The sequence below is a fragment of the Xenopus tropicalis genome, chromosome 4 (assembly GCF_000004195.4).
Source record: "Xenopus tropicalis strain Nigerian chromosome 4, UCB_Xtro_10.0, whole genome shotgun sequence".
NCBI classification, from domain to species: domain Eukaryota; kingdom Metazoa; phylum Chordata; class Amphibia; order Anura; family Pipidae; genus Xenopus; species Xenopus tropicalis.
This window is the reverse complement of record NC_030680.2, coordinates 142,765,227-142,837,315: the sequence shown is the minus strand read 5'-3', so window position 1 is coordinate 142,837,315 and position 72,089 is coordinate 142,765,227. Positions and strand designations below refer to the sequence as shown.

Below are 72,089 nucleotides of genomic sequence, written 5' to 3'. Positions count from 1 at the left end.
TGCACTGGTACAGGATTCAGTTCAAGATTCTTGCACTCACCTACAAAGCACTGACTGGTGCTGCACCCACTCTATTTAACCACCCTAATCCCCAAGTACCCCCCCCCCCCTCCCGAGACGTAACCTTCGCTCTACGCATGACCTCCTTCTCTCCTCCTCACTCATCTCCTCCTCGGGACTTCTCACGCACTGCACCCATCCTCTGAAACGCCCTTCCCCATCCCATTAGGCACTGCCAGACTCTCCAGCCACCCTAATGGGAAAATTAAACCCATCATTGTTTTCTATTTCACACATTTTCAAGGGGAAGTTAATCCTATCTGAGCACCAGTGCTTCTAAAATGGCTGCTGGAGGAATTCCTGTTTGGGAAAAAAAGGGGATTCATGGAAACAAACGTCCGTTGAAACTCTAATTTTTCAAGTTTGAACAATACTTGTGTGATTTTCGTACGTTAATTTTTTGTACGACCGATAACAGCATTATCGTGATTTATAAATACAACAATGATCGAGTTTAATTTGAATTTACCCCATCCCAAGTTGATAATAAATCTGCCCCCGTATGAAAGCAACATTCTAACTGGTTGCTATGGGTTACAAATCATGCATTTTGTAGGGTTCCACTGGGTCTTATAACTTGTTTAACGCACCAACTGGTAAGGAATCGGCGTGTACAAACCGATTTGCTCATCTGTGTGCGGAACACAAAGGAGAAGCAGGTGGTTAATGAGCAATCTCTAGAATCAGGTACGTCCAAGCGCCAATTAAGCATCAGGTAGCGGGAGAGTTAATGGCGCTCATTCGCCGACGCGTACTCATCTGAGCACTTCATATGCTAATAGCTGTTGCAAGACAGATTTCAAGACAATTAGAGCACAGTCTGCCCTGGAAGAACGCTAACAAAAACAACTGTCATGTCTTTTGTGACTTCTCTCTGCTATCAAACGGAAGGATCTTTTTGATAAACGGTAATAAAATGAGACTGGAGCGTCTGTGCTGTGTGTCGGGCGCGCTCCTGACGCACGCGGGGCTTGCACTATTGTCAGGCTGACAGCTCCGGCCCCACTTCTATTCTTCTCCTAATTAAATCATTCCTGACAGGCCTTGGAGTGGCGTCGAAGGAATATGGTGATGGGAGGAAGGATTGCGTTTCATTTCAAATCCATTACGCGGGCTGGGAGTTAAGGGAAAGTGCAGCTTTTAGTATGTTATAGAATGGTGAATTTCTTGACCACGCCCATATTTTGTGCAACCACACCCCCTAAATGCCACTCCCATTTGACTAAATTTGGAAGTTTGAACACATTTCTGGGGGTTTTGGGGTCCTGTTTATTACAGTTTTGCTGAAAAAGGTGAAATTGCCCAATTAGTTACAATTGTATCTCAGTGCAGCTGTGGCTTGTTACCTTTCTGGGCTCTCTGCCAAATGCCCACTTGTTTAATTACATTTGAGAAACAATGTATCTAAGTGCAGGTGACGCTCGTTAAGATTTCTGGGCTCTCTGCCAAAAACTGTAATAACACATAAAACACATAAAACAGTTTTTGGCAGAGAGCCCAGAAATCTTAACGAGCGTCACCTGCACTTAGGCACATTGTTTCTCAAATGTAATTAAACAAGTGGGCATTTTGTGCAACCACACCCCCTAAATACTACTCCCATTTGATACAATTGTATCTCAGTGCAGCTGTGGCTTGTTATCTTTCCGAGCTCTCTGCCAAATGCCCACTTGTATAATTACATTTGAGAAACAATGTATCTAAGTGCAGGTGACGCTCGTTAAGATTTCTGGGCTCTCTGTCAAAAACTGTAATAACACATAAAACAGTTTTTGGCAGAGAGCCCAGAAATCTTAACGAGCGTCACCTGCACTTAGATACATTGTTTCTCAAATGTAATTAAACAAGTGGGCATTTTGTGCAACCACACCCCCTAAATACTACTCCCATTCGACTAAATTTGGCAGGTTATTTAAAGTTTGAACACATTTCTGGGGGTTTTGGGGTCCTGTTTTATGTGTTATTACAGTTTTGCTGAAAAAGGTAAAATTGCCCTTATTAGTTACAATTGTATCTCAGTGCAGCTGTGGCTTGTTACCTTTCTGGGCTCTCTGCCAAATGCCCACTTGTTTAATTACATTTGAGAAACAATGTAGCCAAGTGCAGGTGACGCTCGTTAAGATTTCTGGGCTCACTGCCAAAAGCTACTTTTTAATTAAATTTGTATCTTTTTTTAGCTTCCGTGCAGGAGATCAAAGGGAAATGAGGGACTTTTCAATTTTCAAAAGAGGGACTGTGCCGCCAAAATCGGGACAGTTGGGAGGTATGGGCTTATTCTAAGCAACTTTTTAATTGGTCTTCATTACTAGTGATGAGCGAAACAGCGACAAATTTACGAAACATTACTTTTTATGATGCACACTACTTTTTTGATGCAACCGCAATTTTTTTTTTTGACACGCCTGCGTCTTTTTTTTTACGCCACCGTGAATTTTCTGCTGCAAAATTTTGTGGCCGTTTTGTGAAAAAATTCACCAATGGCAAAATGTGGAACGTTGCTGTGAATCCATAGCGAAACACGGTGCAACTTTTTTCATGTGACCGCAAGCTTTTTTTTTCACGCCACCAGTACTTTTTACACGCGACCGTGAATTTTCTGCGGCAAAATTTTGCAAAATGTGGAATTTCACAGTGAACCCATGCCGAAGCACGGCACAACTTTTTTTATCATGACTGCGACTTTTTTTGATGCGATCGTTACTTTTTTCACGCAACCGTGAACTTTCTGCGGCAAAATTTTGTGAGCGTTTCGCAAAAAAAATTCACCAATGGTGAAAAGCAGAATTTCTCTGTGAATCCATGCCTTGCGAACAAATTCATTCATCACTATTCATTATTTATTTTTAATAGGTTTTGAACTATTTGCCTTGTTCTTCTAACTCTTTGCAGCTTTCAAATGGGGGTCACTGACCCCGGCAGCCAAAAAAACTATTGCTTGGGGAAGAACAGTTTTATTGTTATTGTTACATTTTATAACTTATTTTTCAATGCAGCTTCTCTTCTATTCATTTACCAGTTCCTCATTCAAACTACTGCCTGGTTGCTAAGGTAATTTCAGCCCTAGCAACCAGATAGCTGCTGTCACACTTTACTGCTGTGCTGCAAGTTGGAGTGATATCCCCCCCCCCCCCCCCACCCCCAGCAGCCCATCAGCAGAACAATGGGAAGGGAGCAAGATAGCAGCTCCCAGTAGGTATCAGAATAGCGCTCAATAGTAAGAAATCCAAGTCCGGCTTGGGACTCCTCCAGTTACATGGGAGTAGGAGAAACAATAGGTTAGCTGAAAGCAGTTCTAATGTGTAGCGCTGGCTCCTTCTGAAAGCTCAGACTCAGGCACACTTTACTGCTGCGCTGCAAGTTGGAGTGATATCCCCCCCCTCACCCTCAGCAGCCGATCAGCAGAACAATGGGAAGGGAGCAAGATAGCAACTCCCAGTAGGTATCAGAATAGCACTCAATAGTAAGAAATCCAAGTCCGGCTTGGGACTCCTCCAGTTACATGGGAGTAGGAGAAACAATAGGTTAGCTGAAAGCAGTTCTAATGTGTAGCGCTGGCTCCTTCTGAAAGCTCAGACTCAGGCACACTTTACTGCTGCGCTGCAAGTTGGAGTGATATCCCCCCCCTCACCCCCAGCAGCCGATCAGCAGAACAATGGGAAGGGAGCAAGATAGCAACTCCCAGTAGGTATCAGAATAGCACTCAATAGTAAGAAATCCAAGTCCGGTTTAGGACTCTGGCATATTTAATCCCGCCTTTGGCCATTGTAGTTATTTTGTATAAAGAATGATATAGCGGCACACTCGCATCCATGCACCATCTTTCGACCTGTTCTGGCTTCTCGTTTTATTTCCTAACTTTTCACTCTGTGGACTGACCTCTTTTCCCTTTGTCTGGCTATCTGCAAGAGCAGCATGATAAATGGAAGGGAGACAAAATGGGGACATGGATTGGGCAGGGTGTCCCAGGCTGCAGAAAGAATGGATCTGTCCCTGGGTAAGTGGGGCAGGTGGACCAGCATCAAGTTGCCTGACAGCTCATGTCATTTTTAAATTATTTGCAATAATAATTTTCATTTTATGTTGATTTTTCAATTTCCCTTTGTATTTTTTTTATATATATATTCCCTCCTTTTTGGGATGGGGTTATTGCAAAGATACAAGTCTTTTATTGTGTCTTATCACCAGCACTAGGCCTCATTCTAATATTTAGAAATGAATATCCTGCAAATTATATTCTTATAAATGGCTCTTGGTGATGCCATCAGTTATAATCGGAGCTTAGTGATGTCATTTCTGTCACATGACTCACTGAAACTTGTATATTGTAATACATAATATACCCCCTGTTGTAAAATATGAGGATATTAGAAGTTACTTTGGAGTTACACGGCCTGTATAAAAGCACTGAACCTTCAGCCTTGTGCCTTTATATGGTAATGTAACTCCTCTGTGACTTATAATATCCTTATATTTTACAATAGGGGATATATTATTCACTATATAAATCCTTTCCAATAGACACGTGGAAGTCTAATGGTCCAAGAAATAAAATAAAAAGAGTAAAAGTACAATATTTAAGCATAGGGATTCCCCTGTACTAAGCACAATTCAGCAGGAACAGCCCCCTAAGTTTGCTCATAGCCTGTACAGAGAGATACCATAAAACTATGGCAGCATAGGGATTCCCCTGTACTAAGCACAATTCAGCAGGAACAGCCCCCTAAGTTTGCTCATAGCCTGTACAGAGAGATACCATAAAACTATGGCACATAGGGATTCCCCTGTACTAAGCACAATTCAGCAGGAACAGCCCCCTAAGTTTGCTCATAGCCTGTACAGAGAGATACCATAAAACTATGGCACATAGGGATTCCCCTGTACTAAGCACAATTCAGCAGGAACAGCCCCCTAAGTTTGCTCATAGCCTGTACAGAGAGATACCATAAAACTATGGCACATAGGGATTCCCCTGTACTAAGCACAATTCAGCAGGAACAGCCCCCTAAGTTTGCTCATAGCCTGTACAGAGAGATACCATAAAACTATGGCACATAGGGATTCCCCTGTACTAAGCACAATTCAGCAGGAACAGCCCCCTAAGTTTGCTCATAGCCTGTACAGAGAGATACCATAAAACTATGGCACATAGGGATTCCCCTGTACTAAGCACAATTCAGCAGGAACAGCCCCCTAAGTTTGCCCATAGCCTGTACAGAGAGATACCATAAAACTATGGCACATAGGGATTCCCCTGTACTAAGCACAATTCAGCAGGAACAGCCCCCTAAGTTTGCCCATAGCCTGTACAGAGAGATACCATAAAACTATGGCAGCATAGGGATTCCCCTGTACTAAGCACAATTCAGCAGGAACAGCCCCCTAAGTTTGCCCATAGCCTGTACAGAGAGATACCATAAAACTATGGCAGCATAGGGATTCCCCTGTACTAAGCACAATTCAGCAGGAACAGCCCCCTAAGTTTGCTCATAGCCTGTACAGAGAGATACCATAAAACTATGGCACATAGGGATTCCCCTGTACTAAGCACAATTCAGCAGGAACAGCCCCCTAAGTTTGCTCATAGCCTGTACAGAGAGATAACATAAAACTATAGCAGCATAGGGATTCCCCTGTACTAAGCACAATTCAGCAGGAACAGCCCCCTAAGTTTGCTCATAGCCTGTACAGAGAGATACCATAAAACTATGGCAGCATAGGGATTTCCAAAATGCCTTTTCTTCAGAAGAGAAACCAGATCATTTGAAGAGCAAAGAAGAATAAGTTGACCCTGTAGCGGGGTATTAGAGGGCCAAGCCCATTGCAGCATTGGACACAGTATCAGGTTTTATCAGGCTTTAAATCCAGACTAAAGGTCATGTGATTTATTTGTGTTGCTTGAATGCAGAGATCAAGTTCGTTTGTGAAAACAAGAGTATATGCATTATCTCAGGCCTCGGGATATGAATAAAAGGGCCGTGTAAGACAAGAAAGATGCTTAGAGAAAACATTTATTGCTACAGATTAGTGATGAGCGAATCCGTCGCATTTCACCATAAAAAACGCACCTTTTTTTTGCCATGACCGCCCCCATTTTTGATGCACCCATGCCATGTTCGTGCCCATTTTTGACAGACCGGTGCCCATAAACATATTCAACCATGGCGAAGCTCTATACACGCTAATCGTGACAATTTGGTCAAATGTTTTAATAACTATAGGGGTAATTTGCAAACTCATAAGTACAGGTGCTGTAAAATGGACATAACGGAGAGCATATATTGGTGCAATTCATTAAGTTGCAAACATGCTCCTGCTCTTCAACATGGCTGCCATTGTGTCCATCCTGCATCTTCTGATGAATGGTGTGCAACTGCACCTACTGACGCTTGGGCAACTCTGGGTCTGCCATCAACGTTGACCCGGAAATGTCCCCACAGCAAGTCGAGACAATAGGCAAACCCACTGAATTGGATGCAAAAAGACGCGTTGAAAGCGATGCAACCCCCACTCTGGAAATGGAAGATGTAACTTGCAAAATGCATCTGTTTTGGTGCATCATAAACAATTGCAGCAAATGCAACACTGGACATGCCCAAGACAGAGCTAGAGTTATTGGGGGGAAAATGTTGAAATTGTGTCTAATATTGTGCACGGCACATGTTGGCCTGAGCTCTGTTAATAGGGATGTAGCGAACCTAAAAAAAAAAGTTCGCGAACATGTTCGCGAACTTACGCCAAAACCTGCGAATATTCGCGAACCCCATAGACTTCAATGGGAAGGCGAACATTAAAACCTAGAAAAGCCATTTCTGGCCAGAAAACTGATTTTAAAGTTGTTTAAAGGGTGCCACGACCTGGACAGTGACATGCAGGAGGGGGATCAAGGGCAAAAACTTCTCTGAAAAATACTTTGTTGGCACAGTGTTGCGCAAAAAACGCAAGCTGTTCTGTAGCGAAAATACGCTGCTTTTTTGCTATGTTGCGCTAAACACCATGAAAACGGGATTTGCAGAAAAACGCCATGTGTGACTTGTGGGGCGTATTGTACAATACTTTTGCGACGATAAAAAACGCGGCGGAAAACGCGGCGCGAACCCAAACTGCAAACATACGCTGAAAGTTCGCGAACATATGCGTTCGCGAACACCCGATGTTCGCGCGAATTTGTTCGCCGGTGAACAGTTCGCTACATCTCTATCTGTTAAACGTATCTTGTAAAGTTTTCAATAAACAACATAAAAGCTTTATGTCCCAATAAACACCGACTGAGAGTATCATGCAGAAATGTACTTGGGTACATGGCCTAATGGCGTACACAGCAAATCCACAATCCTTTTTTCAAAATACAATATTGCCCCCCCCCCCAAACAAAATCAGAAGAGACAGCTTCAGTGTAAATAATTGATTTGAGATAAGGAATCCTCTGAAGTTACATGGAGATATCAAACCATCGGTGTCAGAAGAGGAGGCACTGGAGATCGCGTACCTAGGCCGTTGCCCACAAATCCTATGGGATCCCTGTGGCTGACTGTAAATGCGTTACAGTAATGGAAAAGCTGGCACTGCTCGAATCCAAAGTCAATCCATCAAGGTAAAAACAGCCTTGGCTACACTGAATCCCGTCCAAGCGCCCAGGACTACACGACCTAACGAAAGTTCTCCTTTAATCGCTGCGACACACAATATATATATATATAGTTATTGCCAATACCCTTCCTCCAGTTTGACTTCATTGTATCTCAAATGAAAAGAATCTGGAATCACCCAACCGTTGCACAGCACGCTATGCAGAATATAAATATCATCCACTTATACATTATTAATAAAGTCTTTCCTTTTTTCATTTTTTCCAGCTGACAGGCGCAGAATGGAATTGATAGCATTGTAACCGGTTTGATATAATATGTTCTCCAGCTATCACCGCCTGGGAAAGCGGTGCCGGGCTTTGTTACGGTGCCTCCTCACTTGTATAGATTACAGAATAAAATATTTGGGGGGATTAAATGCGAACCCTGCCCGTTGGCGATACAAATTTGCTGGATGGTACCATGACGTTATGTTGGTCCATTGCACCAGTAATGGGTCCTGTCTCCTGTCCAAAAAGAAGAAGCTTTAAAATGCAGAAGCCGATGGGAAGCGCATTAGGAAAGCATTACAACCATATGAGCCGGCTCATAGATCACTTGTAAACCAATTATTCCAGCCTGGAATCAATTCAGTGGCTCCAACAATTCACCTTCAGAAGTGTTCAACACTGAAAACCAAGACATCCCCTAACCCGCAGCAACATCCTTCAATGATTAAAAGCTCTTTATCGCCCTTGTTCTATAAAAGCCTGTTTTCCAAGAGGAAGGAGTTCTAACACTTTGATACACAGAATCCTATAGGACTTTTTTTTTTTTAAATCTCTTATTCCATCTCCGGCGGGGGATTGAAAAAAAAAAAAAAATTCCTGGACGCTCAGTAGACCATTAGTCAAAAAACCCATCCCAATTTCTCCGTCCATTTAACACATCAATACGATTAAGTGTAAAGCGGGTGGCTGCACCAATGTTATTTCTCTGCATAGATGAAATAAATGAGAGCGGAGCTTTCAGGGTTATTTGTCTAGAGAATATGCTTTGAATTGCACCTGCTTTAATATAATAATGTCTCGCTGCTTTGAAACTGCCGTCGAGTGTCTCTGCTTCTGCTCATAAAACAACTTGAATGAGCCACTCTCAGTGTCAATATCGAGTCATGAAACATGTTTGAAATGGATGTTAGGATAGACTTGTATTCATGTAAATAGCTCCATAGGGGGCAGTGAGCGCTACTCCTTGCAACTTGCAGCGGCAATGAGGTCTTTTTAATAAAGGTGCACCCTATGGGAAAAAAATAGTGGCGAAGGGGAAATAGCAAAATCTGTTTTGTTGCTGTTTTTGTTTGTGCGCGTTGTTGGAGCTAATTATACCGTTTGTAATACATCTAGAGTTGTGAAGGTGTTGTAGCCTTAGGCGCCATTATATGTACGTAGACCCCTCATGGATGCAATTGGAAAGGAAACTCCTACCAAGCTACCACCGAAGACAGATGGTGTCCATAACTGTGATAGAGTAGGGGATCATTTACAAAGACCCCAAGCAGAAGGCCAAGAGCAATAGGGATGTAGCGAACCTCCGCCGAAAATTGCGAATATTCGCGAACTTTGCGAACCCCATAGACTTCAATGGGAAGGCAAACTTTAAAACCTAGAAAAGCCATTTCTGGCCAGAAAACTGATTTTAAAGTTGTTTAAAGGGTGCCACGACCTGGGCAGTGACATGCAGGAGGGGGATCAAGGGCAAAAATTTCTCTGAAAAATTGACCCACGCTGTTTTTCGAAATGATCGGTAATTTTGCGACTTTTTCGTAATTTCCGGCGCTTTCGTAAAGTTATCGTAAGTTTTGCGACTTTTTCGGAGCATTCATAACGTTATCGTAAGTTTTGCGACTTTTTCGGAGCATTCGTAACGTTATCGTAAGTTTTGCGACTTTTTCGGAGCAGTCGTACCGTTATTGTAAGTTTTGCGACTTTTTCGGAGCATTCGTAACGTTATCGTAAGTTTTGCGACTTTTTCGGAGCATTCGTAACGTTATCGTAAGTTTTGCGACTTTTTCGGAGCATTCGTAACGTTATCGTAAGTTTTGCGACTTTTTCGGAGCAGTCGTACCGTTATTGTAAGTTTTGCGACTTTTTCGGAGCATTCGTAACGTTATCGTAAGTTTTGCGACTTTTTCGGAGCATTCGTAACGTTATCGTAAGTTTTGCGACTTTTTCGGAGCATTCGTAACGTTATCGTAAGTTTTGCGACTTTTTCGGAGCATTCGTAACGTTATCGTAAGTTTTGCGACTTTTTCGGAGCATTCGTAACGTTATCGTAAGTTTTGCGACTTTTTCGGAGCATTCGTAACGTTATCGTAAGTTTTGCGATTTTTTCGGTGCCGGCGAACCCAAATTGCGAACACCCGATGTTCGCGCGAATTAGTTCGCCGGCGAACAGTTCGCTACATCTCTAAAGAGCAATAATGGACTCAAGAGTGGACCCCTTATTGCTTATGCAGAGAGCAGGGTCTGGCCAAGCTCTCTAGCTCGTGTCAAATAAAAAGAAATCCTGTGCGATATGTGATTGTTCCTTGGTGGGTGCCATAGGACCTGCATCAGCCACTGCACTCTTACTTACAGGTCTAAATGATTCACAAGTAACAGGACAAGGAGTGGGGATGCCCAGGTGTCTCTCTTTGCTTCCCCCTCGTGAATACAGCACTGCCAAACACAGGCAGAACTGTATTCATGGGGATGACTAAACATGGCAAAAAGTGGCTGGTTTTTTACACTTTGCCTTCCATGGTGGAAATGATCCCTATCGTGTATAGTAAGGGTAATGCCTGATCATAGCATGCATGGAGAGATACCATAAAGCTATACCAGCATAGGGATTCCCATATACTAAGCAGGACTGGCATGAGTTTTTTTGGCATACAATACATTAGATACCAATCTAGACCAAGACACATATTTAATCAAGAGGGAAAGTGAAAAACTGGAGTATTTTCATGAACATTCTCCAGAACATTGCCAGTTTACTGAAAGAAGAGTACGACAAGTTTTGAAAATGAACAGCACTGGTAAAAATTCCATTAGTGTAAATTTATTTCTTTTGTCCAGGTTATAATTCTCTAGAATATTTCTCCAGTTTACTAAGACCACAAGGATGAATTTTCGCAAGAAAAAAAAAGTAGCTACTTTTTAATCTTCTTAGCGAAGTCCCCTCCGCCATGCTAGTTTTCCATGTATGTCATTTCTTCATGGTGAAATTTCCTTAATTACAATTGCATGGAGAAAATATCCTGCCAAATGTACCAAAATTCAAGAGAATAATCACTACTTTTCTCTTGCACCAGCGTACTAATGATTTTTAGTCAAAGGGGCTGATTCACTAAAAGTCGTTAACACTTAACGCATAGTTTTATGTGTTAAAAAGTGTTCGTTAATTAAGCAACGATTCATCAAAGTCATTTCGCATGCGTTACTACTCATATCCCATAATCACAAAGCGGTATGTCCATCGCATTGCGGTAATTATCTAATAGAAATAATACTAACACTACTACTAATGCTACTACTGTAAATAACACTTGTTTTTTCAGCCTTTAGTGAATCGGCCCCATAATGTGGTGTGTTTTGGGAAAACTGAGAAGAAAAGTCTCATTTGCAAGATCTTCAGTACCAAGCTCAGGTAGTGGATTGTACCAATATACTGACCAGGAGTGCAGCATACAAGTTTGTATGTTTTACTGTTTATTAAGTTCAATTAGGTTATAAATAGTTTCTGACAGACCAGCAAACGTCAGTGTAAAAATCATAGCCAAACACTGAGAACACTTTGCCAGACTATAGACCTAAATGGACTTTCCCTAAACTCCACCCCTGTATGTTCTGTCATTTGGTCTGGTCCCTCCTCAGTGTATTCGCTCCACAGAAGAGAAAAGTTTCTGTTCTAATCATACACCAAATTGGGCTACTAATTTAAAGCCCAGGCGGATTTCCAAAGTACAAACCCGCTAAGGTATAGATTTGGGCTATTTTTTGGAGCCTTGGTGGGTTTGTAGTTTAGGAACTAGCCAAAGTTTTTTGCCCTAGTAAACCTGACATGCCTGCCCCATTGCATGCTGGGTAATATAGTTTGTAGCTGACAATTAGCTTACAGCTAGGATTAATGTAAAACTACAATACCCAGCATGCAATTGAACAGTATAGCCAGAGGCTCCCATTTCTATTCTATTCAGGCTCAACCTGTCTGTTCTAAAACCTGCTCCCTGCTCTATAGGGTATGAGATTGTATCATTACTTTCTACTGGGATGTGGGGGGGGCTGCCATTTGTTATTTTCTGCAGTTGATCCTTAAGGTATAATCCTCAGGATCTCTTGGGGCTTCTGAGAGTTGTAGTTCAACGCACCCATATGTATATTATGTCTGGGGTTAATGCAACATTCTGAATCCATTTCTGTAGTGACTTCCCAGCTGGACTGGGCACAGAGGGAATTATCAGCCATCCCAGTAACTGGAGAGGGGGCACAGGGCATGGATAGTGATTATACACTTTAAAAAGGCATAATAAAAAAAATTCCATTGTGCCTATTGGGCTATTTTTGGGCTACTTTCAAAGTGGCTTTTGGCTAGTTTTGGGCTGGTTTTTATAACTGACTGGCTGGTTTGGATAAATAAATCTGGCAACCCTGATCACCTCAAAAGTTTTATAGTTGATTTTAAAGGTTATTTCTTTACTGCAGCAGCCTGTTTACCTTCAGCTAGAGCAATGTCATGCTTTAGTAGCCGTTCTTGCAGTGTGTGTAGCATTTTACCAAAAGTTTGTACTGAAGACAGGCACATATATCCAAAATGGCTGCCGTGAATACCCCTATGCAGGAGGAGTGTATGGACCAGGTGGTCGGTGTCACAGAAAAACAGATTACACGGGATTTCTCACAGATTATGAAACACGGGCCACTGCACCTGGGCAGTAAATTATGGCAACTAATGGTGGGTTTTTTTTGTTTTCACTGCTTTACCTGCAATTGGCTGAAAAAGAAAACATGATGGTTGCTATGGGTTACTGCCCAGGCGCAGATGTGGATAAATAAGCCCTATAGTGTACACTGCAATAAATTTAGGGTCTAAAACTGCAGTTGCATGAAGTGAAGCAAGCGATGTGCTAATAAGCAAGTGTCACAATCTGATGGGATGAATTATAGATTCCGGGCTCTTCCGTAGCATAATGAACACTGAGTAACGAGCAGGCATTTTGAAATATTCCTACATTAAGGGAAATCTCTAGATGGCTTCATAACTAGATCCCAAGTCAATCAAACTGCATGAAAAAATAACAGAAAAACACCAACAGCATCATACAGTGTAGGAAATGTATTATAAAACAAAGGGAATGCAAAGAGTAAGCATAGAAAATGGAAGGCCCCGCCGTATGGCGTACTCTTCAGCAATACTCAGTAGGCTTCATTTACTTTGTAGAGAAAGGTACAAAGTGCAAAAAAAAAAAAAAAAGGTGCAAAGTGCCATGGTTATTCCCACAATGCACCTTGCCAGACTCAAATTTCATCCTCTGCTCACAAGTCCAACTCTTGCACTGTAGGTAGATAGATTGAGCATAAATATACCTGTATATATATATATATATATAATACACGCATGAGAAAGGAGTGTTATATATAAAGATATATACAGATATGGGACCCATTATTCAGAATGCTTTGAACCTAGAGCTTTCCGGATAAGGAATCTTTCTATAATTGGGAACTTTATACCTTAAGTCTACTAAAAAATCAATTAAACATGAATTGATCCGAAAAGGATTGTTCTGCCTCCAATAAGGGGTAATCATATCTTAGTTGGGATCAAGTACAGGTACTGTTTTATTATTACAGAGAAAAGGGAATCATTTAACCATGAAATAAACCCAATAGGGCTGTTCTGCCCCCAATAAGGGGTAATTATAACTAAGTTGGGATCAAGTACAGGTACTGTTTTATTATTACAGAGAAAAGGGATCATTTAACCATTAAATAAACCCAATAGGGCTGTTCTGCCCCCAATAAGGGGTAATTATATCTTAGTTGGGATCAAGTACAGGTACTGTTTTATTATTACAGAGAAAAGGGAATCATTTAAACATTAAATAAACCCAATAGGGCTGTTCTGCCCCCAATAAGGGGTAATTATATCTTAGTTGGGATCAAGTACAGGTACTGTTTTATTATTACAGAGAAAAGGGAATCATTTAACCATTAAATAAACCCAATAGGGCTGTTCTGCCCCAATAAGGGGTAATTATATGTTAGTTGGGATCAAGTACAGGTACTGTTTTATTATTACAGAGAAAAGGGAATCATTTAACCATTAAATAAACCCAATAGGATTGTTCTGCCCCCAATAAGAGGTAATTATATCTTAGTTGGGATCAAGTACAAGGTACTGTTTTATTATTACAGAGAAAAGAAATCATTTCTATAATTTAGAAATGTTTGTTTAAAATGGAGTCTATGGGAGATGGTTGGAACTTTCTGGATAACAGGTTTCCGGATAAAAATCCCAGCTGTCAATCATATATTGCCTGCCCCGGGGGTCAGAAAATAACATAATAATCACATAAACAAGATTTTGGAATGATACAAAGCTTGCCTTACTAACATTGTCCACAAAATGGCAGCTGCCTGCTTGTTGTAACTAACAAGATAGAACATAATTTGGAATTATTTCTTAGGGTGACTGGTCCCCTTTAAAACCAGGCCAAGACCTTAGCAGTCCATTATAGAGGAGCTAAATAACACTCCTTTCTCATGAGTGTATTATTATTTGCACAGAACAATATATTGATGCGTGAGCTGTTGGTTATTTAGATATGAGGTGTATGTACAGCAGTTACAAATGAAAGGGCTTTGCATTTTATTACATAGAAGTTAATACTAGGAGGCATAGCAAAGAAGCTAATATTATGAGGCCAAACAGGAACATTGTGACTTGAGAAAAGCAAGAGGTGCAGATGAGGCAGACAGAGGCACAATGATATCTCCCAGTAGCATTGCTTTAGAAACACGTGTATTATGGGGTCATTGTTCATGTGAAAGATATATGACTGGGCGATGTAATAAATATATAAAGCAAAGGAAACTAGAAATGGAAATGGTTCACAGTGACCAGACTAGGATAAAAGGCTAAGTCGATATTGCTGATAGTGGAGGCTAAACAGTAAGTAGGGTTGTGTTCTGTTATCTTATAGTCAAACAAAAATGTGTGGATAACATCAGTTTTAATGGATAGGCCTTAGGGCTCTGGCACACGGGGAAATTAGTCGCCCGCGACAAAACTCCCTTTTCGCGGGCGACTAATCTCCCCGAGTTGCCATGACCCGTCATCCCACCGGCGAACATGTAAGTCCCCGGCGGAATGGCACACGCGGCGGCGCGATTTCCCGAAATCGCCGAAAAAGACTCGCAAAGCTTTTTCGCCAATTTGCACGAAATCGCGCCGCCGCATGTGCCATCCCACCGGCGACTTACATTTTCACCGGTGGGATGGCAGGTGAAGGCAACTCGGGGAGATTAGTCGCCCGAGAACAGGGAGTTTTGTCGCGGGTGACTAATCTCCCCGTGTGCCAGAGCCCTTAAAGGTAAATCCTGAGATTCAGTGGTTTCCAGCAGAAAAGAAACCATACACAGGACAGCTTATTGGTCCATGTATGTGGCTCTCACCCCAAAGCCTGCTTGTACTGCATTGTGAGCCAATTGTTTGGCCCTTGAGGTAGCCTGATATCTGGGCATATTGGTAAGAGACCCAATCATTTGGTGCCCAGTAGAACAGTGTTAAAAGCAACACAGAGGTGCATGAAAAGCAGTATAGTAGGTGCTCCCTTATCTGGAAGAGGGAAGGGAGAATTGAAGCCAATTCTAGGAGTTGGGTCTTGGCTACTGTGCGGGTCTAAAGTCTCTAAGGAGAGACAGCTTTTTGTATGGAATAAGAAATATTAATCAATATTCGTTGGCATCAACTGGGGGTAAGAATATAGACTTAATAAACTAAAAGTATAATGAGAAAATATTGTTTAAATGCCTCCCTACATATAACAATATACAGAGGTTTATCTACTAAAAATTAACTTGATGCGTTAGTTTGTATGTTCTCCCTATGCTTGAGTGGGTTTGCTCCAACACTCCAAAAACAGGCAGGTTAATTGGTTCCTGATAAAACTGACCCTGTGTGTGAATGTGATAGGGACCTTAGACTGTAAGCTCACTGGGGCAGGGGCTGATGGGAATGTGATAGGGATCTTAGATTGTAAGCTCCACTGGGGCAGGGGCTGATGGGAATGTGATAGGGACGTTAGATTGTAAGCTCACTGGGGCAGGGACTGATGGGAATGGGATAGGGACCTTAGATTGTAAGCTCACTGGGGCAGGGACTGATGGGAATGGGATAGGGGCCTTAGATTGTAAGCTCACTGGGGCAGGGACTGATGGGAATGGGATAGGGACCTTAGATTGTAAGCTCACTGGGGCAGGGACTGATGGGAATGTGATAGGGACCTTAGACTGTAAGCTCACTGGGGCAGGGGCTGATGGGAATGTGATAGGGATCTTAGATTGTAAGCTCACTGGGGCAGGGACTGATGGGAATGATGAACATACTTAAGGGCCTTAGGTACAGAACCCTTTATGTGTCAGGCAGGGCTGTGTGTCACTAGGGCAGCATTGGCTGAATTCCTGGAGCATTGGGAGCACAATTGAGACAGGTGGTCACATCGTCTGGCTGATCTCCGACAGCGCGCTGAACTGAATTTACCAGAAGAAAAACATTAAATAACAGTCTGGAAAATGAACAGGAGTGAGCCTGAACAGAAAGCTAAGCAATACGCTGAATAATAACAATAACAGTCTGGCCTTAGAATGAAGTTGCTTTCTGGTGTGGGGTGTAATTGTCCAGATAACATGTTATATTTCAGTTTGGAGAGAGAGAAAGAATGAAAAGGTCAATAATAACACACAGAAGAACTAACAGCACAATTGCATGTTGTCTTATAATATCAATGTCTGCACCATAGCAAATATTATTTTCTAAACTAAACTTCCCCTTTAATAACCAACGTCTGCATCTGAACAGCTTTATCCCCCCCAAAGCCAGAGGGAAACATAACCGGATCAGAATAGTCGGCCTTAACAATAGACTCTATGAAAAGTCTTCCCAGCGTGAGAACTCTCCCCGAAATAGCACGACAATATCACAGATGTTCTGTTGCACTGTTACTGGTTACTGCCTCTTTGAATGGGGTTTTAATACAGAAACACAACTGTTGTTTCCCTTTTACTGCTGTCAAAATGTTGCCTCATATTTAAGGAAATGAGTTTTATAAAGCAGATGCCTTATTGATGATTTGCCGTGCTCATTGCGCTCCATAAAGGGACAGAAAAGCCACCCGGGGAGTCACATCTGCACGGCTGTCTCGTACGGATCATTAGCAGGCTCACCATTGGCCGGCATCTTATTGGCTTGTAATGACCACTGTGATCCATTGATGAACCAGATCTACATAGTTATGGCTGGGAGAGTTCATAAACACATGGAGATGAGGAATTTAAGCTGAGAGACAGCATCTAACCCACAGATGTTTCTCCAACAAACTGCATTTTTATCCTTTCCTTATTTTTCATTGCCAAAGCCCAAATGCTGTCTCATAGCACCATGATTTCTCTCGGCTCTGCTTGAGTGATTTAAGCTTTAGCTGCCACGTCCCACACCGGATCAATGGAGCTCAGGGGCCTGTGGGAAACCAAAAGGAAGAAAGGCACGTATCAAATGAAGCGATAAACTGGAAGAGGGGTTTTGTTGATGGGATACACATCTACACGTGCCAGTGTCTTTGGTTAGACATTTAATGAGTGATAGGGACTCGTTTTTGGACCGGCACTTCTTCCATTTTCATGGTAGAATTCCAAATAAATCTGTAATGTCTAGAAGCTTCTACTAGTTTATTATGTGCTGAAGTCTATGTGGCCAGTCAGTGCCGGACTGGCCTTCCAGGATACCAGGAAAACTCCCGGTGGGCCCAAGTGTCAGTGGGCCCTTCTGCTCCTGACCATTTGGCCTACTTCATGGTCATTCCCTATTTCTCAATGGGAACAAAGAGGAAAAATAGATGGAAGGCTAGATACTGGCATGTAAGCAAAAATAATAGGAGAATAAAGATTTTGAGTGAGGAAAGGAGGAAAAATATTTTGGAGAGTGGGCCCATAAACTTAGGTTTTCTGGTGGGCCCCGGGGTTCCAGTCCGACACTGTGGCCAGTGGGGAACTTGCGTGACAATGTGTGCGTGTCAAATGCTTTCATCAGGGTCTGACTGGGCCAATGGGAGACCGGGAAAAAACCCAGTGTGCGCCCACCAACCCAGCCCGCTCACCACCTGTCGCCCTCGCTTTCGTGGTATTCTTTCACAAACCCGAATTTCGATAAATTCTGCATTCTGCCAATGGCAACGTTTTGACAAAAATTTGTAAAGTGAGTTGTGCCAAAAAAGTCAGGGTCACATGAAAAATTTTCGTGCACCACAAAAGTCGTGCGGTAGTAGCATTTCCCAAATTTTTCAGCAGTTTGGCAAATTTTTTGGTGAAGGGAAACGGGACAGATTCACATATCACTGGCCAACTGTAATGTTCTTTTTGTATCAACAGTAAAGAGACTAAAACCTGGCACTACTGCTGCCAACATCAGTGCACTACCCCATCACAATTTTTGCTGGCCTAGTGCACAAACATTATCCATTGTCCTCACTGTTAAATTTCCCATTTATCATGGGAAAGAGGGCAATAAATAAGTGCAAGCCACCTTGTTTTATGCACTTTGTATCCAGCCCCATAGATATCCAAGGTGTAGGACATTGAGCTCCAGAATGGAACTCTCAGAGCAGAAATTCCCAGATGAATACAGCCCTACATTCATGAATGGTGGGTGGCATTCCAACTTCTGACCACAACCCATCCCTAACTTATGTGGTCTTATGGGAGTACAGGGCTAGATTTTTTATCCACCACAAGGTGTACAGTTTAGAAATGCCCTGGATTCAAGTGCCTCTTGAAGCAGTTACTTGTGTCCGGGGCATTGCTGAATGAACTCTTGTACATGCATAGTGGTGGATTGGTTCCAGCCTATACAGCAGTGATCCCCAACCAGTGGCTCAGGGCAACATGTTGCTCACCAACCCCTTGGGTGTTGCTCTCAGTGCCCCCAAACCAGGGAGTTATTTTTGAATTCCTGACTTGGGGGCAAGTTTTGGTTGAATAAAAACAAGATTTCCTACCAAATAAAGCCCCTGTAAGCTGATAGGGTGCATAGAGGCCCCTAATAGCCAATCTTAGCCCTTATTTGGCTCCTCCATGAACTTTTATGGTGCTTGTGTTGCTCTCCAAGTCTTTTTACATCTGACTGTGGCTCCCGAGTAAGAAAGGTTGGGGACCCCTGCTCTACATTATAAGGTTAAAGGGGTATTTTACATTAACTCATGATGCAAGGACAAGAGCACTAAAGGGTGCTTTATAAAAAGTGTACTTTTTGGGGTGGGTAGATCTGTTCACAGAGAACTGCAGCAACTTCCAAGTGCAGGACGGGACACAACGTGCAAGAAAACATGGCCGTTTTGACCTTTGCACCCTGTCCTGCACTTGGTAATTGACCCCCTTTAGGTGCCCATGAAAACTTTTCCCCTTCACAATTTATTTTATGTATTGGTGTCACATGACATAAAGTGAGCGCACAGCTTAGACGGAATATTGCCTTTGATGATTGTATGCCATGCGAATTGATTCCATTTTGACACAAAATGCTCTAATTGTGTTGCGGTTCACAAGCTGCTGCCATGGTAACACACATGTTCAAGAAACAACAAAGATGTATAGTAATTTTAAGACTTCAAATTACCTGAAGCACATCTATTAGAATGTAGGCTGTGAATTGTTCTACAGTGTATTCTTTTTGCAGCCAGTTATTTAGCTAAGCTGCTTCATGATACACTATTTTCTCAATAGATAAGGGGATGGACCACTTTGTCTATCACTTCTGTAACTGACGGAATGTCCATGTTATGGGAAGACCAATAAGGGTTGAAAGAAACACCTAATATCTGAGTTGGGAAATGCAGCAGGAGTGGGTATTCAAACAAGTCAACTTTGACTGCAATAAAAATGTGATCAAGTGCATTTTGACCTTCTATTATGCTATTTTTTTCAGGATAAGATGGCCGAGTATAACTGCAATGGCGTCCATACGCTGGGTAATACTAAGGCCCTGAGCTGTCTGCTGAAAATGCTTGAACCCCCTCAAGGTAAGTGGGTGGAGGCCAAGGCAAGGAGCAAGCTAAAGTTGAATTCGGTATACAAGCTCAAGATCAGAACCTGGAAATACCCAGAAGTAATACAGAAACCAGGCAGGGAACACAGGAACCAGCCAGGCAGGGACTCAAGAACAAAGGCAGGAGCGCAAGAACCAGGCAGGAACTCTTAAACCAGATCAAGAACCTGGCAGGAACTCTTAAACCAGATCAAGAACCTGGCAGGAACTCTTAAACCAGATCAAGAACCTGGCAGGAACTCTTAAACCAGATCAAGAACCTGGCAGGAACTCTTAAACCAGATCAAGAACCAGGCAGGAACTCTTAAACCAGATCAAGAACCTGGCAGGAACTCTTAAACCAGATCAAGAACCTGGCAGGATGCTCAGTAACTAAGTGAGAACACAAGAACTTCTGGAAATAACTAGGCTGGGTCATAGTTAGTGAACTCAGTGACCAAGCAATGTGTAGCTGACAGCAGGCTTACATAAATTAATGATTGTGTTGTGTAAAATACCTATGTCACCTTACGCTTGAGCTGGCCCTACACAAGCCAATCAAAGTTGCTGACTCAGCTCCTCCAGACTAAGTCAGTGTGTATGGGTGCCATTGGGAGGGCCTGGAGTCTGATATCTGCCCAAAAATTATTCACATACATTTCAGGCAGGTATAAAAATCCATTGGATGGCATTGGTGCATTGTTGTGTTCTTTGCCCTATGGTGAGCTCTAGTTGTCATGAAAAGCCTCCTGGACTTCTAGAATTCGGGGCATTCCGGGCTCTTTGTATGGAGACTTTAACGTAATGGTGTAAGTGTCATACAGCAGACCTTGTAACCGAGGAGGACTAACGGGAAAGGGTTCCAGGATAGGTGTGCTTTATGGTTTCATGACCCCACCCCTTGTCATCCACCACAAGTGCAGATCACTGAGGTTACACTATTGTCTGAGAAAATGTGGGGGTTTAGACTAATCTACATCCTGGCCTGTTTCATGGCCATTCCCTATTTCTGAATGGGAACAAAGGGGATAAATAGATGGAAGAATAGATGCTAGCATGTAAATAAAAGACTTGGAGAATAAAGTGTTTGAGTAAGGAAAGGATTAAAAATAGGTTGGAGAGTGGGCCCAGTGGGCCCCCCAAGGTTTTCTGGTGGGTTTTCTGGTGGGTTTCCTGGGGTCCCAGTCCGACACTGATCCTGACCCAGTAAACTATAAGGAAAATCAGTTTTAAATCAAATCCATTACACTCTAAATATTTCCATTATTATTTCCAGTGACTAACTTAAAAGGAAAATGAATAAATAAAGGTAAGGTGGCCCTTTAAAAGATCCTGGGCAGTAAAAGATTCCAAACATCTACTGTAGCTTCTCTAAGAGAGTTTTGCATAGTGGCTGCCATTAGTGCCTGCTACGCCGAGTTTATTTCTAAAATATCTCATCCGTCTGCAGTACCGAATGGAGCACAATAACTCCTGTCAATCCATACATATAAATATTTAAATCCACAACATCCAGGTTGATGAAATGTATATATTAGACAATGATAGCAGAATATTTCTTTCTAGAGTGCCTTTCACCGTATATTCCTTAAGGAACTCGAAGCAAATAAACAAACTTAATCAGTAACTTTTGTGGAAATGCCTCAGCCAAGGCGAGTTATGTTGTGAATTTGCTAAAGGATGAAGTAGAGGGAATAGATATTTATAGCCATTCCTGAATATGCACAAAGCAGCGTTGAATGGTCAAAGGCCACATTACTATGTACCTCTACAGAAATAGGTATTGGTGGCTCTAGATAGGTTCCCAATGTCTCATATATATATATATATATAGTTACATAGTTACATAGTTACATAGGGTTGAAAAAAGACCAGAGACCATCAAGTTCAACCCATCCAAGTAAACCCAGCACCCACAACCCACACCTACCAATCTATACACTCACATACATAAACTATATATACAGCCACTAATACTAACTGTAGATATTAGTATCACAATAGCCTTGGATATTCTGATTGTTCAAGAACTCATCCAGGCCCCTCTTATAGGCATTAACAGAATCTGCCATTACCCCATCTCTAGGAAGGGCATTCCCCAACCTCACTGCCCTCACCTTGAGGAACCCCCTACCCAACATCCCCCGGCAGGGCATTCCCCAACCTCACTGCCCTCACCGTGAGGAACCCCCTACCCAACATCCCCCGGCAGGGCATTCCCCAACCTCACTGCCCTCACCGTGAGGAACCCCCTACCCAACCTCCCCCGGCAGGGCATTCCCCAACCTCACTGGCCTCACCGTGAGGAACCCCCTACCCCACATCCCCCGGCAGGGCATTCCCCGACCTCACTGCCCTCACCGTGAGGAACCCCCTACCCAACATCCCCTGGCAGGGCATTCCCCAACCTCACTGCCCTCACCGTGAAAAACCACCTATGCTGCTTCAAATGGAAGCTCCATTCCTCTAATCTAAAGGGGGAATTCAGACACCTTATATAATATTGGACTAAGAAGGAGTAGGAAGATCTGGTGTTTAATTGCATCAGAGGGTGGTGAGATGTTAGTTACATGATTACTGGACCTCAAAAACTGCTGATTAAGCATAGAACTTTAACATTTAATTACTGAACCTTGTGTGACCCAAATAAAATAACACATGGACAATAGGGAGTGGAACATTTGCTTGAGGTGTTGTGTGAGTTCACAAGAGAAGCAGTTTCAGTCCCCTGAAAAATAAGGCCATAGAGCAATGGTTTCCAAACTGTAGGGGCAGGGGCGGGCCAAGCCAACCGGCCGCCCTAGGCAATCCGGTCGGCCACCTCGTCCCCCACATGCGTGTGCTTTAGTGCGCATGTGCAGTCGCGGGGGGGGGGGGGGGCAGTTTCGCAATGCAATAGACTATTGCCCCCACCGAAAAAGGACAAGCGGCGGGGGCAATGACTAAAGTGAGCGGGCTAGGGGTAGGCAGGAGAGGCTGCCTGGCGCCCCCCAATCGTTGCACCCTAGGCAGCTGCCTCTTCTGCCTACCCCTAGTTCTGGCCCTGTGTCCCCCTGGTTGAGCTTAGAGAATTGGCAAGAGGGGCTCAGGCTGTATGCTACTTAGGGTTAGAATTGGTGAGAGAACCTTTTGTGTTTCTAGATCTAAAAGCCCAGCATGACTGTCAGATAGGATGGGATTTGTGGCGAAAAGCTGCTCTATGTATTTTTGGAACTATGGCTGATACACCAACATTTCACCAATATCTGTAATCTTGTTATGCGCTATGATAACCACAGACCCAAGGTTGAACCTCCAACAGGGCTTCAATGGAACATCTGACAAATACTTCTCTAGACAGGAATGTCCTACTGGAGCTCCTCTTTATGGTGCGCAGACTGCTCAAGAGCTCCACTGACCTCTTTGGAGGACATCAACATTTTATTATAAACATATTTATGGACTGCTATATGAAAACATTTGGACAGCATTGTCCTAGAACAGCGATCCCCAAACCACTGGCTCGTGAGTCCCCAAACCCCTTGGATTTTGCTTCCAGTGGCCTCAAAGCAGGTGCTCATTTTTGAATTTCTGGATTGGAGGGAAGTGTTGATTGCATTAAACCAAGTGTAAAGCCACATAGGGGCTACCAAATAGCCAATTATAGCTCTTATTGGCACCCCCAGGAACTTGTTCCATGCTTGTGGTTCTCCCCAACACTTTTTCCATTTGAATGTGGCTCATGGGTATAAAAGGCTGGGGATCCCTGCCCTAGAGTATGTATGAGAAAGAGGTACACTAGTCATTTATGGAGGGGCATGATGGTATAATGAAAGTATTGGTAATTTTTTAATTTACCAGAACCTTATTATAGAACAAGACTCTGAGACAAGTTTCTCAGCATAACTGATGCTTTATTTATGAAACAAAGACAGATAGTGATAAACAAATGTGTCTCGCTTCACTGGAAAAATTCACGAAACAGGGAAAAATTCATGAACCAAAAAATTACGCAGGCCCGGACTGCAGGGTGAAAATATCCCCCCCCTCTACAGCTGCAGCCATGGAGCTCCAAGCAGGGAGCGGTGTGTGCCGGGCCCCTCCAAACATTTTTTGCAGGGGGGCCCGGCACACCCTAGTTACGCCACTGTTCCGACGTCACCTGCCTTGGGTTGTCTTTATAGGTGACACTGGAGGTTTAATGTGCCCCTTTATATTTTAAATCTTTTTATTAAGTTTTAATGCAATTACAGAAGGTCCAACTGTACATAGAGCTTAAGCAGAAAGATGTTGTAACAAATCTTGTCAGTTAGCATTATTGCTCTAGTGGATCTGCAGGGCCTCTGAGGTATTTTCCCGGGTAGCATAATCTATTGCGGTATATCATATATATCTTTTAAGTATCAAAGCGTAGAGCATACAGTTGCCATATGGCAGTGGGCCACCAGCCAAATTAGGAAACCAATATAGTAAAGAAAGAAGAGAGAGAAGGAAAGAAGGGAGAGAAGAAATCAGATGGGGAGGGGTGAGGGAGGGAGTTGTATATATTGTTGTATATACAGAACTGGGTAAAGGGGTATATGGGGTATAGGGATGGGGGTAAAGAAAGTCCTGTCTGGAAAGGTTATAAAGTTAAGATATGAACAGTGTTCAAAACCATGTAGATGGGCAATGGAGTAGTCCTTGATAAGCTTATTGGGTTCAGTGAAGTAAGTTGGTTGGGGTTTGGAAGTCATTGAAAGTATGTACCTGGAGTTGGAGATCCAACCAGGGCCAGCGCCTAGCCCCGACTTACTCATCCATTGTGTTGTATTCCCGGGATATGAAGGGGGATGCTTACCTGGTAGGAACCCTACGCGAGACATAATTGCCTATAGGAATCTGAGTTTGTGAATTCCCTCCAATAGAACCATTTAGTGATAAATTTCTGTGATTCTGCCGCAGAATTGGGTTTCAGCTCCTCAAATCTATGGATCTCAGCCACCTTGTGCAACCAATCTCTAATGTGTCCCTTTATACAGAACTTACCCATCATGAGTATCTCCAACAAAAGCTTATATTCCAATATCACAGTTTGCCTGGATATATCCGCACTCATCTGATATTCTATTCAAGAAGTCCCAGAGAAATCTAATTACTTTTTCTGTATTACTAATTATTATTTAATGAAATTATTAGCAATTTGCTCCTGGTCACCATGAAATGGAATACAAAATTTCGAATTTCATTTTCTGCGCTGTTTCCAACGGTAAAACGCATTTAATACGACGCTGAAATAAAACCGCTCTGGCGCACATCATGCATTAATTTAAAAAGCCACATATGTTTATTATAAACTATTTATCCTTATAATGATGGAAGGTTATAAATTTGGCACCAAAGCTACTTAGCGGTTTGATAAAGTATCATATAACAGCACCATTTGCAAATCTGGCATTCCCTTTTACGGCTGCGATAAATTGTCCGAATAGTTTGAATAATGCCGTCTTATCTGTTTCTCACGTTAATTAACAGTGAAATGTGATGTTGATGTATCTGAATATCATCAAATATATTAACAACATAAAACACTTCCATCTCCAGGCAGAGAGCTCAGAGCCGAATAGCAGAGGAGAAGTTGTCCAATCAGCACTGAGCAATCTGTCAGTAAGCTTTGGGAATTGGGACAACAGTCAATATTTCTAGAATGAAAACTAGAAATTATCAAAGGTGCTTTTTTTGTACAGGTATAGGGCCCATTATCCAGAATGCTTGGGGCCAAGGGTATTCCGGATAAGGGGTCTTTCTGTAATTTAGATCTCCATACCTTAAGTCTAATAAGAAATCAATAAAACATGAATTAAACCTAACAGAATTGTTTTGCATCCAATAAGGATTATTTATATCTTAGTTGGGATCAAGTAAAAGGGAATCATTTAACCATTAAATAAACCCAATAGGGCTGTTCTGCCCCCAATAAGGGGTAATTATATCTTAGTTGGGATCAAGTACAGGTACTGTTTTATTATTACAGAGAAAAGGGAATCATTTAACCATGAAATAAACCCAATAGGGCTGTTCTGCCCCCAATAAGGGGTAATTATATCTTAGTTGGGATCAAGTACAGGTACTGTTTTATTATTACAGAGAAAAGGGAATCATTTAACCATTAAATAAACCCAATAGGACTGTTCTGCCCCCAATAAGGGGTAATTATATCTTAGTTGGGATCAAGTACAGGTACTGTTTTATTATTACAGAGAAAAGGGAATCATTTAACCATAAAATAAACCCAATAGGGCTGTTCTGCCCCCAATAAGGGGTAATTATATCTTAGTTGGGATCAAGTACAGGTACTGTTTTATTATTACAGAGAAAAGGGAATCATTTAACCATTAAATAAACCCAATAGGGCTGTTCTGCCCCAATAAGGGGTAATTATATCTTAGTTGGGATCAAGTACAGGTACTGTTTTATTATTACAGAGAAAAGGGAATCATTTAACCATGAAATAAACCCAATAGGGCTGTTCTGCCCCCAATAAGGGGTAATTATATCTTAGTTGGGATCAAGTACAGGTACTGTTTTATTATTACAGAGAAAAGGGAATCATTTAACCATGAAATAAACCCAATAGGGCTGTTCTGCCCCCAATAAGGGGTAATTATATCTTAGTTGGGATCAAGTACAGGTACTGTTTTATTATTACAGAGAAAAGGGAATCATTTAACCATTAAATAAACCCAATAGGGCTGTTCTGCCCCCAATAAGGGGTAATTATATCTTAGTTGGGATCAAGTACAGGTACTGTTTTATTATTACAGAGAAAAGGGAATCATTTAACCATTAAATAAACCCAATAGGGCTGTTCTGCCCCCAATAAGGGGTAATTATATCTTAGTTGGGATCAAGTACAGGTACTGTTTTATTATTACAGAGAAAAGGGAATCATTTAACCATTAAATAAACCCAATAGGGCTGTTCTGCCCCAATAAGGGGTAATTATATCTTAGTTGGGATCAAGTACAGGTACTGTTATATTATTACAGAGAAAAAGGGAATCAGTTTTAAAATTCTGAATTATTTGATTAAAATGGAGGCTATGGGAGACAGGTTTTCTGTAAATCGGAGCTTTCTGGATAATGGGTTTCCGGATAAGGGATCCCATACCTTTATATTCTTTTTCTTACTTTTGAGTTTTCTAAGATTTTCTAGGTTTCATTGAATTAGTTCTATTGCATTTATATAATGATATGCATGTTAATTAGAACTTGTTATTGTTTAGGTCAGACTAGCAGGCTTGGTTTAGTTGAAATATTAAGAAATACTAAGGGGGTTATTTATCAATTTTCAAATTTGTGAATTCGATTTTGTTTTTCTAAATCAATTAAATTCTCATATGGAATGTTTGTGGTTTACTCGTGTAAAACTCAAATAATCGAATTTTTGAGTTTTGAACTTGAATACAACTCGTAAACTGGAATTACAAACTCGAATAAAACGTGTAAACTCGAATTGACAATACGGCTTGACTTTGCCTAGTACAATTCCCATTGACTTCTATAGAAACTCACAAGCTTTTAGATGGTAAATTTTTACATTCGGGTTTTTGCACTTAATAAATACATAACGTTCAAGTTTTTGAACTGTATCTCAAATTCGAGTTTTTTAAGTGCAAGAAAAGTTGAATCGAAATAAAAAAACAAACAAACTCCACAGTTGATAGATCAAGTATGTTTTAATTTACCTTGATTCTGTACAGATGTTTCTAACTGCCGAATCCCCTTGGATGTTGCTCTCAGTGCCCCCAAACCAGGGAGTTATTTTTGAATTCCTGACTTGGGGGCAAGTTTTGGTTGAATAAAAACAAGATTTCCTACCAAATAAAGCCCCCTGTAAGCTGATAGGTTGCATAGAGGCCCCTAATAGCCAATCTTAGCCCTTATTTGGCACCTCCATGATTTATGGTGCTTGTGTTGCTCCCCAAGTCTTTTTACATTTGACTGTGGCTCCCGAGTAAGAAAGGTTGGGGATCCCTGCTCTACAGTATAAGGTTAAAGGGGTAATTTACATTAACTCATGATGCAAGGACAAGAGCACTAAAGGGTGCTTTATAAAAAGTGTACTTTTTGGGGTGGACAGATCCGTGCCCTGTTTTGGGTCACAGAGAACCGCATCAACTTCTAAGTGCAGGACGGGGCACAACGTTCAAGAAAACATGGCCATTTTGACCGTTGCACCCTGTCCTGCCCCCAAACCAGGGAGTTATTTTTTAATTCCTGACTTAGGGGCAAGTTTTGGTTGAATAAAAACAAGATTTCCTACCAAATAAAGCCCCTGTAAGCTGATAGGGTGCATAGAGGCCCCTAATAGCCAATCTTAGCCCTTATTTGGCTCCTCCATGAACTTTAACTGAAAAGGGATACATTGAAATGATGTTGCACTTACACAGGAGGTTTGAGTACAGGCAATGTTATTATATAATACAGGTATAGGACCCGTTATCCAGAATGCTCGGGACCAAGGGTATTCCGGATAAGGGGTCTTTCCGTAATTTGGATCTCCATACCTTAAGTCTACTAAAAAATCAATAAAACATTAATTAACCCCAATAGGATTGTTTTGCATCCAATAAGGATTATTTATACTTAGTTGGGATCAATTTCAAGGTACTGTTTTGATTAAAATGGAGTCTATGGGAGGCGGGCTTTCCGTAATTTGGAGCTTTCTGGATAACGGGTTTCCGGATAAGGGGTCCGATACCTGTCTATATAATTTAGGCCAGCTAATACTAATCATAAGGTTGAGGCTTTAGTCCTGTCTTAGCTATAAAAGACTGACTAATATGACCAAGTCTTAATCATGGGGGATTCCTAGTACACAGGAACTCAGTGAAAAATCAAACTCATCAACACATCAAAGGAAAGGAAGTTTTACATTTGCATTGGCACACTCAGGGTTGAAGTTCAGAAAAGCAGCAGATCGTATCACACAAGGGAAACCTAGAAAATAATGGACATAATGTGATCTGGTTTTATTTAAGGTCAAAAAACAAAACAAATATATGCCAGATAATTGCTGTAAAATCATTGGATCCCCAATTTTATTGGGATGATAGCTTGGATAAATAGCAAGAATAGTATTTTCAGGTTGAGTAATTACGGTTAGAAATATATTATTTATTCGGGTACATAATGTGGACAAAAAGATACATTATAGATGTTCAAAGAAAAGCTGACGTATTTAGTTAATATTCTCTATATAAATCAAAGTAATGAATGGAGAAGGTCAAAATGGTCAAAATGTTCAATATTTATTGTAAGGTTGAAGCTTTGATGCTTCCAGAAACTCCGCAAACATTCATTAAAATAAATATTTAATTATTTTTGGTCTTTTAGTCCTTCTGAGTGCCCCACTTTGATTTCATATATTTATTTGGTAATATCAGGGCAAAATAAGTGCACAATCTGAAAATAAAATGGAATATCGAGCACAGTTGCCATTTTGTTCAGATTCTTTTTCAAAACTTAAACAAAAAAAAACCTGGATGGTAGTTATGTCTCACTCAGAATGTTATGTGAGATGGTGTCAGAAGAATGAACTTTACTTTTCTATATTGTGTGAATTAAAAAGCGCCCTTCCTAGTGATGGGGTAATGGCAGATTCTGTTAATGCCTTTAAAAGCAGAATACCCAAGGCTATTGTGATACTAATACCTACAGTTAGTACTAGTGTTTGTATATATAGTTTATGTATGTGAGTGTATAGATAGGTAAGTATAGGTTGTGGGTGCTGGGTTTACTTGGAAGGGTTGAACTTGATGGACTCTGGTCTTTTTTCAACCCTATGTAACTATGTAACTATGTAACTATGTAACTATGTATTTGTGAAAAAAAACCCTGCTGTGGTTTAAACACAGGCAAATACCTTCTAAAAGTTACCCTGAATTTTGCTCTTGAGTAAAATCATAAAAACCAAGGGGCAGATTTATCAAAATGTGAGATTATAGTTCCCCACACAAAAATTCACCCACTTTCAGTTCATTCCTATGGGATTTCTTGAAGCGTATTTGTCAATGTACGAAAGCTAGAGTCCACAATTTGATAAATATACTTCTAAAATCCCATAGGAATGAATAGAACGTGGGTGAGTTTTTATGTATTAAGCTCTGAACTCACATTTTGATAAATCTGCCCCTTAGAGTTCACCATTTGACAAATACAATTCTAACAAAAATCCCATAGCAATGAATAGAAAGTGGGTGAATTTATTGTGGTGAGCTCTAATCTCACATTTTGATAAATCTGCCCCTTAGGGGCACATTTACTAATCCACGAATCTGAATGGGAAAAATTCGGATTGGAAACGAACATTTTGCGACTTTTTCGTATTTTTTGCGATTTTTTTCGCTACGAAAAAGTCGCGACAATTCGCGCAAGTCGTAACGCTATGAAAAAGTTGTGACAATTTACGAAAAAGTCGCAACGGCTACGAAAAAGTCGCGACAATTTACGAAAAAAATTGCAAAATGCCGATCATTACGAAGAAAACGCATTCGGACGCTTTTCAGACATTTTTAGAGTTCACCATTTGAGTACAATACTAAAAAAAATCCCATAGCAATGAATAGAAAGTTGGTTAATATATTGTGGTGAGCTCTAATCTCACATTTTGATAAATCTGCTAACCTCTAACAAAAGAATATGTTGGTTACAAGAGTGTCTAATGTCCCAAATAATTCATTTTTCTATGTAAAAATATAACATGAATATGACACAGCTGTAATATAGCACTATAAAATACATTTTTCCAGTTTATTTGTAGGCTGCATATTCTGCATAAATGTGCTCTTCTTTGTCTAGGAGGCAGGGCCGGAACTAGGGGTAGGCAGAAGAGGCAGCTGCCTAGAGCACAACGATTGGGGGGCCTCTCCTGCCTACCCCTAGTCCGCTCTCTTTAGTCATTTCCCACACCGCTTGTCCTTACGCGGTGGGGGCAATGATCCATTGAATCGCAACGCGAACCCCGCCCCCCCTCGCGTTCAACTGCGCATGCGCCAAGGGGGCGAATGAGGAAGGTGCAATTGCGAGGTGGCCGACCGGGTTGCCTAGGGCGCCCGATCGGCTTGGCCCGCCCCTGCTAGGAGGAACTGCCTGGGATACATACTCCATAATTGCTGATTTTTTTATTTTCAAATTCAACTAAACTCAGTTTCCCGAATGTCTGATATTTACGTAGAAAAAAAGTTGCTTCGAGAAAAGTCCCAAACACTCGCTGCGACGATTCGGGAAAAGTTGTGATTTTCGGACAAAACCCAGGGAAATGTCTAAAGTTTTGAGACAAGAGAAAGAACTCAAAGGGAAGGGACCTTTGCCATTGACTTCTACATGAACCCGGCAAGTTTAATCTGGCGAATTGGCGAATTCAGATTTAACCGTTTAGATGCATAGTAAATCACGGATAAGATGCAGCATTTTTTCTCAAAAAAAATCCGAATCAGGTTTATAAAAGAAAAATCGATGGTTAGTAAATGAGCCCCTAAATGTATGTTTTTTTTAAATAGAACTTAAAGGAGAAGGAAAGGCTAATAAAAAGTTAATCTCAAGCTGCAGGCATACCTTCAGTTCTCTCAATAGTGCCCTTAAGTCTCCCCATATTTCTCCCGTTCAGATAATCAGAAGCCAAACAGGAAGAAAAAACGCTGAGCTGGGTAGAGAAGATTCCCATAATGCCTCGCTCCTGCACAGACACCCAGACCAAGTGAACATGCTCAGTTAGTAAGACTATGGGGCAGATTTATCAAAACACGAGTTCGAATCCCGAATGGGAAAAATTCGGATTGGAAACGAAAATTTCTGAAGATCGCAAATATCACGAAAATGCTTCTGAAAAAATCATATTAGTCACGATAATATCGTATTGGCGATCCGAAAGTCACGAAATTTTCGTACTGAACGATTGTAAACAGCGCAAAACCAATCTGATTTTTTCACGCTAAAAATATGAAAAAATCGTGCAAGTGTCGAAAAAGTTGCTCAAGGTACGAAACAGTTGCGCAAAATACTATTGGACCGATCGAGCAAACGCTTGGAGTGTTCGTGGATAAGTAAATGTGCCCCCAGGAGTCAGCTTCCTGCTGATTGGCTCAGATTCACATTCCTAAGGGGGAAAGTGAGTTCTTAGCATTCTTGAGGGAGGAGGGAGCAGGAGAGAGGAGACATTAGAAAGCTGCTTGTCTCTGGCACAGGAAAACAGACACAACTAATCTTTTGATAGAGGACTCAGTGCAGCGTTTCTATAAGTGCTTATGGCTGTATTTACATAGACCTTTCTGATAAAGCTTACTTAGTTTTTACCTTTCTTTCTAATTTAAGAAATTCGGAGGTTTGGCATGTCAAGTGCTAAATGCCTTTTAATAGCATGGGTAACCTGGCACAAAAAAGGCATTATTTGATCCTTTGTCCCTGGTCCTTTAGTGCCTTCTGATTACTATCTTCCCATTCTCATCATGGTAATGCAACCACAAAAACCATTAAGAAGAAAAAGCACAGCTAATATTTATTGGAAAATGTGCAAATTTGGGCATCATGTTCTAGTATGTCATGGCTTAGTAACTGAACACTGTAACCAAGGAGCCCTAATTGTGGCCCCTACAGCTGCTGTGTGGGCTTTGGATAAACTAAACACAATGGCAATTAGTAATGTACATAAAAATTAGAAAGAAGTTTACAATCATAGTATGTCCATGGGAAATAGTGGGCAGTCCCTTCTACTCTTCCATGATGGCTTTATATGTATTTCATGTATTTACAGTAAAGACAGTTGTTGACTAGTGATGAGAAAATCCGTCCCATTTCACTTTATCAGAATTTCGCGAAACGACGAAAAATACACGGACAAGTGGATATGACGCAAACATTTTGTCGTACACAACCATTTTTTTTGACGCCCTTGGCTATTTTTAAGTGACTGCTCCCAATTGGACCATTTTGTCGCACAGCCCATTTTGACGCAACTGCACCTATTTTTACACAACCGCAACTTTTTTTTTCCAAGCAACAAATTTTCTCGCCACTAATTTTCACAGAAGTTTCACAGAGTCCATGCCTGCCAAAACAAATTGCTTGTCACTATTGTTGACAGTTTTCTCCCATGTAGTGTTTTTTTCTGTGGTCTGATGTCTTTAATTATATAGCTTTAAATACTCTGAAGTGTCTCATCACCACAGATGGCCAACCTGAATTCCACCCACTGGAGATGAACCTCCAGTCTCAGTCCAACCTTTAGTAAAAGCTAAGTTCATAATCGTTTGGGGAACCACATGTTAAATATCTTGTGTTTTCCGAATATGAAGATTTTTATTCATCCAGGTCATGGTATATCTAGTATAAATAAATCTACAGCAACTGGACTTGTTAAGTAATCATTGTAGACGTTTCACTACTCATCCGAGCAGCTTCTTCAGTTCCACTGACTGGTATGGGAAGTCCTCAGCATATAAACTCCTCCACTAATCCAATCACAATAGCACTTTGTAACTCTTCAGAAAGTGCCATTGTGATTGGATTAGTGGAAGAGTACAAATGCTGAGGACTTCCCATACCAGTCAGTGGAACTGAAGAAGCTGCTCGGATGAGTAGTGAAACGTCTTCCAGTTGCTCTAGGTTTATTTATACTAGATATCTTGTGTTTTCATTAAACTTTTGTAGGTTGTAGATATATTATTCTTTATACTACTAGAGCATTGGCTAGACTTCTTTGTAATATTAAAACCTAGAAACCATGCTCTAGTTTAACATTACATATATATTACAGTCTTACCTATTTAACTGAATGTAATAATGTACAAATCTATATGAATAGAAATATTAGAGCATAAAATGTTGATGCCTACAGAACCATCATTTTTTTATTGTTCATATAAAGCAATGCTATATATATATATGTTTAAACCTCGCTGCTGGGAATAGGCTTTTGAGGTCACCTCCCTGAACAATACATGCCATTCTGTGTTGTTCATGGACTTATAAGTCCTTCTCGAAGCATTAGCACATAAAGTGCGAGCAAGCTTTGGCCTTAACTAATGGAGAATTTAAAAAACTGTAATGATTTTGTTCTTCATTTTTTATTTTCTTCTTAGCGGCGCAACCGAAAGTGATAACAATAGACATTTACAGATATGGTAACTTTATGTAATATAACAGTTCAGCTTTATGCTGCTATTAAAACTAATACCGGCTCTTGGTTCGCCACTGCAAGATATATAAAAGTGTGAAATGGCACTTTGTTCTCAAAGGAAAAGGTTTGGAAAAAGACTTCAACCTTTAATGGTTACACGGTATTAGACTGCGGAGGGGAAAAAAAATGACTGTGAAGTTGGCTATTATTGCAAAGTTTTAAAATAATTGATAAAAAAAAAAGTTTTCGGAGGAATCGCAAGGGCGAAACAAATCCCCTTGTATTTCAACTTCAAGCTCCTAAAGACCCAGAACACAATATTAAAGACTATAAAAAGGGCAGGTCTTGTGAGCTTTTAAGATTCTTTATGGAAGGAAACACTAACCTAGGCACAATAATATTAGCATAGAAGGCTTATTGGGGTGGTAAGCATGGGGGGGACCTTGAGGCAGTAGCGCATACTACCCCACCTATAGGAGAACCTCAGGACATTCAGCTTTTGTTGACCTTGCACCAGTATGTCTGGTGTTCAGTCTCCAAGTTGGCTGTCCTGAAGTCCTACTGATAAACCTGTTAAAACTACATATTAATCTGGGTGGCATCCTAAAGACCCAAAACACAATATTAAAGTTTAAAAAAAGGGCAGGTCTTGTAAGATTCTAAGATTCTTTAAAGAAGGAAACAGCAACCCAGGAACAATAATAATAGCATAGAAGCCTTATTAGGGTGGTAAGCATAGGGGAGACCTTGAGGCAGTAGCGCATACTACCCCTCCTATAGGAGAACCTCAGGACATTCAGCTTTCATTGACCTTGCACCAGTATGTCTGGTGTACCGTCTCCAAGCTGGCTGTCCTGAGGTCCTACTGATAGACCTGTTAAAAAACTTCTTAATCTGGGTGGCATCTGCTGGAACACCTCTTTGCCACTCAGAACTCCCTATCAAAAGTATTTCTCAAGGACATTATTTTCTCAAACTCATTTTTGAGAGGAGAACCCCAGGACATTCAGCTTTTGTTGACCTTGCACCAGTATGTCTAGCGTACAGTCTCCAAGTTGGCTGTCCCGAGGTCCTACTGATAGACCTGTTAAACCAACTTCTTAATCTGCTTGGCATCTGGTGGAACACTTCTTTGCCACTCAGGTCTCCCTATCAAAAGTATTTCTCAAGGACATTATTTTCTCAAACTCATTTTTGAGAGGAGAACCCCAGGACATTCAGCTTTTGTTGACCTTGCACCAGTATGTCTGGCGTACAGTCTCCAAGTTGGCTGTCCCGAGGTCCTACTGATAGACCTGTTAAACCAACTTCTTAATCTGCTTGGCATCTGGTGGAACACTTCTTTACCACTCAGGTCTCCCTATCAAAAGTATTTCTCAAGGACATTATTTTCTCAAACTCATTTTTGAGAGGAGAACCCCAGGACATTCAGCTTTTGTTGACCTTGCACCAGTATGTCTGGTGTACAGTCTCCAAGTTAGTTGTCCTGAAGTCCTCCTGATAGACCCGTTAAAACTACTTCTCAATCTGGGTGGCATCTGGTGGAACACTTCTTTGCCACTCAGATCTCCCTATCAAAAGTATTTCTCAAGGACATTATTTTCTCAAACTCATTTTTGAGTTTTTACTCCATGATCCAAATTTGGCTAATAATGTAACTTTAGCATTGCACCATGCAGTTCTATGGTACTTCAGCCTAGTTGACAAGTTCCACAGTGCCAAAACAATAGCTTAGTAGAAAAAGACTTCTGCTGTTTTGTATGTGATGTCAAGAATTCCATAATATCCACAAATAAGTAAGTAATCCATAGTGGATTTATTGTCCCTTATGGGCAAAGCTCTGCAGGAGATTCAAGCAGGTATCAGACAAGACTGGAAGCTTCTGTCTACTCTTCATTTCACTTTTGATGCTTTAGGGCTATTTTAAAAAAGGTTTACACCAGGTCTACTAACCCCCCCCATAGCAACCAATCAGGAAATGGTACTTATGGGTCACCTGTTTGAATATCTGATGGTGGCCATAGAATAACAGACCTGGGGGCACATTTACTAAAACTTTTTTTTTTCTGGAATTGAAAGTTGTATAAACTCGACATGGTATGAATTCAAATTAAACTTGATCATTGTTGTATTTATAAAATGTCGCGATAATACTTGAACCGTTCGTATGAAAATTTAGAGTTTACAATCAAAAATTCCATTATTTTTCCCAAACAGGAAGTGCTCCAGCAGCCATTTTAGCAGCATTGGCATCAAGTTTCACTTGAAACTGGGTGAAATGGAAAACAATGATGGGATTAAATTCTCCTTGAACATGTGAGAAATAGAAAAGAATGAAGGGATTCACTTCCCCTTGAAACTGGGTGAAACAGAAAACAATGAGGGGGATCAACTTCTCCTTGAAAATATGTCACTAGTTTATTCCTCTACTATTCTAAACCTCCATAGGATTCAAAGGTACTCAACAGATCAAACCTGCCAAATTTATTTTTTTGACCAAAAAAGTTAACTAAACAAATTATCGGAATTATTTTCGAAAAACTCGAATTTTTCAGGGAAAATTTCCAAAAAACTTGAATTTTTAGAGAAACAATATCAGAAAAATTGAGTACTGGCAAAAACCCATTCGCTTCTGTGGATGATGGAGATTTGTCTCACAGACCCGGGGATAGGCTTTGTAGACAGCTGTAAAGCGATATTCACATTTATTACTTGGTTAACTGGGAAAGGTGATTTATAGTTTTGGGGCAACTTTCTGACACTGTATTGTAGGGATCCATAGGGTTAACTAGTCCCTATGGCTTTAAACCCTGCAGCTTCCTGGTTTTGTGCTGTTACTGGGCAAAGACCCCTGTATCAGTTTTGAGTTCATATGTGTGATTATTGGTTAACAGGGAGACCACTCCCTTGGCACTCTGATATAGTGCTTAGCAGGGGGTGGGTCTGTCTCTTTGGCTGCCTGTGTCCTGAGAGAGAGGAGCATTGAGCCTGGAGGGAGAAGACTAGGCCCCCAGTAAAGCCATGTGCCCCAGAGTGTGTCAGCCACTCTGGTAAAGTCGTTGACAGGGACCCCGTGAATGAGGACCAGTTAGATAGCAAGTTTTGTGGAGCACTTTCTAGGAAAGTGAGATAGTGAGGGAAGAGAGCACGAGCAGTTTGGCTCAGACGAAAGTAGCTGTGGGAGTACCCTTCCAGACAGGCACTGTTGCCTTAGTGTAGAGGAGCGGGTGTGCACCCTCTCTGTGCTGTCCTCAGAGAAAGCTATGCTAACTGATGTGTGAGTATATTGCATAACCCTGCAAGTTGCTTGTTGCTGAAAATAAACCAGTTCTACTGTTAAACTGCAAGAACCTTCTGGCGCCCATTTGTTATTCTGCACTGCACACAGCTACAGTGGGTTGTAGTTGCACTACACCATAGCTCCGTTTGGTTACTTCCACATAGCGAAGGCCCATCCTGAAGGACTGAGTCGCGTGTACCCCGTGCTCTAGACCTATCTAGTCGTGCTGTTGGCTTGTTTCAGCCAAGAAAGGGTTACAGTATATTTTAACCAACCCTGGTTTATCTCTATTAAGTGAATTCCATTGGACAATAAGGCCGGGTTTAACAAGGAGGGGACAGTAGAATTGGGCTCTAGCTCTAATGCCGTCAATAGCCGACTATCTATATTATCCTATAATTCAATCTCTATTTCTGTACTGTTTATAACAACGCTGAGATCCAGATGGATGTCTTTGCCGAAAGAAGGGAATTTCCACTGAGAGAATACAAGCAGCATTGCAATAAATCAATTCAGGGGACATTTCTGCTGCTCTTCTACTCGGGAGAATTCAGCCCAGATACACAGCGCAGTAATATAGATTTTATACCATTATTCTATGGGAAGCAGAATTTGATTTTTTTTTTTATATATATATTGTCACCAACAATTATTAATGGTTTATTTTGAAATACAATACAATTCAATAAACATGTTAAGCGTAAAAATTGACTTTATTATCTGTTTGGGAGTTTAGTATTGAACGTTTTTATTAGATCTTTTGTAAATTACTGGCTAGAATAATGCCAATGGTTCGACTTTGTCTTTCTATTGTGTCTCTCTCTCTTTTGAATTTGAAATTTAAACGGGCACTGAAATTACCTATAATGGCATTTATGGTAAATCTTTGTACATTAATGGGCTTATTTATCAATTTTCCATTTTGTGAAATTCATTTTTTTTTTCTAAATTGAATAAACTCGTATATCGAATGCTAGCGTATGTATGTATGTATGTATGTATATCTTTATTTATAAAGTGCTACTTATGTACGCAGCGCTGTACAGTAGAATAGATTAATACAAACAGGGGGTTATTAAGATAATAGATAAATACACAGTATAATATAATAATATATACAAATAAATATAAGATACAGTTACATTAAGTTAAGAGTCAAATACACAAGAGAAGGGAGGTCCCTGCCCCGTAGAGCTTACAATCTATAGCTTATTTATTAATAAGGAAAACAAGTTTGAATAAAAAGCTTGAATACCTTCTTTACAAACTTAAAAAATTTGAGTTTGAAGTTATGGCTTGACATAGCCTAGGACAATTCCTATTAAAACTCGTAAGCTTTTAACATTTCAGTTTTTGAGTTTTTTGCACTAAATAAATATCAGACATTTAAGTTTTTGAACCATAACTTGAATTCAAGTTTTTTTAGCGCCAAAAAACTCAAACGTTGATAAATCTCCCCCTAAGAGTTTAAGTACAGTCTACTCTGGCTGGACCATAGCTTCTTCTGACCTTCATAATTTGGAGATAAGGTAATAAGGAAGTGTGAAACCATAAAGGCTAATAGTTGAGATAATTGAAAGGGGTGCAATGGTTAGCAATATTGCATTGTATGTTGGGAGGAGCCAAAGTAGATCGCCGGGGGAAAAAGTCTGGGCACCCCTGTGTTAGAGGAAAAATGGTGTCTGGTGAAAGCTGCTATTTGTTTTGGGAAAAAGTGATGGTGCTGGTGAATGGTGGGGCAGCTTGGGTGGGGGAGACGTGCCCAACCTTTAGGAAAATATAGTGTTTACATGTCCTTTAAAGGAAAACTCAGGCCTGGATTTGTGGAGAGGCCACAAAGGCCCGGGCCTAGGGCAGCAGAAACCTAGGGGCGGCATGCCGCCCCGCCGCACAAAAATCATCTAAAAATTTGTGTTCCCATACGGAGCAATGGGGACTTCTCCCCCCCCCTGTTCACGCATGCACACTCGGGGGGCGGGGGGTGGGCGGGCGTGCGACAGGAGGCGGCCTCGGGGCGGCAAATTTGTAAATCCGGCCCTGGGAAAACTATACACCCAAACAATGTAGGTCTCTATATACTGTAAATATATTGCATAAACAGCTCATATGTAAAACCCTGCTTCATCTTAATAAACCATTTTCATATAAATATACTTTTTTAGTAGTATGTGCCATTGGGTAATCCTAAATAGGAAACTGCCATTTTAAGTACTAAGGGCCGCCCCCTGGGATCATAGGATTCACAGTGCACACAAACAAGCCAAGGCACACATACATGCTAGGCCCCATCAGCCAATGAATGGGCAGAGTTCTGCCTTTTGCTCCCACACTACTTCCTGTTACAGTTAGAGCTGCATCACTTCCTGTCAGCTGATCCCTGAGGGAGCACACAGCCCATCACTAAATGGCGGCTCAAGGGAAAGGATGTAAAAGGGCAATATTTACTGATATATATATTCCAGTTTGGGGAGATTCTTTAATAGGCCACTTAACATAATATAAACTGTCTGTTGGTTACGTATTCATTCTGGGGGTGTAGTTTCCCTTTAAAGTACAATAAACATTCACATATGACATAATCAGGCTCATTGCTCATCATTTGAGGTCCTATAACGTGAAACTGGAATATAATGGGTCATGAAAAGTTGCATAACTCTGCAGTATAATGGGAATATTTCAACTTGACTAACTATGAGCAATACTGGAACCAAATCCAACATTTTCTCTTGTATTTAAGGTTCCGGGTAACAAGAATTTATCCCTAATTAAGTTCTGCGACCAAGAACTGAACAGATATGTCAAAAGAATAGTCGCGCATCCAAAAATTGTTGCAAGAATAGTTGCGGGCGTCAAAAGAATAATCGTGGGTGACAATTTTTTTCTTCTGTGAAACATTTTCTCCATTTCACTAATTTTTCGCCGTTTCGCAAATCTTTCAAAAGATTTGCGAAACGGCGAAAGTGAAATGGGACTGATTCGCTCATCACTACTTCTAACTCAACCTCTTCTCCATCAACCTCTTTATTATCCAAGTCTCTTTCTCTTTTCTTCCAAATCTTTTTCCTGTACAGAAATAGGGAATGACCATGCAACTGGCCAAATAGCTAGAAGCAAGAGGGCCCACTGACACCTGGGCCCACCGGGAGTTTTCCTGGTATGCTGGTGGGCCAATCCGACACTGGCTACAGACTGTATACAGATGACTTTAACCCTTTCCCTGCCAACTACGTAGGTACTATGTTGTTTTAAAAAAAAAAGCAGTTATCTGCCAACAACGTAGTACCTACTGAGGATAATCAGGCTCATCATTTGAGGTCCTATAACATGAAACAGGAATATGATCATGAAAAGTTGCATAACTCTGCAATATAATGGGAATATTTCAACGTGACTAACTATGAGCAATTCTGGAACCAAATCCAACATTTTCTCTTGTATTTAAGGTTACGGGTGACAAGAATTTATCCCTAATTCAGTTCTGCGACCAAGAACAGATATTATTCCCCTGCTATTTTATTCCTTCTTATTTCTTGTGGAACAGCAAGAGTGGGAGAATGTGTGTGACAGGTGTAGGATGCTCTCTGTTCTTGCTCAATCCAGAAACTCCAACAAAGAATGTTAAATATGGCCCTGTACTCTGATTGCTGGCTGGCACTCGGTGGGGCTGCTAAAATTGGAAATCTAGTCCGCTCGTTATCAGCCAGTAAAATGAAGCTTCAAGGCTTATTTTTTCTCTCTCTCCTACTGAATTCTTATCCTTCATTGTAGATCTAACTTGACCTCATTCTGCCTAGGAATGTACATTGTTATGGCTTCTCTTCTTAGGTTAAGGCAATTAATATAAAGGTTGCAAGTTCCACCGAGCAGAAATCTTGGCCCATTGAAGAGATAGAATTTGTCATGTTTTCCAGTATTTCCAGGCTTAATATTCAGTATATTCAACAAGCCGTGATTAGATATAGGCTGTGTTTAATTGTCTGGAGAAAAATAAATATATGTATATATCCCTTAGGGCTTTTGTTGCTACATCCCATTGTAGATTAATTACTCCTTTGGGAGTAATCTCCTATTGAATTACCATGAAAGGCGTTAATGAACATATCAGTTACCGTATGGTAACCTGCGAGTGACCTCTGTTAACCAAGTATTTAATGGTCAAATCTATGCTCTTTGTAAGCTTGACTTATCTTCCATTTATTTTGGTTTAAATAGACGGTTAGGTACCAGGACATACCGATTGATTATGGATTTAGAAAAAATTGTGGATTGATTTCCTTGCTGTATAAGTCTGACCCTATGTATAAATATCTGCTTGTTGGCCGGATGAATGGACCTGTTGATGGGGTACTAGTCAAGCTTGGCCTGAGCATGTATGACAGTGATCATTTTATTTATGGTCCCTTTGTTATGAGGTCTGCTGCAGACAGTGTTGGACTGAGATGCCAGGGGCCCACCAGAAAACCTTGGATCATAGGCCCCCTTTCTAAACTCTTTTTCCACCCCTCCTAACTAGTGATGGGCAAAATGTTTCGGCAGGCATGGATTCGCGGCAAATTTTCGTGTTTTGCCACTGGCGGATTGTTTCGCGAAACGGATGAAAAAATTTGCTGCGCGTCCAAAAATAGTCGCGGGCGTCAAAAGAATAGTCGCGCCACCAAAAATTTTGCAAGAATAGTTGCGGGCGTCAAAAGAATATTTGCAAATTTTTCGCCTTTTCGCGAATCTTTTCAAAGATTCGCAAATTTTTTGGCGAAGCAAAACGGGACAGATTCGCTCATCACTACTCTTAACTCAACCTCTTCTCCATCAACATCTTTATTATCCAAGTCTCTTTCTCTATCCTTCCAAACGGATGAAAAAATTTGCTGTGGAAAAATTCGCCGAGCATCCAAAAATTGTCGCAAGAATAGTCGCAGGTGTCAAAAGAATAGTCTCGCGTCCAAGAATAGTCGCGGGCGTCAAAAGAATAGTCTCGCATTCAAGAATAGTCGGGGGCGTCAAAAGAATAGTCTTGCATCCAAGAATAGTCGCGGGCGTCAAAAGAATAGTCTCGCATCCAAGAATAGTCGCGGGCGTCAAAAGAATAGTCTCGCATCCAAGAATAGTCGCGGGCGTCAAAAGAATAGTCTCGCATCAAGAATAGTCCCGGGGCGTCAAAAGAATAGTCACGCATCCAAAAATAGTCACGGGCGTCAAAAGAATAGTCTCGCATCCAAGAATAGTCGCGGGTGTCAAAAGAATAGTCTCGCATCCAAGAATAGTCGCGGGCGTCAAAAGAATAGTCTCGCGTCCAAGAATAGTCGCGGGTGTCAAAAGAATAGTCTCCCGTCCAAGAATAGTCGCGGGTATCAAAAGAATAGTCTCGCATCCAAGAATAGTCGCGGGCATCAAAAGAATAGTCTCGCATCCAAGAATAGTCGCGGGCGTCAAAAGAATAGTCTCGCATCCAAGAATAGTCGCGGGTGTCAAAAGAATAGTCTTGAGTCCAAGAATAGTCGCGGGTGTCAAAAGAATAGTCTCGCATCCAAGAATAGTCGCGGGCATCAAAAGAATAGTCTCGCATCCAAGAATAGTCGCGGGCGTCAAAAGAATAGTCTCGCATCCAAGAATAGTCGCGGGCGTCAAAAGAATAGTCTCGCGTCCAAGAATAGTCGCGGGCGTCAAAAAATAGTCTCATGTCCAAGAATAGTCACGGGTGTCAAAAGAATAGTTTCGCATTCAAAAATTGTTGCAAGAATAGTCGCGGGCGTCAAAAGAATAGTCGCGCGTCAAAAGAATAGTCACGGACGACATATTTTTTTCCGTGCGACATTTTCGTCGTTTCGCGAATCTTTTGAAAGATACACAAATTTTCCAGCGAAATGAAACAGGACAGATGCGCTCATCACTAGTCCTAACTCAACCTCTTCTCCATCAACCCCTTTATTATCCACATTTCTTTCTCTATCCTTCCATCTCTTTTTCCCATACAGAAATAGGGAATGACAATGCAACTGGCCAAATAGCTAGAAGCAGGAGGGCCCACTGACACTTGGGCCCACCGGGAGTTTTCCTGGTATCCTGGTGGGCCAATCCGACACTGGCTGCAGACTGTATACAGTTGCCTTTAAATGCTCTACCTTAAATAGGGCAACTGAAAATCTGGGCTCATATTTCAAGATTTAATTCCTAAGGTAGCACAAACCACTCCTAAGGTTTTTGTATTTTTTTGCATTATCATTATGCCTTTGTCTAGCACGTTCACATCGGATACCCGGAACACATAAACAATCAGAGATCCCTGCACATAAACCAAGAAAGAAAAGAGATGATTGTGGAAGATAAAACCAACTTGAAGATGAGGTTACACTTACTGATTAAAGTCCAAGTTAAATATTTATTCTGTTTGCATTAATGCTCAGAGCTACTTTGAAGTCTCTCCACAGGCTCTTGTAGCTCACCTTGTGTCTTCCTAAAGGTCTGAGATGGGTGACAGAGCACTGTAGTGCCATAGTCTGGAAGATCCTGGGGTGCAGATGCAAGTGTTTCTATCTGGGGGTTTATGTCATTGGAAGAAGGAAAAGAGACTATGGAAGGGGATAAAGAAGGGCAATAAAACAAATGCAAGTTCCTTGAGTGCTCTTCACACTCTTTAAGGTACTGTACATGTAGAAATTAAGATGTAGGTATATGTTCTCCATTAATATGTTGAAATCTACTATTTGCTAGAAAAACATGCTCCTAAAAGTGGCCCTTCTGCCACCTGTGTGATATATCAGACGAATAAGGACACTGGATTTACCATTTGGCGCATGTGTGGGGGTCATTGATTGGTTAGAACCGTGCAATCCTCTTACCCCACACTATTCTATACACCAGTGATCCCCAACCAGTGGCTCATGAGTAACATGTTGCTCCCCAACCCCTTGGATGTTGCTCTCAGTGGCCTCAAAGCAGGTGCTTATATTTTGAATACTTGGTTTGGAGGCAAGTTTTGGTTGCATAAAACCCAGTGTAAAGTCAAACAGTGCCTTCTATAGGCTGTCAGTACACATAGGGGCCACCAAATAGCCAATCACGGCCCTTATTTGGTACCTGTAGGTATGGTTTCATGCTTGTGGTGCTCCCCAACTCTTTTTACATTTGAATGTTGCTCACGGGTAAAAAAGGTTGGGGATCCCTGCTATACATTATAATATTATACATATAATAAATATAATATCTGACGATGATCACTTGTCCCATAAGCTATGAACATCCTTAGTTATTTGTCCATTATGGTAACCTATAGTGATGAGCGAAATTATTCAATAGGGATGGATTTGCGACAAATTTCTGCGTTTTGCCATTGGCGGATTGTTTCCTGAAACAGGCAGAAAAATTCGCCACTGAAAAAATTGTATGACAAAAAAATTGTTGCGCACAATTTTCTGATGCACGCAACGATTTTTATTTTACACGCTACATTTTTGGTGTTTTGTGAATTTCAAACATTTGCGAATTTTCCCGCAAAGCGAAACGGGACAGATTCGTTCATCACTAGTAACCTACAACTTGAATTCAGAATTATCTGGGCTTGGACTAACCAGTGAGGGCACATTGTAATTTATTTTCCTTCACAAAGAGACGATAAATATGAACCTGGCGGGGTAGAAAAGAGAACAGCAAAACTGCACAGAATATGTTAAAGAAGAGAGAAGAAGAGAAATGCAAGGGGGTAAAAAAGAGCTGAACTGAGCAGAAGCAGAGATGGAGATGCAAAGGAGGGGAAAACTGCATGAGGGGAAGGAGGAGCAAAATTGGAGCAATGAAATGACCCAGTATTTTTTTAGGGTAGGGGAAGGGTGTGTCATACTTACCGTGATTTTCCTTTCCTGGTCCTCTCCATGTCAATACTCTCCGGGATAGCCCCTCCCTCTCCTAACTAATAAATTAGGAGGAGAACCTCCCCCGTGTGTCTCGCACCAAGTTCTAACAACTGTACACTGATCCAAGGGAGGGAATCCTGACATGGAGAGGCCAGGAAAGGAAAATCATGGTAAGTATGACAAAATTTTCCCTATTCCCTGGTCCTCTCCATGTCAATACTCTTCAGGACTTAGCAAGCTGACTGTCCCTGGGTGGGTAAATAAAGATTCCAAACATAATGCAAAACACACTTTATTTGGCAGAACTAGCCAATCTCAGGATGCTAGTCTTGAATTGTGAGTACTCCGAATATCTAACATCCAGCTTGTAGTGAGATATGAAGGTACTCGGTGTCCTCCTTGATCTTCTGAATCACCCTCTGAATCAGAGGGAGAGGGGGAAAGATATAGCCTAAACAGAACCTCCAAGTTTGGGTGAGAGCATCTACTGCTACCGCTTTCGGATCCCAATTCCTCTAATAAAACCGAGGACATTTGCTGTTGCTGGAGGAAGCCATCAGGTCTATTGAGGGTTGTCCCCCATCTCTGAACCAAGGCTCTGAATATCCTTGGACACAAGGACCACTCGTGCCTGTCCGCAAAGCTTCTGCTTAGGACATCTGCCACCTTGTTTAATAGTCCTGGGACGTAAACAGCTGTGAAGTCCACCGAGAAAGCTTCTGCCCACTGGAAGATAGGTTGAACTTCGGCCAACAGCCCTGGACTTCTTGTGCCCCCCTGCTTTCTGATGTAGGCTACTGCTGTCACATTGTCCGATCTGATCTTCACTGAATCCTGAAAAGGAGCGAGGAAAGGAAGGAACCCAAAAAAGACACCCGAGGGACGTTCTCCTCCTAATTTATTAGTTAGGGGGGTTGGGTTCTTCATTGAGGAGAGGGAGGGGCTATCCCGGAGAGTACTGACACGGAGAGGACCAGGGAAATCTATTATGTAACAGCTGTAGCCCTCCAGCTGTTGTTGACATATTTTCCCCCCTCAGATGGGACCCCTTCCTGAATCATCAGCTCCAGTTATAATGAGATAAGAGGATAATAAAGAAAAAGAAGATAAAATAGTCAATCTAATACTTCCTAGTAGGCCCCTGGCACCCCATTTAGATCCAGCCGTTGTGCAGAACGTATTCAGTCCCTTATATGCAATATATATAAAAAAAACCTCAAGTACAAAATAAACATGAACTAATTATTTCCCATAAATCCAGCGATGCCGCGTTTATCTCTGCAGGAATATGAAACTCTTATAATGACTTCAGAGGACAACGTCTCTGGAACTTGTAGATCCCCACAACGGCCTGAGTGTCCATTAAACCAAGTACTGTACGAAGTAAAGAATTAGCTTTAATGTATGGAAGCAAAATGCCTCTTCATTCCTTACAGCCAATCGTGCATGAAAAGGATGTTGGGGGAAAGGAGAGAGAAATATATTTCTGTATCCCACCGTCCTCATTAGCTGCACAGAACATCCCCGGCCAAGTCTGAGCCTCTATGAGAGCGGAATGAGTATTATACGTACGGCTGGATGGATGTTAATTAGATCTTTAAAAGGATTAATCTCCTGATCACGTGATTAATAGTTGAAGGAATCAATACCGCTTCCGTTCTGGTGGACTGCGACTGCCAGAAGGTGCATCAATAATAAAACAGAATTTTATTTATAAAGAAATTTGATTTATAAATAATTAAGGCCGAATGGTCTGATTTACAGGAGAATTAATGAAAACGTGGCTAGGTCACGGCAAATATACCCCGTCATTTCGACATAGAACGGATTGATGATTCTCGCTGATTTGCCGATCGCTCTAGTGGTTGATGAAGGTACCTGTTAACCCTGAAAAGCAATGTTGGACGGGTATAGGACCTGCTATCCAGAATGCTTGGGACCAAGGGTATTCTGGATAAGGTGTCTTTCCATAATTTGGATCTCCATACCTTAAGTCTACTAAAAAATCAATTAAACATTAATTAAACCCAATAGGATTGTTCTGCCCCCAATAAGGGGTAATTATATCTTAGTTGGGATCAAGTACAGGTACTGTTTTATTATTACAGAGAAAAGGGAATCATTTAACCATGAAATAAACCCAATAGGGCTGTTCTGCCCCAATAAGGGGTAATTATATCTTAGTTGGGATCAAGTACAGGTACTGTTTTATTATTACAGAGAAAAGGGAATCATTTAACCATTAAATAAACCCAATAGGGCTGTTCTGCCCCAATAAGGGGTAATTATATCTTAGTTGGGATCAAGTACAGGTACTGTTTTATTATTACAGAGAAAAGGGAATCATTTAACCATGAAATAAACCCAATAGGGCTGTTCTGCCCCCAATAAGGGGTAATTATATCTTAGTTGGGATCAAGTACAGGTACTGTTTTATTATTACAGAGAAAAGGGAATCATTTAACCATTAAATAAACCCAATAGGGCTGTTCTGCCCCAATAAGGGGTAATTATATCTTAGTTGGGATCAAGTACAGGTACTGTTTTATTATTACAGAGAAAAGGGAATCATTTAACCATGAAATAAACCCAATAGGGCTGTTCTGCCCCCAATAAGGGGTAATTATATCTTAGTTGGGATCAAGTACAGGTACTGTTTTATTATTACAGAGAAAAGGGAATCATTTAACTATTAAATAAACCCAATAGGGCTGTTCTGCCCCAATAAGGGGTAATTATATCTTAGTTGGGATCAAGTACAGGTACTGTTTTATTATTACAGAGAAAAAGGAATCATTTAACCATTAAAAAAACCCAATAGTACCGTGCCTGATTTTTCAGTAGACTTAAGGTATAAAGATCCAAATTATGGATCCAGAAAACCCCATTCCCAAGCATTTTGGATAACAGGTCCTATACCTGTAATGCAAAAACATTCATCCACATTACTAAGTTACCATCTCAAATGGATGAACTAGTTTAGTACCTGGAAGGAGAATGCATCAAGAGTAGTGATGGGCAAAATGTTTCACCAGGCATGGATTTGCGAGCGAATTCCCGCGTTTCGCCAAACAGATGAAAAAATTTGCCACGGAAAAATTCACCGCACGTCCAATTTTTGTACGTGTAACATTTTAGCCGTTTTGCGAATTTCCGCCGTTTCGTGAATCTTTTGAAAGATTCGAGAATTTATTGGCGAAGCAAAACGGGACAGAATCGCTCATCACTAATCAAGAGCCATTAAACTTGCAGAAATAGGGTAACCATGCCTTTAAGCGCCCTCCCCTCCAGCAAGGAAACAGTTCATGTCACTGACGGAAAGCGAACTTGTAATTACGAAGGTTTCTAACACAAAAACACTTGAACGTAATTCAATTTCCACCGATGAAATTCAGATTGCAATTATGAAGCCGCTCTTTCCCTGCACTTCAAAGACATGTTTCTAATTAAATGATTACTTTCTTCTGCTCTGCCAATAAGAAACAAAAATATCCGAATGAAGTTCCCCGAGAACGTCGCAGTCAACGAGACCCGCGCTTTAGACTCGGCGAACGAACGGAAGGGGATCGTTTCAGCCAAACAGCAACTATGTTGATTTGTTGCTCTAAGACACATCGAGTCAACTACTCCGTGGAAGGAATTTATCAGACTTCTCGGAGAGTTTATTGCCGTCATAAACCATAATGCCATTTTTAAGATGCCGCATCATTTTATGGGAGCTTATCAATCCATTATGCCGCGGTAATGTGCCCGTAAATTTGCAAAAATTTCTCCAAAAATGACAGCAGTTTGTTTAAAATGGGTGAAAACGCTCGGCGATGGATGATGTCACTTTCACTGTCAATATCATTAAAATTATGGAAACGGTAGTTAAATATGGTGTTGGTTTCCGTTACTGCAAATGATGGGTGTAAAAGTGGAGCTATTATCCCATGCTGTCCCTTTTATAACCATTCCAATTGGTATTTATTTCTATGCACTTAATGAGTGCAAATATTTAGTTTTTGTATCGTGTATATACAGGTATGGGATCCCTTATCTGGAAACCCATTATCCAGAAAGCCCCAAATTACCGAAAGCCTGTCTCCCATAGACTCCATTTTACTCAAATAATTCAGAATTTTAAAACTGATTTCCTTTTTCTCTATAGTAATTAAACAGTACTGTGTAATTGATCCCAACTAAGATATAATTACCCCTTATTGGGGGCAGAACAGCCCTATTGGGTTTATTTAATGGTTAAATGATTCCCTTTTCTCTGTAATAATAAAACAGTACCTGTACTTGATCCCAACTAAGATATAATTACCCCTTATTGGGGGCAAATTAAACCCATTGGGTTAAATTAATGTTTAAATAATTTTTTCCATAGTCTTGTGGTTTGGATATCCAAAGATCCCTTATCTGGAAAACCCAAGGTCCCGAGCATTCTGGATAATAGGTCCCATACCTGTACATGTTTTCCCCTCTTGCCTTTTCATGTACATTTACATTTAGTGGAACTCACATTTTTTCAGTGACTGAACCCTTTGATAAAAATGAGCCCATTTTTATTCATCACCATATGTTTTTTCTTTTATTTTTGAATCGTCGGGCTTACCTCAGCGGAAGGTTTCCAAGCGCAGTGACACTGGCAGCAACAAATGCTGTAATAATGTAATGTCAGGGCTTGGGAAGCATCTGCTCCGTTACACCATGCCTGGAGAATGCACTCTAGAGCGGAATTACCGACTATAGATTTTATAGAGCAAATGATGACTTGTTAATAAAAGATACCGCATACACATCTTAAAACAATAGTGTGTGTTTTATCCTTCTCTCTCTTCCCTCTGGCTTCTGGTTGGCTCTGCTCTCCCGGCCACTAGGGATGTAGCGAACCTCCAAAAAAAAGTTCGCGGACGCTTTCGCGAACTTACGCCAAAAAGCGCGAATATTCGCAAACTTTGCGAACCCCATAGACTTCAATGGGAAGGCAAACTTTAAAAACTAGAAAAGCCATTTCTGGCCAGTTGTTTAAAGGGTGCCACAACCTGGACAGTGACATGCAGGAGGGGGATCAAGGGCAAAAATGTCTCTGAAAAATACTTTGTTGACACAGCCTTGCGTAAAACCACAAAGGCAGCTGGCAGACCTAGCGGAAATACGCAGCGTTTTTTGCTATTTCGCACTATTAGCACCATGGAAACGGGATTTGCTTACACCAGTACTAGGCTAAAAAAACGTCATGTGTGGCTTGTGTGGCGTTTTTAGGCCGAGAAAAAACGCAGAGAAAAAACGCACCGGAAAAAAAACACGGCGAACCCAAATTGCGAACATACGGGGAAAGTTCGCGAACTTCTGAACACCCGATGTTCGTGCGAATTACAGTTCGCTACATCTCAACCGCCCACCAGTCAGAACTACAGCCATGAAGCTGCAGTTGTGATTGTCTACTTCTCTGCTCTACATGAATCCCAGTGACCTAACCATAGACACAGTAGCTTCGTTACCATCAGGGGCCCCAACCTATTTTACCCCTTTTTTACCCATTCCTGACCAATAATTAGTGATGAGTAGTGATGGGTGAAATGTTTCACCAGGCATGGATTCGCAGCAAATTTCTGCGATTGTTTTGTGCAATGGATTAAAAAATTTGCCACGCGTCCAAAAATTGTCGCAAGAATAGTCGTAGGTGTCAAAAGAATAGTCGTGGGATTCAAAATTGTATTGTCGCAATGAGTACGAAAGTTTTGGATTCATTCAAGCTTTGGTATGGTGACTTCCCTTGGGCCGGGTTGGAGCTGCAGAGTGCCATTGAGCCCTATGGGAGACTTTCCTTGGGCCGGGTTGGGGCTGCAGAGTGCCATTGAGCCCTATGGGAGGCTTTCCTTGGGCCGGGTTGGAGCTGCAGAGTGCCATTGAGCCCTATGGAAGACTTTCCTTGGGCCGGGTTGGAGCTGCAGAGTGCCATTGAGCCCTATGGGAGGCTTTCCTTGGGCCGGGTTGGAGCTGCAGAGTGCCATTGAGCCCTATGGGAGACTTTCCTTGGGCCGGGTTAGAGCTGCAGAGTGCCATTGAGCCCTATGGGAGACTTTCCTTGGGCCGGGTTAGAGCTGCAGAGTGCCATTGAGCCCTATGGGAGACTTTCCTTGGGCCGGGTTGGAGCTGCAGAGTGCCATTGAGCCCTATGGGAGGCTTTCCTTGGGCCGGGTTGGAGCTGCAGAGTGCCATTGAGCCCTATGGGAGGCTTCCAAAATCATGCACTGAAGGATCAAAGTCAGAAAGGTTTTTGCGCCGTTTACGATAGTTCGGATACTAAAATTTTTTGACTTGCGGAACGCCAATAAGATATTATTGTGACTATTATGATTGTTTCTTAAGCATTTTCTTGACACTTTTGATCATCAGAAATTATTGTATCTAATCCCAATTTTTCCCATTTCGGGATTTGAACTCGTACTTTGATGAATCAGCCCCTTAGAGTTACTAGAGGAGGAGTAAAGGAGACAGCACCTTTGCAGGAGATAGGGGGTACAAGAAACAATGAATTTTGGGTTAAATATCATTCAAACAAATGTACAAGTTGTGTAATCAACTCCAGTGTTTGAAGAACTTTAAAGAGATGGAAACAAAGACCCAAGAGCACATTTATGATTGACAGCTTTTATTATTTAACAATGTTGCTCAGGGGGAAAAAAAAACTCAACTAACGAGATATTTTTGCCCAAAACCCCCAGTGAGTTCCTTAACTCAAACAGAGTTTCCTTTTTGATTTCTCTAGCCCGAAGGCTCGATTAGTCATCTGCCCCCCAGTTCCATTGAGTCATGTGATTACACTTTGGGGCTGTGTATTTCAAGACCCCAATGGATTCCCTCTATACAGTCAACATTGAACAACTACAATCATTTCACAACAGTCAACAAAAAAAGTCTGAAAAATTTGTGAAACGGTTAAAATTTCACAAAGTTGTTGTAGTCAATGGCCAACATTTTTTTAAGCTCTACTTACTAACTGTTGTCTCCTAACTAGTGATAAGTGAATCTGTCCTGTTTCGCTTCACCGAAAAATTTGCGAATCTTTCAAAAGATTCGTGAAACGGCGAAAATGTAGAGCATTAAAAAATTTTGTCGCCCGCAACAAATTTTTTGATGTGCGACTATTATTTTGACACCACAACTATTTATTTTGACGCTAGACAATTTATTCTGACGCCACGACTATTTATTTTGACACCGCAACTATTTTTTTGACGCCCACAACAATTTTTGGATGTTGTCTTGATGAGCGAATCTGTCCCGTTTTGCTTCGGCAAAAAATTTGTGAATCTTTCAAAAGATTCGCGAAACGGCAAAAATGTTGTGCGACTAATTTTTTAACATGCGACTATTATTTTGACCCCGCGACTATTTATTTTGACGCTGCGACTATTCTATTGACACGCGACTATTTATTTTGACGCCGCGACTATTCTATTGACGTGCAACTATTTATTTTGACGCTGCGACTATTCTATTGACGCGCAACTATTTATTTTGACGCCGCAACTATTCTATTGACGCGCGACTATTTATTTTGACGCCGCGACTATTCTATTGACGCGCGACTATTTATTTTGACGCCACGACTATTCTATTGACGCGCGACTATTTATCTTGACGCCGCGACTATTCTATTGACGCCGCGACTATTCTATTGACGCGCGACTATTCTTTCAAGTCATGATTCAAGATATTCCATTCCCTTGCTTTTTTTGGTTGCAGTTTTTAATAAATGACAGTTGTGCTTTTTAAAAAGTGAGTTTAGTGGTGGTAGAAAAAAATAACTAAAGGGCACATTTACTAAAATTCTTTTTTTTTCTGGCTTTGAAAGTCGTATAAACGCGACATGGTATAAATTCAAATTAAACTTGATCGTTGCTGTATTTATAAAATGTCACGATAATGCTTGAATCGTTCGTACAAAAATTTCGAGTTTACATTCGAAAATCCTGAATCGAAAAATTTGAGTTCACTAAACATTAATAAATCACAAATTATCGGCGTTGTTTTCTAAAAGCTCAAATTCTTTGGGGAACAATAACAACAAAATTGAGTTCTGGCGAAAACCCATTCATAAATCTCGAAATTATCTGGAAGTAGTGATGAGCAAATTTTTTCGCCAGGCATGGATTTCCAGCGAATTTCCGCATTTCGCCATTGGCAAATTGTTTTGCGAAACTTCCGTGAAAATTTGGCCTGCGTAAAAAAATTTAGGGTGTGGCCACGTAAAAAAGGGGTGCGGTCACATCAAAGTGGGAGTGGTCGTGTAAAAGAAGGGCACGGGCACACCAAAAAAGGGCGTGGTCGCATAAAAAAAACGCGAGCGACAAAAATAAACATAGGCGACCAAAAAAGACACAGGCGACAAAAAAAAAAAAACACGAGACAAATGCGTTTCGTGAATTTTTCCCTGTTTTGCGAATCTTCCTACCATTTAGTGAATTTTATGGGGAAGCAGAACGGGACAAATTTGCTCATCACTATCTAGAAGTAAGAAAGAATCCCACTTTATCTCAAAATTGCTTAGTAAATGTGTCCCCAAAATGACACAAATCCGAATTTTTATAAATGGGCCCCAAATGTCCTTTAATATGTTCTTTTTTCCTAAATAACAAACGACTTAGATTGTAAGCTCTATGGGGCAGGGACCTCCTTCCTACTGTGTCTCATACCACATGGCACTTACTCCCTAGGGCACATTTACAAAAGCACGAATGCTCAAGCAGTCATGCAAACGCTCCGAGCGTATTTTTTTGGGGCGTCCGCACGACTTTTTCGTACGGCGCACGACTTTTTCGGACATTTGCACGAAAAAATCGGAAAGGTTTAACCGCTGTTTACAATTGTTCGTTACGAAAATTTCGTGACTTTCGGATTGCCAATACGATATTATTGTGACTAATACGATTTTTTCGTAAGCATTTTCGTGATATTTGCGATCTTCCGAAATTTTCGTTTCCAATACGATTTTTTCCCATCCGGGATTCGGATTCGTGGATTAGTAAATGTGCCCCCCTGTGTATTTATACTTATTTATTGTATTTATTATAACACTTGCCCTCCCTGTGTGTAATTGTGTATATTGTAAGACTGTACAGCGCTGCGTATCCTTGTGGCGCTTTATAAATAAAGTTATACATACAAACATACGAGACAACGAACGCCGCTTTTAAAAACAAACAAACCCTTAGCCTGATTGTTAGGGAATCTGATTTACATATCGTTCCGTTTATTTGTGCAAATAAAGTAAACGAGATGGAATTTAGGAAAATTCATCAGCGCTCTTCCCCTATTTGGTGGCAAAGCGACATATGGCGGGAGAATACGCACGCCCAGAGACAGACCCAACGCGGGAGCAAGAGGGAAGCCAAGCGAATAGCTTCTCATGAGCCGCTGCTGGAAATTCTACATTGTTTTTATGTGCATTATCTTTGCCGGAGCATTAGACGACTGTACATATATCTGAGCGGTTATGAGATGTCTGGCGGAGCTGTGCCGGCGAATTTATTAAAGCAGAGACTAATAACCAAAGGTTTGCATCTCCATGTTTCTGCAAGTAGAGCAGCTTTTCATTTTTATTCATTTATTACTTTCCTCGTGCAAACACAAGACGACTGATAAAAGATAGAAGCGGTTGGGAGAAGCGAGGCGCGTGTTTTTTAACAGTTTGGGGAGATATTTTTTTTTAAAGGAGCCTGTGTTCCTGGCAGCCAACGTGTCGGACCGATAGCCAGGCTGGTTGGACTGTGGGATCAATGGCCCTTGGGAAATGGACAGTCCCAATCTGAGGATCAGTAACTAGAATGGAAGCAAATAATGCACAATGCTTTCATTGGTTCTTCCCCATGGAATTGGCATGCTTCCTTTTGGGTTGTGCTCTGCAATAGTGATGGGCGAAATAATTGGGCAGGCTAGGTTTCGCCTGTGTTCCTGGCAGCCAACATGTCGGACCGATAGCCGGGCTGGTTGGACTGCGGGATCAATGGTCCTTGGGAAATGAACAGTCCCAATCTGAGGATCAGTAACTAGAATAGAAGCAAATAATGCACAATGCTTTCATTGGTTCTTCCCCATGGAATTGGCATGCTTCCTTTTGGGTTGTGCTCTGCAATAGTGATGGGCAAAATAATTCGGCAGGCTAGGTTTCGCCTGTGTTCCTGGCAGCCAACATGTCGAACCAATAGCCAGGCTGGTTGGACTGCGGGATCAATGGCCCTTGGGAAATTAACAGTCCCAATCTGAGGATCAGTAACTAGAATAGAAGCAAATAATGCACAATGCTTTCATTGGTTCTGCCCCATGGAATTGGCATGCTTCCTTCTGGGTTGTGCTCTGCAATAGTGATGGGCGAAATTATTCGGCAGGCTAGATTTGCGGTGAACTTCCACGTTTTGGCATTGGCGTATTATTTCACGAAACAGGCAACAAAATTTGCAGCGTGACCAAAAATTGTCACCCCAGCGTAAAAAAAAAAATGTTGCTCACGCGGAAATTCGTCGCAAATCCATGCCTGCCGAATTATTTCGCCCATCCCTATTGCAGAGCACAACCCAAAAGGAAGCATACCAATTCCATGGGGAAGAACAAATGAAAGCATTGTGCATTGTTTGCAGCAAAACAATGGCATGCACGTCAAAAAATGTGTGCAAGGCAACTTTTTTTTGACGCACGACATTTGCGCCGTTTCGCAGATCTTTCAAAAATGTGCGCGGTCGCGGTCAAATCGGCGCGGCAACAAAAAAAGCCGTGGGTGACAAAAAAAAAAGACAAGGGAGACAAAAAAGTGTTTTCTGGATTTTTTGCCATTTTGCTAATTTTTTGCCAAAATCTTTTGAAAGATTCACAAATTTTCCGGCGAAACGGTAGAGATTAGCTCATCACTACTCTGCAATAATCACATGATTCCAGGGTGCCTATTTGTCAAGCTGTGTAAAGTGTGGTGCATTTACGACAGTGCAGTGTGCAAAGTGCAATTTAACAACCCACAATTCAGCGATTTTTTACCCCTCTTATACAGGATTAGGGATGAGCGAATCTGGTCCATTTCACAGAAAAATTTGCGGAAGACAGCTACCGCGCAACTTTTTTTGACACAATCACAACTTTTTTGACGCAACCGCGTATTTGATGCAACCGCAACTTTTTCCTCACGGCAAATTTTGTGAAATTTTGCGATGGAAAAAAATCTGCCAATGCCGAAACATGGAATTTTACTGCTAATCCACTCTTGGCAAAAAATGTCACTCATCACTATACAGCATCATTACACCGCAGTGTTGTGTTTGCAACCCTATGAGGAGCATTTACTAAATGTAGTTTTTTTCACGATTCTTAATTATTGAGCAACAATATGATTTTGTCGTGGAGAAAAAATGCATTTTTTGCCATTTATTATGTGCCAAAACTGCAACAAATCCGAAAGAAAAAAATAAACCACCTAAAAGCTGTCAAGGTCATGTGTAAGTCAATGGCAGGTGTATTTTTTTACAGCTGGAAGTTCTTTCCTTACTTTGTGGTTTTAGATGTTTTTGGGTTTTTTTTATGCTTTTATTTCTGCAACAATGCAAAATATTCAAGTTTTCTTTTTTTTTGTTCTTGCTTTTTTTTAAAATGCTGCTTTAATAAATCACTTGGCAATTGAAGGTTTAGAGAAAATAAGTCTAGTCATGGTTTCAAAAACCTCTAAAACCACAAAAATCAGAATGTTAATAAATCAGCCCCTAAGTTTATAGGAATGTGAATTGCGGCATTTCTGCATTATTATGGTGTAGAAATGTGATTCACTGGGCACAACACCTATTGGACCAGCCCACAAAGGCTCAATAGAGAGTTCCATCAATTGGTGCACAGGTGTGCCATTCAGAAGAAGAGACAGGAGAGATGCATTAGAGCCAAGTAGCGATGAGCGAATTTTTTTGCCAAGCATGGATTTGCTATAGAATTCCGCATTTCGCCATTGGTGAATGTTTTCGCGAAACAAGCGAAAAATTTACCATGACAAAACTTCGCCAAGTGAGAAAAAAATTGTGATTGTGTAAAAAAAAAAAAAAGTCGCAGTCACGTATAATAAATCGCAGCTGTGTAAAAAAGTCACGGTCACGTCAAAAAAAATTTTGCAAACTTTTCGACCTTTCCTGAATATTTCAGCAGTTTCACTATTTTTTTTGGCAAACGGGACAGGTTTCCAAGCAACAACTAGAGGGAAGTGCAAGGAACGTCACTGGGCACAAATACTTTTGCTGTGTGAAAATCAAGTTGCCAGATTTTTGCCCCACTGCACTTGCGGCTACATTCGTAAATGAACCTTACAAGTCCAATGGGCTCAAAAAAGTTGCGCAGTAAAAAAAGTTGCAATGAAAAAATGCCCGTTGACTGAGTTTTGCAGCTTTTATCTGTTTCGCTAATTTTTCGGCAAAGCAAAACGGGACAGACGCTCATCACTAATTCTCATTAGTTCATAAAATCTGGTGTATTTGTCAAGCTGTTGATGTTTTATAGCAGTGATCCCCAACCAGTGGCTCGGGGGTAGCATGTTGCTCACCAACCCCTTGGGTGTTGCTCCCAGTGCCCCCAAACCAGTTATTTTTGAATTCCTGACTTGGGGGCAAGTTTTGGATGAATAAAAACAAGATTTCCTACCAAATAAAGCCCCCTGTAAGCTGATAGGGTGCATAGAGGCCCCTAATAGCCAATCACAGTCCTTATTTGGCTCCTCCATGAACTTTTATGGTGCTTGTGTTGCTCTCCAAGTCTTTTTATATTTGACTGTGGCTCACGAGTAAGGAAGGTTGGGGATCCCTGCTTTATATATATATATACACCATTTAGTTTTTATACCAATTTTCTGGTGTAAATAATTTTCCCCACGGCTAAGATAAAATTTAAGAATCATACTTAAAGGGCCAGTAACACCAAAGACACAAAATGGCTTCATACACAGAAACATATTGTACAATGGCAGAGCACTTAGAAGAAATGAGTCTCGGCAGAAAACACATTCACTTGAATCCTTTTTATTGATTAAATTGACAAAATGTTTAACAGTCTTTGGCAAAAATTGACAAAACATTTAGAAAAGGATGTGAATTAGGGACGTGTGAATGAGCAGATAAGTGATTGGTGTAAGAGGGGGACAGACTCCGTCAGTGTATTTTTCTTCCTTGTTTTTTTGAAGGAACAATTTGACATTTGGCCAGTTACCGAAGCGCTTCAAATGCTGCAGAACTACATCTCCCACCGTCACTGCCTAAGAGAAGCAAAATGCCCCTCCTACCCTCATGTGTAAATACAAACTATGCAGATTTCCCAAGCCTCAAGTTGTCTTGCGTTGTATAATCTAATGAACAATAGTGATGGATTTGCAATGAAATTCCATATTTCGCCATTGGCAATTTTTTTTTTTTTGAAACTGTGGCAAATATTTGCGTCAAAAAAATCACTAAGACAAAAAAGTCACCAAGACCAAAATGTCACCAAGACCAAAACGTCACCAAGACCAAAAAGTCACCAAAACCAAAAAGTCACTAAGACCGAAATGTCACAAAGACCAAAAAGTCACCAAGACAAAAAAGTCACCAAGACCAAAAAGTCACCACGACAAAAAAGTCACCACGACAAAAAAGTCACCAAGACCAAAAAGTCACTAAGACCGAAATGTCATCAAGACCAAAAAGTCAACAAGACTAAAAATTCACCAAGACCAAAAAGTCACCAAGACAAAAAAGTCATGAAGACCAAAAAGTCACTAAGACCGAAATGTCACCAAGACCAAAAAGTCACCAAGACCTAAAAGTCACTAAGACCGAAATGTCATCAAGACCAAAAAGTCACCAAGACAAAAAATTAACCAAGACCAAAAAGTCCCCAAGACCAAAAAGTCACCACGACAAAAAAGTCACCAAGACCAAAAAGTCACTAAGACCGAAATGTCATCAAGACAAAAAAGTCACCAAGACAAAATATTCACCAAGACCAAAAAGTCACCACGACAAAAAAGTCACCATGACCAAAAAGTCACTAAGACCGAAATGTCATCAAGACCAAAAAGTCACCAAGACAAAAAATTCACCAAGACCAAAAAGTCACCAAGACAAAAAAGTCACCAAGACCAAAAAGTCACTAAGACCGAAATGTCATCAAGACCAAAAAGTCACCAAGACAAAAAATTCACCAAGACCAAAAAGTCACCAAGACCAAAAAGTCACCAAGACCAAAACGTCACCAAGACCAAAAAGTCACCAAAACCAAAAAGTCACTAAGACCGAAATGTCACAAAGACCAAAAAGTCACCAAGACAAAAAAGTCACCAAGACCAAAAAGTCACCACGACAAAAAAGTCACCACGACAAAAAAGTCACCAAGACCAAAAAGTCACTAAGACCGAAATGTCATCAAGACCAAAAAGTCAACAAGATTAAAAATTCACCAAGACCAAAAAGTCACCAAGACAAAAAAGTCATGAAGACCAAAAAGTCACTAAGACCGAAATGTCACCAAGACCAAAAAGTCACCAAGACCTAAAAGTCACTAAGACCGAAATGTCATCAAGACCAAAAAGTCACCAAGACAAAAAATTAACCAAGACCAAAAAGTCACCACGACAAAAAAGTCACCAAGACCAAAAAGTCACTAAGACCAAAATGTCATCAAGACAAAAAGGTCACCAAGACAAAATATTCACCAAGACCAAAAAGTCACCACGACAAAAAAGTCACCATGACCAAAAAGTCACTAAGACCGAAATGTCATCAAGACCAAAAAGTCACCAAGACAAAAAATTCACCAAGACCAAAAAGTCACCAAGACAAAAAAGTCACCAAGACCAAAAAGTCACTAAGACCGAAATGTCATCAAGACCAAAAAGTCACCAAGACAAAAAATTCACCAAGACCAAAAAGTCACCAGGACAAAAGAATCACCAAGACTAAAATGTCACCAAGACCAAAAAGTCACTATAAAAAAAAAATGCCCATTGACGTGAATGCATTTGGAGTAGAACAAATGTACTTTTACAAAAAATTGGTTCATAAAAAATGTTGCCGTGTAAAAATTGTTGCATGGGAAAAAGCTGCCTATTGAGTTGCAAAGTGAAATGGGACAGATTCGCTCATCACCAATGAACAATGTTCACACCTTGATGTTGAGTTGTTCTCCAATAAAAAAATATGGTTCAAATGCCAATTATTATCGAAGCTTAATATGGGGATATCGGTGAGCTGGCTGATCCTGTCCAATGGGAAACTCCAGTATATTACATTCAAAAAGATCAGTTTGTACTTTTTATATATTTTTTCCTTGTAGTCATTACAGGTATGGGATCCTTTATTCGGAAACCCGTTATCCAGAAAACTCCGAATTATGGAAAGCCTGTCTCCCATAGACTCCATTTTAATCAAATAATTTAGAATTTTAAAACTGATATCCTTTTTCTCTGTAATAATAAAACAGTACCTGTACTTGATCCCAACTAAGATATAATTACCCCTTATTGGGGGCAGAACAGCCCTATTGGGTTTATTTAATGGTTAAATGATTCCCTTTTCTCTGTAATAATAAAACAGTACCTGTACTTGATCCCAACTAAGATATAATTACCCCTTATTGGGGGCAGAACAGCCCTATTGGGTTTATTTAATGGTTAAATGATTCCCTTTTCTCTGTAATAATAAAACAGTACCTGTACTTGATCCCAACTAAGATATAATTACCCCTTATTGGGGGCAGAACAGCCCTATTGGGTTTATTTAATGGTTAAATGATTCCCTTTTCTCTGTAATAATAAAATAGTACCTGTACTTGATCCCAACTAAGATATAATTACCCCTTATTGGGGGCAGAACAGCCCTATTAGGTTTATTTAATGGTTAAATGATTCCCTTTTCTCTGTAATAATAAAACAGTACCTGTACTTGATCCCAACTAAGATATAATTACCCCTTATTGGGGGCAGAACAGCCCTATTGGGTTTAATTAATAGTTTATTGATTTTTTAGTAGACTTAAGGTATGGAGATCCAAATTATGGAAAGACCCCTTATCCGGAATACCCTTGGTCCCGAGCATTCTGAATAACAGGTCCTATACCTGTACCGAACGTTTCATTATTGCTTCGCCCAACCATTTACCTCCAACCAAGTGGCACATCAGTCAGTCTATGTATAAGGATATAAACTAATGAGTCAATTATAGCAGAGAGAGAGGGATAACCCACTTACACCAGGCAGCACCGGTCATTTGCCGTATCCCATTTCTATTACCAGTATGTGCAAATGTCACAACAGACACTTAACGTGACAGCAGCTTGTATTTCCATGCTAGAATCCATTAAAGCCCTAAAAGATCACACTAACTATTACATATCATCCAAAGAATTCCCCTAGAGCATTATACATTATGGTGATTAATAAGATAATCCCCACGAAGGAGAAGGAAGCATTATAAAGCGTATAATGTGTGAAAAAAGAATACAGGTATTGGATCCGTTATCCAGAATGCTCAGGACCAAGGGTATTCTGGATAAGGGTCTTTCCGTAATTTGGATCTCCATACCTTAAGTCTACTAAAAAATAAAAAAAAACATTAATTAAACCCAATAGGATTGTTTTGTATCCAATAAGGATTATTTATATCTTAGTTGGGATCAAGTACAGGTACTGTTTTATTATTACAGAGAAAAGGGAATCATTTAACCATTAAATAAACCCAATAGGGCTGTTCTGCCCCAATAAGGGGTAATTATATCTTAGTTGGGATCAAGTACAGGTACTGTTTTATTATTACAGAGAAAAGGGAATCATTTAACCATGAAATAAACCCAATAGGGCTGTTCTGCCCCCAATAAGGGGTAATTATATCTTAGTTGGGATCAAGTACAGGTACTGTTGTATTATTACAGAGAAAAGGGAATCATTTAACCATTAAATAAACCCAATAGGGCTTTTCTGCCCCCAATAAGGGGTAATTATATCTTAGTTGGGATCAAGTACAGGTACTGTTTTATTATTACAGAGAAAAGGGAATCATTTAACCATGAAATAAACCCAATAGGGCTGTTCTGCCCCCAATAAGGGGTAATTATATAAAAATATATTTCACAGTCAACCATATACATTCCATGATAAAAGAAATACCAAAATGTTCTCTGCTAAACAGGAAATCCTAATTGGTGATTAATAAGCAAATTGATGTCCTTCCCTTGCCCGTTCATTTATTACTATTCTAGATCATGGCCCACAAAAGAGACATATCCAGTTCAAATCAAAATGCCAACTTTTAATGGAATATCAAGTAAAATATAGAATGAACATTAGTTGACTTGAAATATTCATCAGTTCGGTCAGAATCAAATCTTTAAGTTTCTTTTTATCCTGATCTCGTTAGAACATTTAGCCCCCTGAAAAGAACAACAAGGAGATACAGAATCAGCCTGGTAAGGAACCAATCACAATGAAAAACACAACTATAAAACACAACTATAAAAGAGCGTTACATCTTGTTAAAGACAAGGGGAACTTGGCAGAAGAATCTCATTGACTGGATTTCTTTTTTTTTTTCCGAAGACGTAATTCCAATAGTGCGTTTGATAAAACTATTTGCTCGCAGAGGGAAGCGCGGGTGCCAAAACATAATGGCTTTCTCTGACCACAGAATGACATTTTAATGAATTCATTTCCATACCATTACAAGAAAGTTATAGCTCCAGCTAAAGGTTTCTGTAATGTAACAGAAAGTTTGGTGGATACAACACAACCACATAGAGCCCAGAGCAGAGAGATCAGGCAGAAGGATAAATAAAACCTAGGTAAATGGATAGACTGCAATGTAGACTGATAGAGTAGATAAAGATTAGACAGAGAGTAGACAAAGAGATAACCAGAGAGATAAGACTATACCTGTAGATAAAATAGATTTACTACTAAAGGTGCCCATACACGGGGCCAATTGTAACTGCCGATATCAGTCCCTTAGACCGATTCAGCAGCTTATCGGCCCGTGTAGGGGCAGAAACAACGGCCTTACGCGACCGATATCTGGCCTGATATTGGGCAGATATTGATCGGGCAGGTTAAAAGATTCAGTCGGCTCATTGATCCGGTCCCCGAACCGACTGCCCCATTGCCGCCATTATTAAGATATAATTACCCCTTATTGGGGCAGAACAGCCCTATTGGGTTTATTTCATGGTTAAATGATTCCCTTTTCTCTGTAATAATAAAACAGTACCTGTACTTGATCCCAACTAAGATATAATTACCCCTTATTGGGGGCAGAACAGCCCTATTGGGTTTATTTCATGGTTAAATGATTCCCTTTTCTCTGTAATAATAAAACAGTACCTGTACTTGATCCCAACTAAGATATAATTACCCCTTATTGGGGGCAGAACAGCCCTATTGGGTTTATTTAATGGTTAAATGATTCCCTTTTCTCTGTAATAATAAAACAGTACCTGTACTTGATCCCAACAAAGATATAATTACCCCTTATTGGGGGCAGAACAGCCCTATTGGGTTTATTTAATGGTTAAATGATTCCCTTTTCTCTGTAATAATAAAACAGTACCTGTACTTGATCCCAACTAAGATATAATTACCCCTTATTGGGGGCAGAACAGCCCTATTGGGTTTATTTCATGGTTAAATGATTCCCTTTTCTCTGTAATAATAAAACAGTACCTGTACTTGATCCCAACAAAGATATAACTAATCCTTATCGGAGGCAAAACAATCCTATTGGGTTTAATTAATATATAAATGAGTAGACAAAGTATGATGATCCAAATGACAGAAACACTGCTAAACTCCAGGTCCTGAGCATTCTGGATAACAGATACCATACCTGTAAAAGAGGACCTCATTCTCTAGAGGTGATTTTATAGACCCAAGTGGGTGCAGATGGAACACTAAAGGTGGCCATACACCTTCAGATCTGGTCACTTGGCGATGTTGCCAAGCGAGTTGATCTTCTCCCGATATCCCCACCTATGGGTGCCGATATCGGGAGAATCCAGGCCCTGGGGCCAAACGATCGAATTATAACGACGGGTATAGGCAAAGTCGGTTCAACCAGATTTTTTAACCTGCCTGATCGATATCTGGCCGATTTCAGGCCTGATATCACTCGGGCAGGCCCATCGTTAGTGCCCATACACGGGTCGATAAGCTGACGAATCTGTCTAAGGGACCAATATTGGCAGCTAGAATCGGCCCGTGTATGGGGGCCTTAACACGTTTTCCTTGACTACTATATTTGATCATGAAGCATAAGAACGTTTGGAAAGAAGACACCTAGTGATCTGAACAATCATTATATCTGATAAAGAGAACATAGACTACAAAGGAAAAGCTTTCTGAGTGTTGCTCTAATGCCTGGAGTCTCAGCCAGTCAGACATCTGTATAAAGGATATGTTCTGTAGGTAGCTTGTCCCTCCAAGCTATGTGTACGGTGGATAAAGTCATCATTTACTGCAATGTAAACAGTGACATAAAAAAGCTTGTGTAAACAGAAATACATTGAAAATAAAGGCCATTATAGCTGAATTTACTGTACTGTGATACTCTGATGTGTTTGTTTCATTATTTTAGTTACCTCTATTTAGCGAGTGCCAAAATATCTCGCAGGCTGCTGAGAAGCGAGGAACAAACAGAGATTTAGCAAGAGGAGGGGTAGGGGAGCCCATGAAAGCGAGGGATTACAATAGCACAGAATGGAGACAATGGCAGTGCATAATATGAGCAGGCAGCAGTATGGGGAGATTGTGCTAATGCAATACTGAGCTGAATGCCAGACTGGTCACAACAAACATCAAGAATATGATAGGCTTAATGATGGAGTCGAGTGTGGCTCCAACAATATACACGTCTGAAGCTGACCGTACATTATACGGGTCACTCATTCGCCAAGATCGGGTGAGATTGGGTTAGCTCGATCGTTTGGCCCTAGGGCCATTTCCATGACGAAGATCGATGCGGTCCCAGATCTGAATAATAAATCAAACCTAAGGCTGCCATACACAGGCCGATTCTAGCTGCCGATATCCATCCCTTAGACCAATTCGGCAGCTTACCGGCCCGTGTATGGGAACTAATAACGGGCGTGCCTGACCAACATCTGGCCTGAAATCGGCCAGATATTGATTGGGCAGGTTTAAAAATTTAGTCGGGGCTAAACGCGGGCGATGTGTGACGATCAGATCCAATTCCGCCTGGCGGCGACGTTTCCCAGGAGAGTTTGCTCCTACACGGCCCATTCGCCAGGAAACCCAAATGGATCAGAACGGCCTTCTCCCCATCTCAGCTGCTCAGGCTGGAGAGGGCATTTGAGAAGAACCATTATGTGGTGGGGGCTGAACGGAAACAGTTGGCCAGCAGCCTCAGTCTGTCTGAGACCCAGGTGAAGGTTTGGTTCCAGAACAGAAGGACAAAATACAAAAGGCAGAAGTTGGAAGAGGAAGGTCCAGATTCTGATCAGAAGAAAAAAGGTTCTCATCACATCAACCGGTGGCGATTGGCCACCAAACAGCCCAATGGGGAAGACATTGATGTTACCTCCAATGACTAGTAGGGTCACGTGTGAGAGTCAATGTAGGGATCAGACTGGAAACAAACTCCCAAGGAACTCACTGATACCGAATCGGAACAGTCTTGCTCAGACACCAAGGAGGACTATTAGAGACCTGCTAACACCTAGGCCCAGGGGCAGCAGGATTAACCCGCAGGAGGAGCAACACGCACACTTGTTCTATGAAGGACGGAGGTGGACTGGTCCACCCAATGGCTGATCTCTCTCATGAACTTTTGTCAGCCACAAGCCGTCTATCAGCAACTGGTCGAAACAAAATGTCTCACCTGTCCTCTGTCTTTTTTTCGGCTTTTTTTTTTTTCCCTTTTTGCTAATTTTTAATTTATTTTCTTTTCCTAATATAAAAAAGTAGCTATTACCAATTTAGTGCTTAAATGTGTGTTAATAAATATCATATGGATACAAAAATTTAGTCGGATCGGGGACCACATTGGCTCGTTGATGTGGTTCCCAAACCGACTGTAATTGGAATTGTGGGATTGGGAGGAGGCAGGCTGAGGACAGGCGACTACTGTTACATTTTATTTGAGTCACAAAATAGTCAGCCGGACCAGCAGGGGAACAGGGGGTGGGGCTTATGAAATTGTTCCAAACCACACACCCATACATGTGTCCCATTCCGGCAGTTCACCTGAGGAGTATATATGAACAACGATAACTCCGAGATGAAAACTAATTGGAATTATGTCCGTGTGTAATACCCCCTTTCCCTGCTGTTTAATCTTCGGAGTAGGATTTAACTCTTTCATTCCAGGCAATGAGCACTTTCACTGTAGAGCTTTAGGGCTGGAAATTAGATTTCGGGGATTAAACCTTCTCAGCGCAGAATGTCAGCACTTTATAAATAATACCAAACAAAAACAATGTATAATTTAACAGCAAGCATGAGCGGCGGAGGAAAGATGATAGATGACGGGAGCTGCTTGAGATAACGGTTCTTTATGCAGCCGGAACTCACTTCTGTAGATTTATTTACAAACCTTGTCAGGATTCCTGCCTTATTCTCCAGCCTTTCACTTGAAGCACTTCAGCTTGTTTCCTATGTCTCCCAAACATTGTATACAGATCAGTAGCTGAATTCTAACTCCGCTGCTTACGGGGGTCAGTTGGCCGATCGGCCTCCCAGTCTGTTGGGTGTATGTCAGTTTTGGCCGCTTTGTAGCTGATATGCTGCCCTTGCTTTTACCCGCACCTTTCACACCATACAAAGGGAAAAGAAGCTTTTTATTTTTTAGATGATTTTATACAGACTTGTTGGCTTCATAATGTTTGGTGACTCTCCCTTGGCTCTCACATAACACTATAAATAACTCTCTATTAGTCTTGCTAATGGGGACCCCTGGCAACTCCTCACTACTCAGCATAGAAACTAGAGTATTTTCTTTGATACGGTATTCTTATCATCTCTGGCCACATATTGAATACAGGTATGGGATCCCTTATCCGGAAACCCATCATCCAGAAAGCCTGTCTCCCATAGACTCCATTTTAATCAAATAATATAGAATTTTAAAACTGATTTCCTTTTTCTCTGTAATAATAAAACAGTACCTGTACTTGATCCCAACTAAGATATAATTACCCCTTATTGGGGGCAGAACAGCCCTATTGGGTTTATTTAATGGTTAAATGATTCCCTTTTCTCTGTAATAATAAAACAGTACCTGTACTTGATCCCAACTAAGATATAATTACCCCTTATTGGGGGCAGAACAGTCCTATTGGGTTTATTTAATGGTTAAATGATTCCCTTTTCTCTGTAATAATAAAACAGTACCTGTACTTGATCCCAACTAAGATATAATTACCCCTTATTGGGGCAGAACAGCCCTATTGGGTTTATTTAATGGTTAAATGATTCCCTTTTCTCTGTAATAATAAAACAGTACCTGTACTTGATCCCAACTAAGATATAATTACCCCTTATTGGGGGCAGAACAGCCCTATTGGGTTTATTTAATGGTTAAATGATTCCCTTTTCTCTGTAATAATAAAACAGTACCTGTACTTGATCCCAACTAAGATATAATTACCCCTTATTGGGGCAGAACAGCCCTATTGGGTTTATTTAATGGTTAAATGATTCCCTTTTCTCTGTAATAATAAAACAGTACCTGTACTTGATCCCAACTAAGATATAATTACCCCTTATTGGGGGCAGAACAGCCCTATTGGGTTTATTTAATGTTTTATTGATATTATTTAGACTTAAGGTATGGAGATCCAAATTACGGAAAGACCCCTTATCCGGAATACCCTTGGTCCCAAGCATTATGGATAACGGGTCCTATACCTGTATCAGATTTAGTGACGAGCTCATTTTTTTTTCAGGCGTGGATCCACAGCACAATTCCGCATTTCTCCATCTGCAATTTTTTTTCTCAAAACTGCAGCAAAAATTCACCAAAAAAAAAAATTCAAGACAAGAAAAGTCGACAAGACAAAAAAGTGGCTCTGAAAAAAAGCGCCCGTTGACTTCGACTATGGAATTTTGGATAATGGCAATATGTAAGATAGTGTCACAATTTGTTTATTTGCACTGTCGCAACTGCACATTCAATTACTGCGTTACCCTATATCCTTATAATATAAAGTAGGGGTACATTATCGCTTATATGGGATACTCAGAGTTCCCTGTATAACTCAGCCTGCAGCCTTGTGCCTTTATATGGGCACAGAACCCCTCAGTGACTGCTAATATCCTTATCATTTACAGTAGGGGGTACATTATCCCTTATAATACATGAGTGATACTCAGAGTTCCCTGTATAACTCAGCCTGCAGCCTTGTGCCTTTATATGGGCACAGAACCCCTCAGTGACTGCTAATATCCTTATCATTTACAGTAGGGGGTACATTATCCCTTATAATACATGAGTGATACTCAGAGTTCCCTGTATAACTCAGCCTGCAGCCTTGTGCCTTTATATGGGCACAGAAACCCTCAGTGACTGCTAGTATCCTTATCATTTACAGTAGGGGGTACATTATCCCTTATAATACATGAGTGATACTCAGAGTTCCCTGTATAACTCAGCCTGCAGCCTTGTGCCTTTATATGGGCACAGAACCCTTCAGTGACTGCTAATATCCTTATCATTTACAGTAGGGGGTACATTATCCCTTATAATACATGAGTGATACTCAGAGTTCCCTGTATAACTCAGCCTGCAGCCTTGTGCCTTTATATGGGCACAGAACCCCTCAGTGACTGCTAATATCCTTATCATTTACAGTAGGGGGTACATTATCCCTTATAATACATGAGTGATACTCAGAGTTCCCTGTATAACTCAGCCTGCAGCCTTGTGCCTTTATATGGGGGGCACAGAACCCCTCAGTGACTGCTAATATCCTTATCATTTACATCCCTTATAAAGTATGAGTGATACTTATCATTGAAAGATGATAGATAGATAGATAGATAGATAGATAGATAGATAGATAGATAGATAGATACATAAAAAAAATAGACATGTGCAATTTTTTTCTTGAACACATCATTCCTGCTGAATACATAAAGGGTGATAAGTAGCAGTCCCTGTGATGTGTCTGTTTTTTTCTGCTTGAGAAACATCTGGTGATTCATCACAGCAGTGAGATTCCATAAAAGCCTGACTTAAACCCCAGCATTATATTGCTTGTAGCACAAAAGACAGATAAGTTCATAAAATTTAAACAGAAACACACACACACACACTGTATCTCTTGTCTCACACCCACATATACACAATGCACAGAAAGCATTTGCCTGACTGATAAGAAGATGTATAAATGTGAATGAAAAAAGATAGTAAAGCCCACCCACTGAGCTCCAGGAATCCCCCTACCCACACATTCGTTATTTAAGATAGAACATTCAGGAGAACGTTATTACATTAATGGTCCCTCTCAAAGCTCTGTGAACCTAGAGCCATCACTTTTCTCCTGGGCATCGGAATCAATGTTTGAGTCCTGCCAACATTAGCCTTATGTCCCCACCTGGACTGGAAAATTTGAAGTTAGTTACCCTGACCGGGAGTACATTGAGCAAAGTGATAGTTGCTTTTTGAAAATGCCTTTTTGGGTTTGATAAAAACTTGATACATTAAATCATGTAATTTCTATACCATAAGTTAAAATAGCACACCTTCAGAGCTGTCTTTAGGGTCTTCACACAGAGGGAGGCAATTCCCATGATCTTACAGATCAGCAGACATAGGAAGGTGTGGGTAAGGCAATATGGAGACAGCAGAGCAAGATGGAGCCAGTACGGCATGAAGGAGACAATATAGAAAGAAGGACACACTAGGGCAAGATGGTGCCAGTACGGCAAGAAGGAGACAATATAGAAAGAAGGACACACTAGGGCAAGATGGAGCCAGTACGGCAAGAAGGAGACAACATAGAAAGAAGGACACACTAGGGCAAGATGGTGCCAGTACGGCAAGAAGGAGACAACATAGAAAGAAGGACACACTAGGGCAAGATGGAGCCAGTACGGCAAGAAGGAGACAATATAGAAAGAAGGACACGCTAGGGCAAGATGGAGCCAGTACGGCAAGAAGGAGACAATATAGAAAGAAGGACACATTAGGGCAAGATGGAGCCAGTACGGCAAGAAGGAGACAATATAGAAAGAAGGACACACTAGGGCAAGATGGAGCCAGTACGGAAAGAAGGAGACAATATAGAAAGAAGGACACACTAGGGCAAGATGGAGCCAGTACGGAAAGAAGGAGACAATATAGAAAGAAGGACACACTAGGGCAAGATGGAGCCAGTACGGCAAGAAGGAGACAATATAGAAAGAAGGACACACTAGGGCAAGATGGAGCCAGTACGGCAAGAAGGAGACAATATAGAAAGAAGGACACACTAGGGCAAGATGGAGCCAGTATGGCCAGAAGGAGACAATATAGAAAGAAGGACACACTATGGCAAGATGGAGCCAGTACGGCAAGAAGGAGACAATATAGAAAGAAGGACACACTATGGCAAGATGGAGCCAGTACGGCAAGAAGGAGAAAATATAGAAAGAAGGACACACTAGGGCAAGATGGAGCCAGTATGGCCAGAAGGAGACAATATAGAAAGAAGGACACACTAGGGCAAGATGGAGCCAGTACAACAAGAAGGAGACTATATAGAAAGAAGGACATGATGGAGACAGTAGGAGAAAATGGAGACAGTAGTGCAGGTGGAGACAATAAAGCATGATGGAGACAGTATAGTAAGCAGGAGATGGCAGGGCAAGATGGAGACAGTAGTGTAAGATGGTGACTCTTCTACTTTATATACTGTATGGGGCCGATTCACTAATGTATAAATACGAATAACGAAATCTGATTATTTCTGATGATGGAAAATGTCACGAAAATTATTTTCATTTGAATACAAAAATTTCGTACTTATGATCTGAAAGTTCCGAAATTTTCATATTGAAACAATCGTTTACGCATCGTTTACAAAATTTTCGTATCCCAACTATCGTAAATGGCGAAAAACCCTTTCTGACTTTGACACTTCAATGCATGATGTGGGAAGCCTCCCATAGGGCTCAATGGCACTCTGCAGCTCCAACCCGGCCCAAGGAAAGTCTCCCATAGGGCTCAATGGCACTCTGCAGCTCCAACCCGGCCCAAGGAAAGTCTCCCATAGGGCTCAATGGCACTCTGCAGCTCCAACCCGGCCCAAGGAAAGTCTCCCATAGGGCTCAATGGCACTCTGCAGCTCCAACCCGGCCCAAGGAAAGTCTCCCACAGGGCTCAATGGCACTCTGCAACTCCAACCCGGCCCAAGGAAAGTCTCCCATAGGGCTCAATGGCACTCTGCAGCTCCAACCCGGCCCAAGGAAAGTCTCCCATAGGGCTCAATGGCACTCTGCAGCTCCAAACCGGCCCAAGGAAAGTCTCCCATAGGGCTCAATGGCACTCTGCAGCTCCAACCCGGCCCAAGGAAAGTCTCCCATAGGGCTCAATGGCACTCTGCAGCTCCAAACCGGCCCAAGGAAAGTCTCCCATAGGGCTCAATGGCACTCTGCAGCTCCAACCCGGCCCAAGGAAAGTCTCCCACAGGGCTCAATGGCACTCTGCAACTCCAACCCGGCCCAAGGAAAGTCTCCCATAGGGCTCAATGGCACTCTGCAGCTCCAACCCGGCCCAAGGAAAGTCTCCCATAGGGCTCAATGGCACTCTGCAGCTCCAACCCGGCCCAAGGAAAGTCTCCCATAGGGCTCAATGGCACTCTGCAGCTCCAACCCGGCCCAAGGAAAGTCTCCCA

General features: G+C 41.1%; 1 pseudogene; it reads left to right on the top strand.

The window, feature by feature from the left end:
- The first annotated feature begins 19,874 nt into the window (after nucleotides 1-19,874).
- Nucleotides 19,875-66,232, top strand: LOC116410517 (annotated as a pseudogene).
- Nucleotides 66,233-72,089: the final 5,857 nt, after the last annotated feature.